General features: G+C 41.9%; 1 non-coding gene across 1 annotated transcript; it reads left to right on the forward strand.

The window, feature by feature from the left end:
- The first annotated feature begins 17459 nt into the window (after window positions 1-17459).
- Window positions 17460-40491, forward strand: LOC129057753 (uncharacterized). The gene is made up of 4 exons (XR_008522505.1): window positions 17460-17597; window positions 22692-22801; window positions 39444-39545; window positions 40085-40491. It is a non-coding gene; the product is annotated as an uncharacterized LOC129057753 (transcript).
- Window positions 40492-72089: the final 31598 nt, after the last annotated feature.

A 72089-nucleotide genomic window follows, 5' to 3' on the forward strand; every position in this document is an offset into this window, starting at 1 on the left:
AAAACCATCTTTTGTAGAGTTCCTGTCTATGCCAGGAGCTTTACAAGACTGTCTCTAATCCTGACCCTTGCCCTGTGGAAGACATACCCTAATTCCCAATTCCTGATCAAGGAAACTAGCAGTGGTACTCACTGGTAAGTAAGAGAGCTGGGATTTGAAGTCAGGAGGATTTGATGCTGAAGTGCCTGATCATTTTATGCAGCCTCTTATAGATGCAGAATGCCCAATTTTCACAGAGGGCTCCTCAGAAGCTAATGAACCCAAGTTTGTCATTTTATAGACAAGGAATCTGAGGCCAGAAAAAGGAGGGGGAATTATTTAAAACCATCAGGCCAGAGAGTGAAAGAAAAGAAATTAGCCTAGTTCTTCTGACCTTTAGCCTAGTGGAATGCCAGGATCTCAGCCTTAAAATAGAATCTTCCAAATTGCCACACCTGTTGTGTACTACTTTTGATGGTTATTGTCTTTGGCAGTGCTTCCTTGACATGAATGAATTCTACATGAATTTTGAAGTTGTTTTAGAATATATTTTATACATTATTCATAACATATTTATGTAGCTTGTTTTAAAGCCAAGAGAAACCTAGAGCAATAGCTTCTGCTTTTTTGGCTGTGACCCTACATTTTATATCCTATTATACACACATATATGTAAAAATGTACATTATATGAATAATTGAAACATGTTTTCTGAAATAGTACTTGTCCTTACTCTGTGTGACACACTTTGGTATTTTCTATTCTCATTTACTCTGTTCTATTTTGTTAAAAATATTCTGGTTGTGAACCATCTAAATTGATTTCATGACAAACTAATGAATGGTTCATGACCTACAGTTTGAGACATTATGGCCTAAAACAATGTCAACATCCAACATGATTTAAGAAAAAAGTCATTACAGAGGAGATACGAAGTTGCCAATTATCTTTGGTCATAAAGGTAAAAATAGTAAGCTTTGAGTTTCATAACGTCAAAAAAGAGATTGTATACATGTAAAAAATAAAGTGGCACAGATTCTCTGCAGACCACGGCAGATCTGTGATGCTCCTGGTATTATGTGATGCTGAGTTTTATTTTCTGCCTGGATTTCTGAACCAACTGGATACAGCTACAGATACAGACTAGAGTGGTTGCTAGAACTGCAATGCAGTAGCCCCAGAGCCTGCCTCTCCCTGACCCAGGCAGACGGCCTCTAGTCTCAGGCCCTAGGAAGTACCCAAGGTGTGTAGAGTGTACATTCATTCCATATAGTGGTGTGTAATTAAGGTCTGATGCTTTATATATTAGCATGATGGTAGGCAACTGGCCCTCCAGATCCCCTCCAGAAGCTTGTGCTAATTTTACCTGATGTCACAAGCTTCCTTAGGTTTGCACTACTTCTTCCTGTAGTCTCTCTTCTTTAGCCTCCTTTCTCCAAAGGGGTATGGAATGGCTGCTCCCACTGACTCCTGACTCCTCCTCTTTATGGCTCCTTCCATTGGTACATCGGCCTACTACACGACAACCAAGTTTTCTCTTACTTCTTTTAGGATCTATATTTTCTCCATCTATCCAACCATCCACATCCATCAGTGCTTCATGCTAGGAAAGTTTTGTCTTAGGGTTAATATTTAATCCAAGACCTGACTCATGAGAATGACACACAAGTGAAGACCTGGCAGAACATCATAAGGAAAAAAAAAAAAAAAGGCAAGTGCAGAGCCCTAAGGCAGAAACAGGTCTGGCATTTTTAAAAAGTGAAAGAGCCAAATTGGTAGAGCAAAGGGACCATGGGGAGAGTGGTACCTGATGAGACTGGAGAAGGTGTTGACCAATCAGAGCAGTCATGAGCAGGTAGAGACCAAGTCACGAGGGGTCTTGTGGATCATAGTAAGGTATTTGAAATTTATTTTTGTTGTAGTGGGAAATCACTGAAAACCTTTAAAAAGAGGAGCAACACAATTGGATTTACGACTTAAAAAGACTTGCTCTATAAAACTACAATGAGATACCACCACACACAGGTCAGAGTGGTCAAAATCCAAAACACTGACAGCATTGAATGCTGGTGAGGATGTGGAGTAACAGGAAGTCTCTCATTGCTGGTTGCTGTGCAAAAATGGTACAGCCACTTTGAAAGACAGTTTGGCAGTTTCTTACAGAAGTAAACATACTTTTAGCATATGATCCAGCAATCGTGCTTGGTATTTACTCTAATGAGTTGAAAACTTATGTCCACAATTGTGGCCACACAAAAATCTGCACACAGATGTTTATAGCAGTTTTATTCTTAAATGTCAAAAATTAGAAGCAACCACAATGTCCATCAGTAGGTGAATAGATAAATAAACGGTGGTAGATCCAGACAAGGGAATATTATTCAGCACTGAAAAAAGTGAGGTGTCAAGTCATGTAAAGATATGGAGGAAACTTAAATACGTATTACTAAGTGAAAGGAGCCAATCTGAAAAGGCTACATACTCTGTGTGTGTGTGTGTGTATATATACATATATATACATATACATATACAATTCTAGCTGATGTGTGAAGAGTAGATTGTATAGGGTCAAGAATCAAGAAAGGAGGCAGGAAGTCCAGTTAGAAGGACCTTACAGTAGACCAGTTGAGAGATGTCAGGGACTTAGATTAAGATTTTGATGATTAATAGTGTGAGAAGTAGTCAAATTTGGGACATATTTGGAAACATTGTCGCCAGGACCTGCCAGTGAATTAAACATGGAGTATGAGGGAAAGAGAGCAATCAAGGGTGATTTTAAGATTGCTGGCTTCAACAATTGTGCAAGTACATAATGTCATTGACAAAGATGAAGACTTAGGGAAGAGGAGATTTGATGTGTGTGTATGTGTGTGTGTGTGTGCAAGACAGAGTAGTAGGGAAGAGAGAGAGAGCAGGAAGGAGAAAGGTATCAGTAGATCTTTTGGGACCATGTAAGATTTGAAATGCCGATAACCATGTGGAGACAGTTTCAAATATCTGTCTGGAATCTGTGGGAGATGTATAAACTAGTGTATAGGTTTGGGACTATCAAAGCAATGATGCTGGTTATAATAATGAGACTGAAATCATCCAGAGGGAGAAAGTAGTTGGGAAGAGATGAAGGCTGCATTCAGAGCCCTAGGTTGAGCACAATAGGAGATTGCAGCAAAGGAGAAGGAACAGTCATTAAGGAAGTTGAAAGACCATACAAGAATAACATCTTAAGAACTTAGAAAAGAATGCATTTCAATTTCCTCCTCCTAAGAGGTTAAATGTGATGAGGCCAGAAAACTTATCAGTGGTCTTGGCAAAACGTAAGTCTTTGGCAACCATGATAAGAGCCATTTTTGGTGGGTAGAAATGATGTAAGCCCAGCTGGGGTGAGTTGAAGAGTCAGTGGGAGATAAGGGGGTAATTGCAGGAACAAGGTCCTGAGAAGCTGAGAGGAGATGAATTCTGGAGCAGAGAGAATGGTTTGTTTTGCTTGGAGGAGAACCAACATATTTTCACCATATCCCTATGGCAAGAGAGTGAGGGATGGCGGGAGGCATTTGCTGAGAGTGAGGTTTTAGATGTTTAAGGGAGTAGAGAAGATCTATTCTAGAAGAGAGACAATATAGAGAAGACAACATAGTTGTCTTGGAGACTTGGAAAGTGAATCCATCAGGCAAGAAAGTAGGATTACTGGAAGTGTAGACACTTGTGCTTACAAATGTAAAGCAAATCCAGTCATTGTGATCATGATGTGATTTCCCCAGCAGTGTTGGTTCATTGGGTACAGACTCAGAGTAAGCAGATGGCTGGTTTTATTCACGTTCAGATCTTTCTGGGCTAGGGTGATATACAGAGAAAATGGGGTAAAGGAGGTAAACATGTGTTAGGGAGTAGATATAGTGCTGACCAAGGCACCTGAGCTGGATGGAGAAGAGGATGATATCATGTGTGTGTGGGAAGTAGGGGGTGAGTAGGTGATGGTGGTGAGAAAGGGAAAGGGACCATGGATTGAGCATCTCAGTGAGGTCTGCATTGCTGGAGTGGGTGCTCTTGAATAAGAGAAGAGGTGGTCATAGAGTGGAGCTACTTGACATTGCAGAGGGGATGCAGTTATTGGTCGGAGTAACTGGTTGAAAAGATATAAAGTAACCATGGGAGTTGGTGGCTGTGGTGGGATGGAGGAAAAGATCATTGAATCAGATGGAATCAAGAAATGGAGGCACTGATCTGCTGTGCATGGGTTATCTATCCATGTGGATGTTAACATGTTAACAACAAGAGCCATGTGCTAAAGTCATCAATGAACGAGGAGGAAGAATGGGGAGAACTATAAATGACAGCAAGGTGAACAGTGGGTGGTCAAGTCTGATGACTTGCACTTCAAAGAAGCAAGGCTTTGAAGGAGGAAGAGGCAATGGGAAGCAATGAGGACACCTACCTCCCTTCAGACCCTTTAGGTGTAGAAGGGAAAATACAGCACCTAGTTGACAGGATTCCAGGGCAAACCATGTCTTTGGGGATGGTTAGAACAAGATAGAGAAGGGAATGTCCTCAAAGGAGGTGATGACTAAGCAGGCTCTGGAAAGAGGGGACATGCTAGTTAAGTAGATGAACAAGGCAGGGAAGGGCTTTCTATGCAGAAGGAAACTTATGTGCGAATTGTTCCAAAACAAGAAAAAGCACGACATAATTGAGAGGCATAAGAGCCCTTTGCAGATGCCTTTGGGGTGGCTATAAAGAGCGGGAAGGGCAAGCTAAGACTGGGAGAGCCTGGGTGCCATGTGAAAGAACTGGGACTTCAGGAGCCATTGGAGAGTTCTAAAGAGAGGAACAACATTGGGTTTCAGAAAGATCACTGGGGCATCAGTGTGGAGCATGAAGAGGCTGGGGACCACACTCGAGGCGTGGAGACTGTCTGGGGGCTGTTGCCACAGTCCCTAAAGACAGCTGGGAGGGCTCATCTCTTTGGATGGGGATATTTTGACTCCCTGTGCCTGTCTCTTAGAATCTGGATAGATTTTTGAGGCTGATTATTCCCACACTTACTTTAAGGATGGATTAACTCTAATTGCCTGCTAAGAAATGGACTAACTGGTTGTATTCTGGAAACGGGCTGGGCGTCCATTTTCAGAGAAAGAAAAAGGGAGGCCAGAAATGCATTTTCCTTCTTGTTCTGTTTCCTGGATGGGACTTAGGTCCACCAAGAGACAAATAAGCATAAAAGATGATGGATCTGAGGTGGGGGAGATGAGGAGAGGGCCATAGGGGGTGGCACCTTTCTGGGCACAGATGTGAGCAGGCCTCAGCTCTGTCATTAAGGACTTTTCCTGTGTGTATTAAATTCGCTCCATGCAGAACTGTGCCCTGCCATTTACCCCTTTACCCCTCACTGGCTGCCACCTGTCTTCTAACCCCCACAGTATCTGGCCTGTGGCTGTGGTAAGTGTTCTGTGTTATTTGCCCTTGGCAGTAACTTTTCTGAGGCCTTTTCCTCCACATAATTCCCATGTGGAGCCATCTTGGTTAGTTAGCTGTTTGAAGCAATTTGTCGTGTTGGAGTTTTAAATGAGAAAAGGAAGGCACAGGGATGACTCTTTCCTCAAAGCCAATCACAAACAGTTTTTCTGAACATTTAAAAATATTAAATCTGGAGTTCAAAACTGAGCGTCACTTCAGCAGTCATTTATGACGCTCCATATCCTGCCCATCCGAGTTCAGCTTCAGCCACAGACTCTGGGCTTAGTTTCCAGAGGCCCCCGCAGGCTGCACCACGAGTGAGGGCTGTCTGAACTCCATCTTTAGCCCTGAAGAAGCCCAGAGTTTGCTCTCTGGCCTTAGGTTAGCTGGAGTGGGGGAGCATGGAGGGAACACAGGTTAGCTGGAAGAGTGGGACAAGGTACATGAGGGCCGTGGGGGCCGGGCATGATGTTTAAATCTTACAGATCGTGGGAGTGAACAAAAGAGTCGTCTGTGTGTGAGGGAACTGAAATGATTGGAGCTGGCTCTGCCCAACTGTCACCTCTTCTGGGACAGCTCTTGACAGAAGCACTGACCTTGGCATGGGCTCCTGGGCAGCCTGCCACAGAGCCGTCGTCTCTGGGCAGCAGCAGAGGACTGTCAGTTTGTTGGGAAGGTGGACTATGTCTCCCTTGGGCTGAGGTCATTATGAGAGAGGATGTGACCCTAGACACTGAAGCTACACATGATTCAGCCACAAATCTCACTTGGGCCAAGGACTCCAGCGTCTTACCCAGGCCCTTGGTCCAGAATAATTGTTGCTGCCTAAAAGCAACAAGAACATTTTGTCTCATTGTTTTGCTTCAGTCTTCTTGGGCACAGGCATCTGGCAACAGACACTGAGCTTCCTTAGCCACAGGGCACAGTTCTGTAGACTCGAGGCTGGGGTTGAGGCTGCTCCACCAACGGCAGGAGTCCTGGGCTTCCCCAGAGTAAGCAGCAATCCTGCTCCTGGAGATGGCCTCAGAGCCGAGACCTGGCCACCCTGGAGCTGCTTTCTGATGCACACCTTCCCTTCCTTGTGCCCTCCTTACTCGCCCCCACACCGCCCCCACACAAGCCTCAGTTACTCGCTACACCATTCACACACAAACACATCCGGCCTGATGCACATGCATGGTCACACACTTACACCACAGCACACACCACACACTTCACCACACATCCCTCCATAGCACGGGTCCTCCCACACACCATACCCACCACACCATACCCATGCTCCCACTTACACTGGGTCACTGCCTCTCAACTTCCAGCCAGCACACACCTCACAGGTAGGCTCCTCCAATGCCATACTCTCCACACGACTGCACACACCACTCCCTCGGGGCGCCAGGCAGTGACACACCTGTCATCAAGCTTTTGATGGGGGTCTCCACCCAAAGCCACATGCCCTCAGCACTGCTTGCTCAGCCTTCTGTTACAACCAGGGCAGCTGGGGATGGCCCTGCCAAAATTGTCAGGGGGTTGATGATGTGTCTACATGAGAGAGAGAGGGAGGAGAAGGGCATGATTTGGAAAATACTTCCAGAATTTGAAAGCAAACTTATAATATTTCCTCAATTTGTGATCCATTTGTGGCCCTCATGTTGCTAAATATTGCATGATAAACATTTGGCAAGACCTGCAGGTTTTATTTAGAACATTGAGGAGAAAAATCTACTCAACAAGGAGTGAGCTGGTGTGTCCAGGAGAGATAAAAGGTATCGTGCATGGAAGATTTTAGTGGAAATGGGAAACCAGGGCCCTGAGCAGATCTGTCAGCCAGTTATAGGAAGGACTAAACCTTTTAGCTGGCTGGGGAGACCGGCTCTGTGTCCTGGTGCTTCCCCCAACTCACCTGCAGGTGGCGTCTTCCCGCTGACTGTCCAGGGGCCAGGCAACCACTAGAGCATCCTCATCAGAGAGGCATTTGGAGGGCACGCCATAGATTACTTGAAGCTCTCCTCCGCCCCTCCAAGTGTGGCAGGTTTTTAAAATCCAACTGCAGGCTACCTCCCAGGGTTGGCTTCCTTGACCTCTGTTCTTACTCCTCAGAGCTCCATTAGCACCAACAGCCTGGAGCCTGGAACTTGACAATTCATCTGCAGTGTTCCCTAAGCACTGTGATGAACCCAAAGCTATACTAGAGATGGAGGAGAGAGCAGTAATCAAGGAAGACTTGCTTCCTGCTACTGTGGGGGACAGAGATAGTAAATAATAATAATAATAATAATAATAACAACAACAACAACACCACCACATGCTTGAGAAACGCCAGAGGAGTGATTTGCGTCACAACTCTCAGAGAACAGAACCGTTATAGGAAAGACAAGTATTGTTTTCTAGAAAAAAGAAGAAAGGGGAGGAGTAGAAAAACTTGAATTGTGTATCTGGGAAAGAAGTACCATTTTTTTCCTGAGCCAGTTCAGCATATTCAAACTTGCGGTTGTGGACGCCTAGTGGAAGTGCAGTCCTTCCTCTGAATTCGTGGCAGCTTCTGGAGCAAATGGCCAGGCCTGGACATTCTTCGGGGCAAGGGCAGTCATAAAGCGGCACAAACGCTAGCTGGCTGGTGCTGGGCACCAGGGCGCCGTGCCAATGCTAACCTGCCAGTGTGCTAACCTGAAGCAAGGTAGCAAGACTTGCTGCATCTTCTAGACCCTGCAAGACATGCTGCTCATAATGGGAACTGGAACTTCACCACTGAGGGTAGAGATGATCAGATAGAAGGGTTCCAGGTGCCTTCTCCAAAGAACAGATGCTCTTGGAGAATGATTTTTGCATGGGCTGAGAAGTGGTGAGGAGCCCTAGGCTATTCTGCACAGATGGTGGACTCTGCTCCATGCCAAGGAAGGCTTATGGTGAGGAAGAATGACTCACGACGATGCTAAATGCAGTGAGGATAAAAGCAGTGTCACTTGGTCAGGGATTGTTTCTTGGATCCTCTAATTCATCTACTCTCTAATGGTCATCTCTTATCACTGACTTCTGCTACCCATTGATTTTGGAGTGTGTATGTATTAGGGTAAATGTCTGCTACTTTTTAGAATCTTGGAATCATAGACTTTTGGGGCTGGAAGTATCCTTAGAGATCATGAATCCCATGCTTTTATTTTTGATAGATGGTGAATGGAAGGCCAGAGAAGGGAAGGAACTTGCCCAAGTTCATATAACAGGCTAGCGGCAGAGGTGGGTCCCAGGCTTCTTGCCTCCCGGGACAATTAGGCTCGCTGACTTTGCCTAATTACCCAAATCTGTCCCAATCTGAAATCGGAGTCTCTGGCTAGGGCTCTAACAGCATTCCGGAACCCAGTCATAAATCCCCAAGCCCCGCAGCCACTCTGCTCTGACATTTGTTGTGTTTTACTGCCAAATGCTGCTGCTCAGAGATGCCATCTCCGGAGGGAGAAATTCTTGAAAGAGACACACCCCTTTTTTCCCTTTCCCAAATTAGGAGTTAATTAGTACCAAAATGTGCAGTGCATTGACCGGCCTTCCACTGGGTTCCCAAAAGAGAACTGTCTCATTTTGAAAGTACCTAATTGTGCCTGCATCTCTGTTTGGAGAAGGGAGTCTCTAGGTCTGGGCCAGGCACCCTCAGGGACAGATCTGTTAACTCGCTGTCACCTTCTTTTGAGATACCATCATCTTGTAACTCTGAGCAATAAAACGAGTAATTGTAGGCCTTTTGAAGCAACGCTGTGTGCCCTGGGAAGTTTGTTTGTCCTGAAAAGCCTCCAGTCTGGGTGGCTGGCCCCGTTGCCTGCTCATCCATCTGCCCAGAGACTTCTTCCAAACCCCCACCCTCTCACTCCTCACTTCAAGCTCACAGGGAGCCCCCTCCTTTTAATCCACTTTTTGTTTGTTTGTTTGTTTGTTGTTGTTGTTGTTCCCAGGGCTCCACATTTCAGCAATAGTTTTTTTTACCCAAATGTCTAGCTGTTGGCCTAGGGAGGCTCTCCTTCCTCGCAGTTGGAAGAAAGCTGTCTCTGTCTGTTGGAATGCAAGCTTCCCCGAAAAGCTGTGGGTGCCCCAGTTCCACGTCTGGTACCCCCCCAACCCCGCGCCCCTGAGCTCTCCTCTATGCCAGCTCCTCTGTCCGGGAACTTTTGAGTGTCATGGGGCTGGGGGTGTCAGCCCATGGTGGTTAGGAGGGTCGCTTGGTTCAGGAACAACATTTGTATGACTTTGAATTTAAATGAAGGTCTCAAAAGACAAAACTAATTAAGATTTACTCAGGCCGCCATTGTCTGATAATGCAGTACCAGCTCATTATTGGAACCACATTTATGGAGGTTTAATCACAATGAGGCAGACTGCTCTGGCATAGCTGTCAAACCACACAAAATGTGTTTTTAATAATTAATCAGTACAGTATCTTGTCATTGTAGCATTCATCTCAGGCTTGGGTGTGTTTTTAAAGGGATGCTGTCAATGTACTTTTGAAATTCTGTCGTCTTTTGTTTTTAATAACTCTTCAGATCCTTTAAGCAAGGGGAAAGGAAAAAACATTCCTCCACGAATTCCATCCCTGAACCCCTCATGATGAACAAATTCTGGAATGTGATTGAAGCGTTCCTGGGATCCGGTGCTGAGCTGCTGACATTTTGTTTTTCAAAGGAAGAAAAAAAGTTGTGCATTCAATATTTGTTTTCTTTTCATGGAATCTACAGGCATCGAAGGATGTTGAGTTAGGCTTGGGGTAGAGGCTTTTTCTGTCTTTAAGGCTGTAAGCCTGGGATCTCACGTATAGGCACTCAGGCAAAGGTGTTTTGAGCAGGCTGTGGTTTTTAGATAAATCTGTGGCTTTGGAAGAGACCTACTGAGTGAAACTTGGATTTTGACTATTTTCCCTACTTGGGCTGGGGAAGGCCAAGAAGAGCTGTGCTTTCTCTCCCCCAGAGACCTCCCTCTCACCTTGCTACCATACAGAGGGTTTGTGAGGATCAGACAGAATCACCTACATGGAGTTACTTTTCATTCTGTCCAATGTCTACCCTAAGCCCGCAGCTGGGAGATTGTCACTGTCTTTAATACTAAGGTTGTCATTGGGTTGATGTAAACAGTGCAGGTCCAGACTGAGTTGGCTTGAGTTCAAATCTTGGCTTAGTGCCAGCCAGCTGTTTGATCTTAAGTAAGTCGTTTGTCCTTTATTAAGTCACAGGTTCCCTACCTACAAGCTAAGGATGACATTTGTGGCTGCTTCACTGGTTCCTGTGGAGTCAAAGAGATGATTCATGTAAGAAGCTCAGCACACTGCTGGGAGCATGCGGCCCTCAGGGAGCATTAGTGTAGGTCGTTGTCAATACATGAACCCCGGTGGCCTTTGCCCTCCTTTCCCTTGGCCTTAGAGCTCGCTGGTGTGAGAATCTGCCTGAGCAATCTTACATTGGTCAGAGGTGCCCTGAGGCCAGCAGTCCCCTTTTGCTCTGTCATCTCAGTTTCTATCTGTATTTGTCTAAGGCAGTGGCTCTCATCCAGGGGCCGTTTTGTTCCCCAGGGGACATTTGGCAATGTCTGGAGACACTTTTAGTTGTCAGAATATTGCGGGGGGAGGGGCGACGTGTTGTGGGCATCTAGTTGGCAGAGGCCAGAGATGCTGCTAAACGTTCTACAATGCACAAGACAGCCTCCACAACGGCATTATCTGGCCCCAAATGTAGTGCTAAAGTTAGGAAACCCCATTCCGAAGCTACCTCTCCTTACCATGAGGTTCTGAATAAAAAGGCCTATACCTACACTCAGACGGTGACATTCTTAGGAGGATCACAGAAGGTTAAATAATTCACAAGCAAGAGGCCCTGGTGCAGTAGAACAAGACAAAAAGCACCGTTCTGTGTCTGCTAATTCCATGGCCATGTATTACCTCTGAGGGATTCATCAAAAGGAGAAAGGGGACCCTCCCTTCCACTCCCAGCCCTATATTCAATGCCCCAGGATGGAGTTGCTGGCCAGATATTAGGGCCATACTGTGCCTTGTTGTTGCTCAGTTTCCTCATAAGACTGTCTAGACAGTCAGAAACTGCCCTTGGCTCTACACCATGCCCAAAACAGCTTCCGGGAATTCCTGAACTCTCTCCCCTCTCCATGCCTATTGTAGGTACCCACATTCTTGGCCTGGGTTCTGACCTTGATAAATGGCTCTGTGTCCACTGAGTGCCCTCAACAGTCCATTGAGAACCATGTTTGATGACATGGGTGTGTAGTTAGCCATTCTTGGTGCTTCCACTCCTGTGGGGGCTGACGGGTTCCAGATCTGTACTGCAGGGCTTATTTCTCCCCCTGGGACCACTGTCTGTTGCCCCAGCCAGATTATCTGGAGAGATCGTCTCCTGTAGCAGAGAATTCACTTGGGGCGACAATCAAGGTTTAAAAAAGGATGGCCAGTCTTGCTGCCTTACAGAGGTTTGCAGATGGATCGATTAGACCTGAGTACCTCTCTGCTTCTGAAGTGTGTCTAGTCAGTGCCCAGCTGGAAAATTCAAAGTGCAGGCTCTGGAACCCCGCACTCATTGCCCTGCAGCTCTTATGGAGGCCAGCCCAGAGGCAGAGAGAATCTCTGCTGGGTGTTAGGTTGATGGGATGACGTGTACTAGGAAAACAGGCTCAAAATGTTTCTCTGGGACTTTTGCAGCCACGGCCCCAGTTGTAACAATACTAAGATGGCTTCTTCCCTCCTCATCCCACTGTGGCCTGGGTGTAGGTGAGAAAGGGACAGTTGTGTGACTCATTCTCAATCTATCCCAAGAACCTACTTTCTTCCAACTAGGGCAGGGAGCATCACATGGCTCGTCCCATTTATAAAGAGCCCTTTATGATCCACCACGTCCTTCCACTTCTGTGAGCTTTCTGAGATCCACCGTAATGAGCAGTTAAATACTCTGCATATAAGGAGGTAGGCTCAGAGAGGTTAAATGCCTTCCCCAAGGCTACCAGCTAGAGAGGAAAAGAGCTAAGACTCAAAGCCAGGACGTCTAATTTCCCTTGAAGAGGGGACCTGGGAGAAGCCCTGCGTGATCTAAAGCAAGGCAGCTCCAGCCAGTACCACGCTGTCCAAGGCAATGCATTTTAGAGGACTCCACTTGGACCCTTGTCTGACCATTCACTCCTAGGACAAAGAGTCTTTCAGGTTGATGGAATGTGTTCACCCTAAACCTGGTCCCACTCTACCCTCCCATGCTTTGGGTTCCTAAGACATCGGAATTCTCTGCCCCAGTGGCCTTGAGTCCACCTCCAGAGCCTGTGTGGTCCTCTCCTTGGGAGGGCAGTCCTGGCTGCTGATATGTGAAACCCTAGGCCCCAGGTGGGCTCAAGGAGTGGCTGTTTGCGGGGATGCACATGGAGCTTGAACGTGTGGCCTGCTGGCTATGATGGTAAATGGGCCTCCTTATATATTCTGGCCTTGGGCTAGAAGTCCTTGTTCAATCTTGGAGGCTCTGTGGTCCCGGAGCTGTACACAGCCTAAGCTTACATCGTCAGTGCAGCTGCCCACCCTCCCCCAGCTTCACCTTCCACTATCTGGGCTGTTCCTGAAGCAGCAGCCTCTGATCACAGTCTCCCTCCCACCCATCACACACTGCCATATCATTGGAGTCGAAAGAATAGGAAAGCACTTGGAACATAACTGAAACCGTATGTGGCTGTATATTGTTTTTCCCAGAAAAGAATCCTAATTAGGTCAATTCCATATTGCTCCTATGGTCCTGGATGCACAGTAAAGCAGGCCTTCACAGTATACAAACAGCCTCTGTCTCTGAGGATGGAGTGAAGGGGAGAGAGTGCCTTGAAAAAGACCCCACATGCTAATACAGAATGGATTCGTCACAATCACTGAGACCTGATGAGCCACTCAGTGTGGACTAACTTATTGTAAGCCCTCAACAAACACAAAAGCCTTAACCCAGCAGTGACTTGCCAGAGACCTGCCAGAGACCATATCCAATAGGACCTGTGTCTTTTTCTTTGCATTTAATGTGCTCTGAGATTTGGGGGCTATTTTCCCAATTGTTACCCATCTCTTTCTTCAGCTTTGATCTGAGCTCCTCATACACATCCCAGCCCTGGGACTTTCAGCAGCAGGAGTCCTGGAAGCCTACTTTGGTTACAGGACCTAGGTAAGCCATGCTATTCTGCAAAGGGAACAATTATGTTCCCCCAAACACACAGAAGCCTCAGAATTCACAGCATGCACTTTACAAGGGCAATAAAGTTTTATATGCAGCTCAGTGAAATACCGAATACAGCCAATTATCCACCAAAATAAACTGATGGGAGAGAGAATGGCTATATTTGGCTCAGACTTAATTATTTTGCATTTGAACTTCTCAATTCCATGTAATAAAATTCCATTCTGACCTTATTTCCTGGTTAGGTTACTTAATCTCAACTCCGGTAACTGAGCCCTTGAGTGGAGTAGACTGTCCAATGTCAGTGGTAAGAAAATGTGAAAGGTTTGACATCAATTACAACATTACACACAACATAAAATTTAACAACTTGAATCAGGCTTTCATTGCTCTTTAAAGAGACTGTATGGCTTTTTAAGATCTAAAAATTAATCAGTTTCTAAGAGTCATACCTTTTTGAAAGTCCCAGATTATACTCTTAGCTTGAGAGGTAAGAGGGAACCTGTTTCTATCTCTGTCATCTCTCTTTCATTTTAAAAAATCGCCTCCCTTTCATTTAAAAAAGTTCCCCTTTCCATTTAAAAAATGCAATCTAAGTTCTTTTGTTTTTATTTTTCTAGGGAGGTGATTTTCCTTTAATGAAAGAAAAAGTGAAGAATATAGAAATTGAATTGTTCTGCTAAGGCTTTAAGTTTTTGGGGAGACCATGGCAAAAACACAATGATCTCACATTTGGCCACGAATGAGGGCACCCCGGGCACCAGCCAGTGGTGTCACTAGGACCAGGAAGGCTCTGAGGACCCCTGCTTTGTGGCCTGTGTCAGAATCTGTATGGCAGCTTTCACTCCATTGCTACTTGACACTTGATCATCTCATAAAACACCACATGTAATTCAGCATTGTCGGCCCATTACAGGCCAACATGTGGCAAGAACAGGAGTAAATGACCTGGCTCCTTTAATAAGTGTGGTCTCTGCAGGTCAGCCCTGAGGTCAAAGGCAGAGCAACAGGGCAGACAGGGCGGCAGCTGTGCATTCTGGCAGAACACGGGAACTGAGCCTGGTGAAGATATGTCTGCTTTCTTTCTGCTTCTCTCAAGATGGATGATGTATAAAGTGAGATTGTAAACTGACTGAAAGTGGTTGCATGTCCTATTTGAATTTGTATTCCCAGCATAACTTGGATCATGGCACACTGAATGAACGAAGACACAAATAATCATACCGATAGACTGATACGATGCCCCATCATCCTGTGTTGCCATCACCCTGATATCCCCTGATCTTGTCACAGAAAGGCATGCATCAGGAAGTTTCTGTTACCCATGGGCCGAACGCTGAGTGCTCTTTGAGGAAGGAGGATGCATGCCAGTGTATGTTGAGGACTTGAGTGACCACAGCAGGGTCCCTCTCTGCGTCCATCCTGCTGCATCTTATTCCTGGAGATTTCCCATCTGCTCTGCCCAGTTTGGAAGAAATAGGCATCTTCTTCATATAAGAGTCCTCTCTGCAGGGCACCAGTCACCTGGCCCATCCTTTCCTTTGCCAATCAGTGCTGCCCAAAGTACGGCAGACAATCACATTCTGCCCTAACAGGCTCATGAGCCTTAGATAAAAGGTGTTCTGAAAATCCCAGTAATTGCTTTGACCTTTGAAATATTGTTTTCTTGTATGAAAACCTGAGGATAAAGCTGGGTCAGTTTGATAATGGTCACATGTTATCATATGGAGCTAAACCCTTGGTAAGGTCAGGACTTAATTACCAGAGATTCAAGAACCAGCAGCCCTCAGAAAAGGTCAACTGGGGTTTCTCCTTTTTTCTCCAACCACAGCATTTACAAGAAAAAGGCAAAAAAAAAAGAAAAAAGAAAAGAAAGAAAAAGCAACATAGTACACCTGTGCCAAAGGATTAGTCTGGAAAGCAATATCCAGGGTATGCCTTGGGGGCATCATCGTCAGGACAATCTCCCTCTTTGTCCCTAGTCCTATTTGTGGGACTCTGGGGAAAATGAGTCCCCTGTACTCATGTGTGGGAGCCACCATGCCTAGCACCAGGGCTAATACATTTTAGAAAAACTTGAAACACATCACAAAGGTATAAACAGAAGTTTAGGCTTCAACCACAGATAGCCAGAAAATGAAATTAACCCTCGGCACTAACACACACTACATTCTGTGATGAATGTTTTAAATAGACTTACATTTTTTGGAGCAGTTTTGAGTTTGCAGCAAAATTGAGCAGAAAATGCAGAAAGCTCCCATAACCTCCTGTCCTGCAAACACATCCTTCCCCACTATCAATTTGGGTCACCATAATGGTACGTTTGTTACAACTGATGAGCCTTCGTTGACAAATCATTATCACCCAAAGTCAATAGTTTACATGAAAGTTCACTTTTGGTGTTGTTTATTTCATGGGTTTTGATAAATGTATAATGACATGTATCTGACATTTGAATTTCGTTTTTACTTAGGTCGTCTTTTACAAAAGGTAATTTTGGTAACACCCCAATTAAAAAAAATCCTCATTTAAAAAAATCACAAAATAAAAGAAATCTTGCTGTTTAAAATATTTTAATTAATATCTGAATTTACTGTTATTCCTTCTGGAAATAAATTAGTGATAGAATAAATAATGAATATAGACAGCAGTGGTACTATCCATTAGAAAACATTTAATCCACAGCCGGGAGAATTAGAGGCAACAAAACCATTTTTATTACCACGCTTATCACAAATCCCCCACATAATTTTATGAGAAAGGTCATTAAACTTGTAGCTACTGCATTATCTTTTTCCTTGGACCATTTCTGAAACAACATTAGTTTTTCACACTTCTTTACATTTCAAACATTAAAAAAGCCTTAATCGATGCTTTTACATAAAAAGCAAAGGGCTAGGTTTCCCACCATAAAACGTTATGTTGTTTACACAAAAACTGCAGCTAACCTCGTAAAACTCAAGTGATTTCCCAGTGGGGTCCTGCAGGGACACTTGGCTATAGCAGGCGCCACACTGATTTCCAACGCTGAGGCAAAGCGGGCTTCCTGTGGAAAGCTGTTCTCAGCTCTGGCCGTTACTAATCAGGCTTTTCGAGTGGGGCGCCCCAAACAGGCATCTTCTCTCCATTCAAGGCCTGCAAAAGACACCTCTAAGCAACTAGGAAAACAATGTAAGGTAGAAAAATTCCACACAAATATTAATTCTTGCAGTCCCATTCATCTTTATCTCCAGATTCCTGAGACCAGAGCTTTCTGGAACCCCTGCTGCGTCCTTGGGGTCAGCTTCCAGGACAACTCTCTTGGATAGAAATGATAGAAGGTCTTTGGAGAGAAGAACTGCCCACTGGTATCACACTTTCCTAGAAACCACATGTTCTTTCAAAACCTTCCATTAGGTGTCAGCGGCTCTTAAAATATACGAATGGCAAGATTTTTTAAATCTTTGCTTCCTGAAGTTGAATAATCAAGCCAAAAGGCTCTGGAAAGCTAAAAGTCATTGACTGTTTTCAAATGTCTGGTTTTCAGATAAAAACCAGGATAGGTATTTTTTTAAAAGTTAATTGCTGCTTCTCTTATGAGAGTGAATATATGAACCACTTTTCCAGTTTTAAGTTTGAAGATTGGGTGTTTGCTTTCAATCATGCATAACAATTTATTTGCAACTTCAGGGAATTGTTTTCATGTAGAATAATTTTGTATATAAGGGATATTTTAAGAATCTACCTCCGTGACCACCTTCTTTGTGGATACTCACTCAGGAATCTCATTAGACCATCCCTTATTATACTGAGCAGATACAGGGAGAATAACACAAATAACACAAGTGCTTTTTTTTTTTTTTTTTTTTTTTTTTGAGACAGAGTCTCATTTTGTCGCCCAGGCTGGGGTGCAGTGGTGCGATCTCGGCTCCCTGCAACCTCCATCTCCCGGGTTCAAGCGGTACTCCTGACTCAGACTCCCAAGAGGCTGGGACTACAGGTGCCCGTCACCATGCCCAGGTAATTTTTGTATTTTCAGTAGAAATGGGGTTTCACCATGTTGGCCAAGCTGATCTTGAACTCCTGACCTCAGGTGATCTGCCTACCTTGGCCTCCAAAAGTGCTGGGATTACAGGTGTGAGCCACTGCGCCAGGCCCACAACAGTGTCTTTGAAGCTATTGAGCAAGAAGGATTTACTCTGCCTTATATGATTCCAAAGTGTTTACCTGTTGAGGACTTTGGAACTCAACTTTGTTTCTTTCAAGCCAGAATTAGAACATGTGGGCCTTCTAACTACAGAACACTTCTCTTAAAGATTATGCTCTAGTGCCCTTGAGGAAGTATAAAGTATAGAGGGAAGAAGAGCCAGGACTGCTCTTCCTCAAGATAAGTTTAAAGTCTAGTTGGGAATATAAAACAGAAATGCATACATGATGACTAATAATACGAGGTAATTGTTGATGGGATGGTGTGGTTAATAAATACTGATGACAAACAAAGAAGCTAAGTTGTCAGGGATGGTTTGCTATTAATAGATGACCTGGGACTTCATCTGGGCCTTAAAAGATCAGTAAGATTCATCTAGGCATAAGAAAGAGAAAAGGCCAGTGATGACCAGACAGATCAGATAGGACAGAGTACGGCTTAAGTATGGAAAGATAGGGTAGGGTGAAATTATGGAGAATCTTGAAAGGCAATCTGTGGATTTTGGAGAGGCTGGAGTAGATACTCGCTAAACTTTAGTTTTCTCTCTCTCGCTGTCTTTCTGTGCTAGGTGCTATAGTTTCCTGAAAGGGTAATAACAATTATTTTTAAAGTGGTCTAATAATGTACTGACTTGTTTTTCTGCTTTTCCTGGATCTTTTGGAATAATGGTACATTAATTTCATAATAGTCCAAATAATCTTTATGGACATAATATACAAGTAGTCCTTTTTCCTGGGGGCATAAGTACATTCTCCTAGCCAATCTCACGTAGACTATATGGTCTCAGTGTCCACCATTTTTCCTCCTCAGTTCTTTTAAAAGTATCATAAGGATTATTTTTGCACAACTATAAAGGGTGCATAGAAGGGTTTACTTTTTATGTTTTAAAGGATTTTTAGTGTGTCCGAGAAGAGTTTGAAATTTTTCTTCATCTAAAGTCCATAGCTCTGGGGTCCTTGAACGTAAATGCAGTCCTTCTCTAATCAAATTTTCACTATAAACAAAAAAGTTCTGTGATTCCTCCAAGGCATGGAAGGATGAGAGTTTCTAATCAGATGAGCTCCCATTTGTCTTTCAAATTTCACAATCCTACAAGGAAGCTTTGCTCACAGTTTTGTGAAGGTGATTCTGAAAGCTGAAGGGAGTTAGACATGGGAAGATAATTCCCAAAATAGTGAAAAGGAAGATTTTATTATTTTGTTGCTTTTTTTCCTTTTTGGTAAGAAAGAATTTGGTGGAGTTAGTTATTTGGCAGTGCATGCTTGGGCTGAAAACATCAATTTCCTTTGCCAAGCTTCCTAAAAATAGTCTTTCTTCAGGCGAGGGCCCTCTCAACGTGAGCAGTGTTCATTTGAAATAGGACATGTTGCGTTAATGTAATTACCTATTGACCTGAAGATTTCAATTGCAATGAGACAAAAAATGTGGAATTATACTTCTTGCAAAGTTATGAGCTCGCCTTGTTCTGTGTGTTTGACAATAAGTTCTTTCATGATGTGACACCATGGTAGTGGGTGGTGAAATCCGATACCTGGCAAAAATACAATGGAATTATATAATACCAAAAAAGTCAATTGTTTTCCCTTTGGCTAATTAACTCCTCTGACCAGGGAAGTACTGAGGATGAGGTCAGCTGGTGGCTTTTGTTCTCCAAGTAGTTTCCATGCCCTTTTAGGCACTGTCAGAATAGTGTGTGGTTATAAAAGGAAGGAGTCCAGGTACTATTGGAGCAGAACCTAGAATGGGTGCTGCTATGGTTTGGTAGCAGCTTTACTGACTTCATGGAATTTGTCTTGCTGGGATCCTGCCCATCACTCAGGCTTGAGTCAATAAGCATGTCCATAGCTCTGCTCCTTCATTTCCCCAGGAACTTTTGCACACTGGTATATAATAGTGCAGGGGCACACAGGACTATTGAAGAAAAATTTTTTTTTTTTTTTGGCCAGCTAGAGGCCCGACATGAGAATTTTGATATAATTGGGATGCAAACAACCCAAATGCAGTAATTACTGTTGTTCTTATCTTACAGATGAGAAAAATGAAGTTTAGAGGATAATGTACTGATTTGTTTTTTCTGCTTTTCCCAGGTCTTTTGGAATAATCATACATTAATTTGTAATAGTCCAAATAATCTTTGTGATTTTTTTAAAAGAACTGAAGAGGAAAGATGGTGGACACTGAGACCATATAGTCTATGTGAGATTGGCTAGGAGAATGTACTTATGACCCCAGGAAAGGGAAGGAATACTTGAACAAAACACAGAGAAAGCAAATCATAAAGCAATTAATTGATACATTTTTCTATATTAAAATTACAAACTTCTGCATGATAAAAGAAACCATAGACAAAGGGAAAGACAAGCTATAGGATGGGAGATGTTTTCACCACATATGCTAACAAAGGACTAGTATCTGAAACATATTAGAAAGTTCCTGCAAATCAGTAACGGCAAGAACAGTAGCTCAAGAGTGAGAAAAGTAGCTGAATACAAATAATCAACTAATTTTGTTTGGCAACTCACAGAAAACATTACTGTCCAGTAAAAATACAAGAAGTTGCTCAAACTCAAGAGAATGAAGGAAAACAATAAATGCCATTTAACACTCATCCATTTGGCAAAAATGGAAGAGTCTGACACAATCAAGTGTTACAAATAAAGATGTAGAAAATGAGGAAATTGGCAGGGGGCAGTGGCTCACGCCTATAATCCCAGCACTTTGGGAGGCTGAGGTGGGTGGATCACCTGAGGTCAGGAGTTTGAGACCAGCCTGGCCAACATGGTGAAACCTTGTCTCTACTAAAAATACAAAAATTAGCCGGGCGTGGTGGCATGCCTGCAATCCCAGCTACTGGGGAGGCTGAGGCAGGAGAATTGCTTGAACCTGATAAACGGAGGTTGTAGTGAGCTGAGATTGCGCCATTGCACTCCAGCTGGGCAACAAGAGCAAAACTCTGTCCAAAAAAAAAAAAAAGGAAAGAAAATGAGGAAATTATACAGTGCTGGTAAAAGTGTACCTTGGTGCAAGTACTTCTAGGTGTATGTCTTAGAGAAATGTCCTATATTTGTAAAAGGGTACGTTAACAAGTATGTTCCTAGTCTATAACATTGCCTATAATAGCAAAAACCTTGGGATCAACTTAATTATATAAAAATACATTCAATATTGATGAATCTTAAGAACATTCATTGAGAAAAAACACAATTTTTAAAATGATGTATTCAATGTGGTACCATTTCTATCCATTTAATATTTCTAAACAGTGCTTTATATTACTATGTGTGTATACATATGTGGTAAAAGTATAAAAATCTGCCTGAGAGGCACACAGAACAATTTCTAATAGTGGTTGCCTTTGCAGATGAAGAAAGGGAGTGGATTAGGAGTCGGGAGGTTGCTAACTATATTTGTAGTGTTTTATATCTTTTAAAAACAATTGCTCTTTTTAATTTACCAAAAACTGCAAAAATATGAATATGCATGAAATCTGGGAAGTGGGTATACAGGTCTCTGCTATGTTATTTCCAACACTTTTTGCTATAGTCTGAATGTTAGTGTCACCCCAAAATTCATATATTGAAACCTAATCACCAATCAGTTGGTATTAGGAGGTAGGGCTTTTGGGAGGTGATTAGGTCATAAAGTCACATCCCTTGTGAATGGAATTAGTGTCCTTATAAAAGAGGCCCCAGAGAGTTGCCTTGCCCCTTCTGTCATGTGGGGACACAGCTAGAAGCCACCATCTGTGAACCAGAAAGAGACCTCTCACCAGACACCAAGTGTGCTGGTGCCTTGATCTTGGACTTCCTAGCCCCCAGAATTGTGAGAAATAAATTTGCTTATAAGCTACTCAGTTTATGGTATGGTACTCAGTTGTTTATAAGCTACTCTGTTTATAGTATTTTGTTATAACAGCCTGAGTGGACTAAGACACTTTTGTCCATGTTTAATTAATAATTTTAAAATTAATAATAAAAATGAAATAAGACAGTAACAGATTGGAAATCAATTTATTTACTATAACCAAACATAAATAATTTCATGACCCACAATATAATGGAAAGCTGTTCTTAATTTTTTACTTTAGTAGAAAAAATTTAGACCACAGACAAAGAGGAACTTGCAGACCATGAATGCTATTTAGACACTAAGACTATTGTATAGTATTTGGGACACCCTTTTAAAATAACTTGAAAAGGAGGCTGGAGTCCCATCTGTCTGAAATGGTTTAGGTTAAAGCTTCTTGTTTTGCAATTCTTCTGATCAAAACTGTGACATTACCCTGGGGTGAAGCAGGGGGATCTGTGTTGCCTAGTAGTCTGCACTGAGGCTGGTGTACAAATGTCATCATATGGTCTACCAACCATGGAATCCATGAGCTGGAGGTCTGAGGTATTCGTGACACAACCCCTCTTTTTTTTTTTTGAGACAGAGTTTTACTCTTCTTGCCCAGGCTGGAGTGCAGTGGCACCATCTTGGCTCACTGCAACCTCCGCCTCCCAGGTTCAAGTGATTCTCATGCCTCAGCCTCCCAAGTAGCTGGGATTACAGGCATGCGCACCATCATGCCCAGCTAATTTTTGTATTGTTAGTAGAGAAGGGGTTTCCCCATGTTGGTCAGGCTGATCTCAAGCTCCCAACCTCAGGTGATCTGCCCGCCTCGGCCTCCCAAAGTGCTGGGATTACAGGCATGAGCCACCGCACTTGGCCACAACCCCTCATTTTATAGGTGAGAAAGTGGGGAGTTATTATGGGAGATGTCGCCATCTTGTTAGTAGCAGAGCCAGGGCAGGAAAACTTGTTGCCTGCTCACAGATGGTTTTCTTTTCTTTTCTTTTTTTTTAATACTCTCTTGCATCTGAAATATTCTGACTTCAGGGTTTCTTTTTTCTTTCTCCTTCTACTAGAAATGAAGATGGCATATGGAAGGGCAATTCTTATACTCAGAAGGAAAAGTTCCCATGGAAGCCATGGATTCATTCATGACAAAGTGGGCTGGCCTGTTTGTTTGCTTGAGGTAAGTCTTTGGAAGTTTTTCTTTTTCTTTTTTTTTTTTTGCACAGAGGAAAACGCTTTAGTAGTTTTCTTGCAAAATACCAGGTTTATTGATTGAGAGTGACAAACTATTTTCCAGTTTGTAATTGGTAAATATAAAAATAGTGCCTTGACAGATGTGTGAGGCACAGTAGTTACTCATTTAACCCAACTAATAGCTAATTACAGAGGTAGAGGGGTGGAGATTAATGCCAGCAAACTGACACAAGCTCTATGACTAGTGTTCCTGAATTTCCTGGTCTTTACATTCACCATATGGTGAGTTTGATGAAGTCACCATATGAAAATATGGTGACAAGATGAGGTTGATAAACCTAAAACACAAAACCAAGGAGCAGTGAACCCTGCACATCAGCTGGGGCTTTGATCTCTGTGTGTCCTGTCCAGAGCCACCAGAAATGACTCCCTGCCCCAAAGGTGACCCTACAAGCTAAGCAACTAGTCTTTCCTGGGGCATATTTCCTGTGTGCCAAGGACTAAGGAATTTTTATGGCATTTTAACAGGCGTATGAAGTCAGATCTAGTTTGGAATTCAGCTTTACCACTAACTAGTACCACTAACTAGCTGTAAGACTTAAGGCAACTTATTTGACTTTTTAAAGCCTTAGTTTCATCATCTGAAAATGAGGATGAGAATTGTAGTAGCTTCCTTAAATAATAGTTCAGAGGATTCAGCGAGACAATGTGCATAAAGCCCCACTCCTAATGTGCCTCCTAATGCACCTCCTAGCTCACAGTGAGTGTTCATTACATGTTGATGGTGGTTATTGTCATAGCAGACCCCTTGATGCATTTGGCTTTGTCTTAGCCTGTTTGATGTTGCTATAATGGAATACCTGAGGATGGATAATTTATAAAGAAAAGAGGTTTATTTGACTCACATTTCTGTTGGCTAGAAGGTTTAAGACTGGGCATCTGGTGAGGGGCTTAAGTTGCTTCCATTCATGGTGGAGGGTGAAGGGGAGCCAGGATGTGCTGAGATCACATGGCAAGAGAGGAAGCAAGAGAGAGGCAGGGGAGGTGCCAGGCTCTCTGAAACGATCAGCTCTTTTGGGAACTAATAGAGTGAAAACTTTACTCATCCTTCCTCCAGGGAGGGAATTAATCTATTCATTATGGCTCCATCCCCATGATCCAAGTACCTCCCATTAGTCTCATTTTTAACATTGGGGATCAAATTTCAATATGAGATTTGGAGGGGGACAGACCTTCAAACTACAGCAGGCATGTCTGATGGAAACATCTATATGCTTTGGTTGCTTGATTACCCTAAACAAAAAAGCCCTTAGAACTTCTGCTATAGACATTCATGGGCCATCTTCCTTCCCTGAAGGAATCTCTCTTGCCTCCCATCTTTGCTAGTGTTTCCCAGAATCTGCTCTGAAAACTTTCTATCTAAAGTAGGATAAGAAGAGTTCTGTGATCAAAACTGCTCAGAAAATAAAGCCTACATATGTTCCTTTTCAAGATTCATGATGTACCCTTGCATTGGTCTCCTGTAAAGGAACAAGTTTAACATTGTTCAACGTGGTGTTTCTAAAACTAACTGAACCAGGGGGATCCTTTTGGCCTAACTGCTGTTGCTACCCAACAGATCCTGATTTTTATGCTGCATCGCCTGGACCTTGCTGCCCTAGACTCTCAACTCTGTTGTCTATTTGTTGGCTGTGGTCACTTGGAGGCCAGTGATGAGGCTGCTGACAGCCAGGAACTGCCCCACCCCACTGACACTTTAGTGGGCTGGGCTTGTACACAGGCACTCTGAGAACCCCCTTGTGCTCCTTGCTCCTAAAACTAGCAAAATACAGGAGACTGTGCTCTCCAGATGTTTGCTAATCCCCTGTGAGTGTGCTGATATATGCAACTATGCTGGTGTTACTCTGACCTGAGAAATAAGGAGACCATATGTCTATGTTGCAGCAGTGGCAGCATCCAGCAGGACCAAGGTTTCTGTGCACCAAAGACTGGTTCTAGCCCAGGCTGTGGCTCCTGCATCTTGTGCTCCAGGCAGCTAATGTCCCTGTGCACATCCTCTGTTCTGAGGAGGCCCAGCTTGATTTGAGTGGCAGCAAGCCCAAAACATACCTGGACAACTCTGGTCCCTGCTTTTGTTCCCTTATCATCAGCTATGCCCTAAAGTCGATTTTCTTCTCTGTCAGGTTATAATAACATTATGCTAAGAACAGCCCAGTTGAGTGCTGCCAAACTTTAACTTGCATACAAATACGAACTTTAATTTGCATACATGGAGGATCTTGCAAATTGGGATTTCCAACTTTTGAGATAGAGTTTGAGATCTGTAAATCAGCATAGACTATGGGTCACACTTTGAGTGGCAGGAAGGTAGGTTTAAAAACTGGATTCTCCTAAAGAGAGAATGTGGAGTGCATTTTGCCTAAGGGTTTTCAGGTTCTAAACAATTTAATAGATATTTTCTCTGTTGTTAGAACCTTGCAACAATCCTTTGAGGTAGCCTAGCAGGATTCTTATATCCATTTAAAAAATGAAGACATTGAGATTCTGAGAAATGGAGTAACTTACCTTAGGTCAACTCATAATGGAAAAATCTGTCCAGGGCTCTATTTACTGCAGCACAACTGCTTGATTAAGGAGGAAGGAAAACTTCTAGGCATTAGCTTCTGAGCTGCCAAAGCATTATTTACCCTTCTTTCTTGATGTGACTTTTGACCAAGATTATGTGTATGCCTATCACCACGTCTAGCTGACAGCAACCTCTGGAGGATAAAATTCTATTATGTCTATCTTCCCACTCCTAACAGCTCTTGACTATGGGATTGTTGACTAAATGACTGGGTATCTGAGGGTGCTCACTTACTGTCAGTGAAGGATGACACCTTTTGTGGTTCTTATCTTTGTAAGGGCTCCTCATTGCTTATAGCAAGGGTTCTTAATCTTTGGGGAAATGATGGATTTTACTGAGAATAATATCTTCTGTGCTGCTGCTTCTCAGAAGGTTGTTGCTGTGGTTTTAATGTCCCCTCCAAAAACAATTTTTAAATTTAATGGTCATTGTAACAGTATTACAAATATAAGACCTTTAAGAGATGATTAGGCCATGGCCCTCATAAATGGATCAATGCTGTTATTGTGGGAATAGGTTAGTTATTGTGGGAGTGGGTTCCTGATAAAAGGGTGAAGTTCAGTTCCCATTGCTCGCTCTCTCTCTTGTGTTCTTGTTTCTGCCTTATGCTTCTGCCATGGGATGACCCTCACCAGATGCCAGAACCGTGTTCTTGGAATTCCCAGTCTCCACAACCCTGAGCCAAATAAGCTTCCATTTTTATTAAATTATCTAGTCTGTGGTATTCTATTATTGCAGCCGAAAATAGACTAAGAAGATTGGAACCAAGAAGTGGAGCTGTTGCTACTCAAAAATACCTGAAAATGTGGAAGCTGCTTTGGAACTGAGTAATAAGTACAGACTAGAAGAGTTTGAAGAAGAATGCTAAGAAAAGCCTGTATTGCCATAAACAGAGCATTAAGGGTGTTTTTGGTGAAGGGTCAGAAGAGGAGAGCTGCATGGAAAATCTGAACCTTCTTAGAGATTACTTAAGTGGTCATGACCAGAATGTTAGTAGAAATATGGATAATAAAGGCCCTTCTGATGAAGTCTTAGATGGAAATGAGGAACAAAGTATTGGAAACGAAAGTAAATTTTATCCTTTTTATGTAGTTGCAAAAACTTGGTGGAATTGTGTCTGTGTCCTAGGGCTTTATGGGAAGTAGAACTAGGATATCTGGCAGAAGAAATATTTAAGCAACAAAGAATTGAGGCTGCTTGTAACTGCATACAGTAAGGTGCAAGAGCAAAGAGATGACTTAAAGATAAAATTTATAATGAAAAGTAAAGCAGAATAGAAATATTTGGAAAGTTTATAGTCTGTCTATGTAAAGAGTAAGAAAACATATTTGGGAGAGAATACTAAGGATGTGGCCAAGCCATTTTTGATAAACAGATTATCATGGATAAAAGGAGCCAGGTAGTATTCATCAGGACAGTGGAAGAAAGACTCTGAAGGCCATCAAAAGTCTTTGAGGCTGCCCACTTCCATCACAGACTCAGAGCTCTAAGAGGGCAGAATGATTTTGGGGCATAGGCCCAGGGTGCCTTTCATGGGCTCACTGCTCAGAGCCATCTCAGGTTTCTGTGCCCTGCATTCTGGTACAGCACTCCTCTCTGCCCCAGCCATGACTCAGTTGGGTTCTTGTGTGGCTTGACCTGCCACTCTGAAATGTACATGCTATAAGCCTTAGCAGTGTCCGTTTGGTGCTAATTCTGTAGTTATGCAAAATGCCAGAGCCGTGGAGAATGGCATCTTTCAGATTTTGCGGAGAGATGTTGCAGAGGGCCTGGGAGCCCAGGCAGAAACCTACTGCACGGGTAGAGCTACATAGCACCCCCATCAGGGAAACACCTAGTGGAGCCCAGAGAGCAAGGCCGCCTCAGAGACCTCAGGACTTCAGAGTCACTAGTATGTAACTCCAGCCTGGGAAATCTGCAGGTATAAGACTCTAACCCTTGAGAGCTGCTGGGAAGGCTGAGTCCAGCAAAGCCATAGGAGTGCGGTTGTCTGAGACCTTGGGGGCCCAATTCCCACAGTAGTGTGGCCAGGAAGCAGAATGTAGAATCAAAGGAGATTATTCTCTAGCTTTAAGACTTATTGTATGGGGTGTGGTGGCTCACGCCTGTAATCCCAACACTTTGGGAGGCTGGGCGGGTGGATCATCTAAGGTCAGGAATTTGAGATCAGCCTGGCCAACATGGTGAAATGCTGTCTCTACTGAAAAAATACAAAAATTAGCTAGGCATCATGGTGCACACCTGTAAGTCACAGCTGAGACTTGGAGAATCGCTTGAACCAGAGAGGCAGAGGTTGAGTGAGCTGAATCATGCCACTGCACTCCAGCCTGGGGGACAGAGCAACAGAGTGAGACTCTTTCTCAAAAAAAAAAAAAAAAAAAAAAAAAAAAAGACTTAATGTTGTTTTCCCTATTGGGTTTTGGACTTACTTGAGGCCTCTTACTCCCTTCTTCTTTCTTGTTGCTCCTTTTTGCTGTAGAAATGTCTATTCTATGCCTGTCTCACCATTGCATTTTGGAAGTAGGTAACTTGTTTTGATTTCACAGGCTTACAGCTGGAGGGAGTTTGCCTCAGGATGAATTGTGCTTTGGGGCTCAGCTATCCATGTCTGATTTAGATGAGACTTTGGACTTTTGAATTTATGCTGGAACAAGTTAAGACTTTTGGGCTATTGAGATGGAATGAATGTATTTTGTGTGTGAGAAGGACATGAGTTTTAGGGGCCAAGGGCAGAATGCTATGGTTTGAATATCCCCTCCAAAACTCATGTTGAAATTTAATTGCTATTATAGTTAGTAGATGGCGCCTTTAAGAGGTAATTAGGCCATGCGTGCGCCTCTCTCATGAATGGATTAGCGAAATGATCACAGGAGTGGGTGCCTGAAAAAAGGATGAAGTGCGGCCCCCATTTCTCTGTTGCCTCGTGTGCTTGTAGGCTCTGTGCTGCCTGGTGTCCAAAGCTCCTTGAGATGTAGGCAATGTGCTTTCCACTATGATGTCCTGGTTGAGGCTCCTTTGATAGCAAGTAGCCAAAATCTATTTGAGTTAGTTTAAACAAAATTATATTTATTTTTGTTTTTGTGTGATGGGGGAAGGCTACTGGGATAGTTTCTAGAATCAATGGAAAAATTGGAAAGGAGCAAGGCAAAAATTTAGACTCCAAAACCATGAGAGAATAAATTTCTGTTGCTTTAAGTCCAGTGCGTGGTACTTTGTTACTGCAACATTTGGAGACAAATATAGGGTTAAGTCCAAAACAACCCTATATTTTGGACTTAGGAACCTCAGTGACCAGGAACCTCAGTGACCAGAACTAGGGGCTTGAATGATACAAGGTCATTCTATCTCTTCTTTTTTATTCACATTAAGGGGACATGGCTGTGGGCAGCTTCCAGTTCATGTTTCATAGGCCTGAGACCAGACAGAAAAAAGTTCTTTTCTACCAGATTTAATAATAATCAAAATAAGAAGTCTTGAATGGGGTTTCCTGGGGGCAGTGTTCATCATGGACCAATTGCTGTGGCCAAGAAGGTAGAGTAGGGTGGCCATGCTGCTTGAGTTACATGCCCACTCCTTACCCATCCCTGCATCAGGGAGAGGTGATGAAGCCAGAGGAGAGGTGATGAAGCCGCATGTCTGGCTCCTTTTCCCACCATGTGGGCAGAGGGGTGGGATGACCCCCTAAAGACAAGGAGGCACCCATAGGAACTCTGGGGAAAGGAGGTCTAGTTTGCTTTCTCTAATTTCTCTTGTGAAATCCTTTGTTGTTGTTGGTTGGGTTCTTGCTGTGCAACACTCAAATACTCATTGCCACCTCTGGGCTCCTGAGACTCCCTCCCGTCCTGCTTCTTGTTTTGGACTTAACCCTATATTTGTCTCCAAATGTTGCAGTAACAAAGTACCACGCACTGGACTTAAAGCAACAGAAATTTATTCTCTCATGGTTTTGGAGTCTAAAAGTTTGAAACCAGGGTGTAGGCAGTAGGCAGGGTTGATTCATTCTGGGAACTCTGAGGGAAAACGTGCCCCACGCCTCTCGCCTGGGCATGCCTGGGCTTGTGGATGCCTCACTCCAGTCTCCACTGCCATCTTCGCATAGCCACTGTCTTCACATGGCCGTCATCTCTCTGTGTTCTGTTTCTACGAGGACACCAGTGATATTGGATGGAGGACCTCCTCCTGCAGCATGGCCTCATCCTAGCTAGTTACACCTGCAACCATCTTCTTTCCAAATTTGGTCCCACCCTGAGGTACTAGGGGCCAGGACTCCAACATCTTTTGAGGGGACAGAATTCAACCCACTATCAGGCTCCCAGATGAAGACCGGCTCCTTCAGGAGGCCTTTGCTGACTCTCCCAGGTCGGGTCCATTTCTCCTTAGAGCTCTCATTGTCTTGACTGTGCAGCTGCTGTATAGCATTGGAGCCTTGGGCTCTCGATGGACACCTCACATTTTTGCAAGACCAAAGTTCCTTGAGGGCAAAAATTCAGATCTTTTTAATATCCCTGTGGTGTCTAGAATGGCGCTTAACACCACGTGAGCACTCAGTGAATGCCAGGGAATGAATGTGGGGGTGACGGAGTGGTAATGAGACTACTTGAAATACCCCCAAACTTTCTTCTCCGGATTGCCAGCCTGAAAGAGAACTGGGCAAAGGTGATACCTATCAGTCTTTTGACTTCAGCCGCCCATGCAGAATCACTGGAGGGGTCAGAGAAGGAGCCCTGCTAGCTTCAGATTTCCTCTGAGGCCTCAGGCCATGGGAGAACTCCATGCTCATGCTCTGGGCTTGGCCTCAGTGAGGCCCAGCCACGCTGCCTCAGCCTGTGGACTTATCTTGGGGTCAGGAAGGCAAGATGATGGGACAAACCACTTTTGAGACACGTGTATATTTGTTCTTGATCTACAAGGCCAGGTATGTCCTGGGACTCAGGAAACTCAGTGTTTCAAACTTGCTTTGCGATAATGTCCTGCCTGTACCAAGCTCAGATTCTTCCAGTAAGGCCTCCAAGAAGGAGCATTTTCATGCAAAGGGATGGGCAGGCCCTGCGTCAGCTGTCTTTGCACTCGGAAAACCAAAGGACCTGGAATGCCCTGTATTTAGCTGGTGACAGTGAGATGTCACAAAGAGTTACTTGGGGAAGACGACATTCAGCACGAACAATGCTGTGGTCAGGAATCGCTCACCATCTATGATGACGTGGGGCTGACCAGCAGGAGATCAAAGCCGGCAGGCGCCTTGGCTGGGGTGGTAGCTGGCCACTGTGCTCCATCCTTTCTGCCCTCCTCCATAAACCATCTGTGACAGGGTGGCATCTCCAGCAGGCCGGCAGTGCAGAAGGGAACATGTGCAGCCATATTTCAGCCTGGACACCAGGACTTTAATGTGAACGCCTGCGTGTCTGGTGCTGAAGTTACGCTGAAGCTGATTTGTGGCAGTCTGAATTTACAGCCTTAGAGAACAACAGCATCCACCAACTAGACCCATATGTGTTCAGTCCCCAAGCCTGGGTCTCAGAGAACAGCACAGGAGAAGGATGCAGAGGGGAGCAAGGAAGGAGATTTTATTTTGGTTCCCAGCAATCGGTGGTGAAATAGACCCTCACACAATGGTTTCCTAGTGGCATTTTAAGGGCATCCACCCTCTCCCACAACTTATCCTCCTTCTCGCTCTCACCCAAGGTTTTCTGCACAGCCTTGAGCTTGAAGAGATTTATAGAAGTAACTCAAAATCACAAACATCCTACTGTCCAAGGCTGGCACCCCAAAGTCACCTGCTTAGTCTAGAATTCCCACGAACTCTTAATCTCATGACACCAGCTCTGAGCTTCAAAGAGAGCAGGGCTCAGTTTTCCTTGTGGGTGGGACTGGATTGCTCTGCTCCCAGGCAAGCACAGAAAGACCCTATAGAAGGACACAGGGCCTGACTCACATAATGGGAGGGGTGCGGCTCCAGCAGGGCTCAACCTCCCACAGTCTCTCCTGTTGCTGCTGCCTTGTGACAGGTCTGACCTCTCCTAAGCCAGGGAGATAAGCTAGCCCTCCACCAAGCCCTCTGGCTCCAAGATCCAGAAACCCAACAGTTAGTGAACATTCTAGCAGCTCTGCACTAGGCCTAATCCTATCAGGTTATGAATTACCCTTTCTTTCCCCAATAAAGAAAGAGTCTAAAATGCTTTCCCCCAGGGGCAGGTGACATAGACTTGTTCAGACTATGGCAGGGCCTGACATCAGCACCTGTCCTGAGAGCAGATATGCAGAGTCTCTGGGGTGAGTCCATGAGGGCACAGCAGGATGGAAGGGAAAATGGAGAAAAAAGTCTGTGAGTGGGTCATAGTTGCCAGGCTTGCGTTCTGTCTTCCATCCAGGAAACAGAAGGTATGGATGTTCCTGGGCATCTAACATTCTTTCTTGATCAATCCTTGTCAGGTGGCATTGTTTACAGGGAATGTGGCCTCTCTGTGAGTTAGGGGTGTGTGCATGTGTGTGCACTGGTGCATATGCACGCATGCATATGTGCATGAAGAGAGACAGTGGTAGCAAGGTGACAGCAGAGATGAGGCATGACAGGTAGAAAGCGTTCCTAAATCAGAGTAAGAGGACTGTGTTAAAAGCAATGGCTCTGCCATGTCCTGGCAATGTGTACTTGGGCCAGTCACTATGCTCTCTGAATGTGAGATTTCTTTGCTAGAAAAATGGATAATAATCCCTGCCCTGCTTACCGTCTTCCCAGGGTTGTTAGGATGACAAAGGAGAGGACGTATATGCAACATCATCCCATAGACTATAAATCAATAAACAAAATGGTGTGTGTGTGTGTTGGAGGGGGTGGGATATTATAAACTCGTAGGAAATCAGTAACAGCTTTAGAGCTCACCAGGCCCAATCCTCTGATTTTAGATAAGTTCAGAAAAGTTGAGAGGCTTGCTGAGGATGTACAACATTAGGCTGATGACATAAGTGGTTAGATACAAAATAAGATGGAACTCAAATGTATTTGGAAATTTAAAGACATATTCAGAAAAATAACTCTATCTACTCTTAAAACAAGACACCACCACCACCATGGAGCTGCTTTTTAGCTTTGTTTTGTTTTCCTCACAGCTGCGAATGTTTCTGTCAACATTATTCCAAACTAATGTTCGGTTTGGATTTCTAACTGCCATAAAATCTCTCAACAAATACACCACGTTCCTCTGTGTGGATTCCTTGGTTTCTTCCCTGACCACGCTGTTACTCTGTGACCTAGGAAAATGAGCCAGGGTGGGAGAGCGAGGGATTCACCAAGAAATGCTCACATTGGAGAATGATCCTGACCTCTGGATCATAAAGTGTGGATCATTGGCAAATCGCTTAAGATAACACTGTGGCAGGGAAAGTAATGTTCAGTTAAAAAAAAAAAAAACAAAAACTGGCATCAGTTCTCTGAGGGAGAGAATTGTCTTTTGTTCTGCTAAATACTTTGATGACTTTTTGGAGTGTGGAAGGTGAGCTTCCCCCCAGGACATGGCTTAACTGAGCTAGACTGGATATGGCTTCCAATCTTGGCTGTGCATTAGAATCACATTAGAGGAGCTTTGAAAAAAATATGCATGTATGTACCCCACCTTTAGAGCCTCTGATGTGATTGGTCTATGCATGGGTATCTAAAAAAAAATTCCCCAGGAGATGTGATGCCCCTGGGCCAGAACTAAACAAGAGGGACAGGGAGAAGAGTGACAGAAGTGAAGGGGTTGATGCTTGATGGGATACAAGAGAAGGAAAACGAATTCAATCTGGGTGGCAGCAGGTTGGGGCTCTTTGCAAAGAGATGACAGTGAGGAGTTTTTAACAAGCAAGGGGTGCTAAAAAAGGAGTCACTGGCATTTAATTTTAGGTTGGTTGTTGTGCTGCAGTCTCTACCTGCCAAAGCTAGTGTCTGTAGTACTTCGAGGGACATGCAAAAACTAAGGTAGGCTCCAGTGATGGTCCGAGAAATTCTGACACCTGCAGAAGATGAAACTGGAGCAGGGTTAAGAATTCAGGAAGAATGGGAAATTGGAGCTAGAGGGAACTGGGACAAATAGAACCACCCTAAGAATCTTCTGATATATTGCCAGAGATGCTGGGGCTCCTACCGTTGGTGGGCAAAGCATTCAAAGTGATTTTATTTTAGTCTAAATACATAGCCACCAAGGACATGAACACTTACAAAGAGCTGAGACTTAAGCCAAGGAATAATAAATAATTCACCATCTTCCACTCCATCCACTTTTCACACTCCACGTGTGGAATATTTTATAGCTATCACAGTTCATTTGCATTCTTCTTGTTTTGAGCTTTCCAACAGGCCTCAGAGATGGGTGAGGAGGGAATCTGTCACATTTAATTGGTGAGAAAAGGTAGTCGTCAGTAGCTGGAAACTTGTGTACAGCGAGTTACAGCAGTGGTGGAGCCGTGGCTCCTGGCCTGAGCTTAGTGATCGCCCCGCCATTCCAGGCTGACGTTGGTTTTTCTGACCACCTCAGCACTGGAGGGAGATCTTCTAAGACTCTCTCTTTTAAACAATGTGAGTTCCATATTCAACTGTTATTTAATCTCTTCTCGTTCTTCCATTTTTCGTCTCCCCTCTCTTTCTTTTCTCTGCTGTTACCCTTCTCCATCCCTCCTCCCCACTTCCCCAGTTACCCATCTCCTCATCCTCCTCGGCCACTGCTTCTTTAACATTTGCAGGCCCATGCTTTCACTGGATGGATTTCCCCCCAGAGTAGTAGCTTCACATATGAAGTATGTACAAAAATGTTTTCTAGTCCTTCTTCATTATTTGGTCTTCTGTGTTTCTTTATCCCATTCCAGGATGAGTCAAATGTTCTTACCAGCATGTATTGCAGAATCACCGGGCCTGGAATTGGAAAGCAGTTGCCCTCCCTATCTGTAAGGAACTTCCTGGGCTTGCTCACGATCACCACAAATTGTTGATGTAACACTCATTCTCGGCAGATACTGAGTACTAAATATGCTAACTGGCTTCAGCTGACCTTTACTCTAGTTTTTTTTTTTTTTTTTTTTTTTTTAAAGAAAGGAATGGTGACCCATTTTTCCCACATGGAAGTAAATAGCTGAGTGTATTTTATGCCCAGGTGTTTGCCATATAGCTTGATCGAAAACCATGTCCTGGAAAACTGTAAGCCAATCTAACTTATAGAAATAAACGGAGTGAGAATCATTATTTTTTATTGGTACCACTTAATGTAAAGAAAATGCACATTTTCCAAAAATATGGAAAAAACGTTGCGTTTGCCTTATTGGGTCCAAATGTTAGGTTTAAATTATTTTACTATGCAAACTTTCTTTCATATCTTGGCAGTAGTGATTTCCATTTTTATTCCTTTGGTATCCATAATCTTATGAGAATCAAAAACATATGCTTTGAGATCACTGGATAGCTCCTCCTCCAACATGTAAAAAAATGCACGGGGAAGGTTATTGCTCTGGTAGCAAAAATAACCAGGAACGCTATGGGAGAAAATTATGAGGACATCTAGGCTGGATGGGAAAGAGGTTCAAAGGTGCATTCTGGTTTTCATGCTTTTGATTTGCAAGTCATTAGGCTGGAAGAGCCTCTGCCTCCTGCTGACTGCCACTAAGAATGAAATTTTTTCTTCCCTATTAGGGGATGCTTATTCAATGACTCCAGGTCTGTAGTGTGTGAGGAGAATGAGAGGATTGGATTCTCCAGTGCTTCTTGAGATGGGGCACTTGTCACCTGGAGGACTGGGCTAAGAGTAGATGGACTTCTGGCATTCCTTTGTCTGCAGGAGGAGGGGGCATTTGGCAGAGTAGGAGATGTATCATGGGGGTTTCAATCTCAGGAATTTTAGGCTCACAGAGATCAGGATAAGTCAATAAAAAGATTGAGTGCTTTACATCCTTGCCTGAAAAAATAATTATTAGAGAACAAATTTTGAGAACAGTGAGATATTAAGGGAAGGGAAGGTGAGAAGGTATGTGGAGAAGAAGAGAAAGGGCAGATGGAGGCTCAGCATCTCCCAGGGGTAGGATGTCAAGGGTTCGTGTCGGCCTTGCCCATGCACTGGGCTGTAGTCCAGCTGTTATGTCAGCAGGTTACACAGTGCTTCAGGGATCCTCACTCAGCCAGCCTCATTTTGCAATGTTTTAAATCCTTTTATTGGGAAGTGATGATTCAGTGCAATGTCATAGGGATCCTAGTGTAGGGTGGGAGGAAACTGACATGGTGCTACATTTCAGACCCTAGGTGTACCCAGAGAGATAAAAGGTATGATTCTAATGCTATCAGTTTGCGTTTTGTCTACCTCCAGAACAGAATGTACCATCTGTAGAGGTGACTGGACTTAGACTCAGAGCTGGGCAAACTTTAAGGCCTCTATACAACAAGCATGGTGGTCGAACATCTGTAAAGAAGTGGCTTCGGTCGGGCATGGTGGCTCACACCTGTAATCCCAGCACTTTGGGAGGCCGAGGCAGGCGGATCACGAGGTCAGGAGATCGACACTGTCCTGGCTAACGTGGTGAAACCCCGTCTCTACTAAAAATATAAAAAATTAGCCGTGCATGGTGGCAGGCGCCTGTAATCCCAGCTACTTGGGAGGCTGAGGCAGGGCAATCGCTTGAACTCAGGAGGTGGAGGTTGCAGTGAGCTGAGATTGCGCCACTGCACTCCAGCCTGGGTGACAGAGTGAGACCAGGTCTCAAAAAAAAAAAAAAAAAAAAAAAGTGGCTTCATAGGCCTCTCCTGTTTTTGGGGATGTAACTCGGAGGACTGGGCTGGCTCACAATTTTGCTTATTCCTTGTTCCAGGAGTAGCCCACGAGAGCCCTAAAAGCATCGGATTCAGAGCAAAGGGCTCAACTGGAGTTTTTGGATCCCATTGATTTTAGTGGGTTCATAAATTCTGTGGAATATTATACATAGATCTGTGTATTCCGGAGATACAGAACTTTCATAAAATGCCATATACATTTTTGACTCCAAAAAAAAAAAAGGCTAGAAATCTCTAAAATGGGGAATTCTCTATTTTTGGTGAAAATGGAGTAGTGCTTACTATTAGTTAGAATCCTGTTTTTCTCAGAAGCCAGGGCTGGAGATGTTCCTCCAACTGTGCCTGCTTTTCCCATTCTGTCTTTCTCTCATCCCCCACTGCAGAGTTGGTGGCACCGGGACCTGAAGTCTTCTACCTCTTTTCCTTCATGTGCTACTCTCACTTCCCTAGCCAGGATGTGGGGTTGGTAAAAACAGGCCCCTTCTACCTGACGCTTGTAACTCAAGGCCCAGCCCTGAAGATCTGAGTTCTGGAGACTAGAGTTTCATGGCAATTGTTAAGGTGATTGTTGCAGGATTTTCAATGCCTTGCAAATCTGCTGCTGCTTCTCTTTCTGATTCAAACCCAGGGACTATCCAGTGCCATGACTCCAGACAATAGGAGCCTGTGATTTTGTTTCTCCAGTGATATTTGCTAATGGTTTCTGTGGTCTGCAGGTCTCTTTTGATGGGTAAGTGAGCTTACTTTTCAGGACCTATGGGACCCAAATCAGGCATTTAAGACTACACCTGATATATGGCTGACCTGTCCAGCCTAAGGTCTCTCCTCCCCTGTCTCAATTTCCCTCTAGGCCAAGCCTCTAATGTTTCCCAAAACACTCAGGACCACATCATTCCCTTGCCTCCTTTGTACCTGCTGTTTGTCTTGTCTGGGCTGTGGCCTTGCTCTGTGTACACATCCAGATGCCCCACATTTTCTCTGTCCTTGAATTTATGATTAGTGAACAAGTATCTTAATCCACAGGCCATTCTTGCCCGTATTTCTGCAGCTCATATGCTACATTTGATCCTCAGCAAAGTTATCTTGGAATGACCTTTCTCCCCTAGTCCTTTTGGAAAACTCACTCTTCTTTCAAATTCAACACAAGCATCTTATTCTCTATGAAACTCTGTGTGATTTCCCCAAGCCAAGCTGTTCCCTCTCTCTTTTAAGGCCCCTTGTACCTGGGGGGCACATGATGATTATTGCCCTGTTTTCTCTGTATTGCACTTTTTTCTCTACATGTCTGGGAGTGCCTCTACATGTAAACTTCTTGAAGACAGAAGTTGAACCTTAGTTACTCTGCCTTTTCCTACACTTCCATATCCAGCACTCAATAGGTGCTTAGTAAATGTTTCTGAATGAATGAATAAATGAATGAATGACAGTCACTCATCTAAGCCCTAATTAGTTGTAAGGATGAAGAAGAAATGCACTACACTCACAAAGAGGCAAATATAGTTGAAGTAACACAACTATTCAAAATGTTTTTTCATATTATCTTATCAATTAATCTTTGTATTATATTAGGTTGGTGCAAAAGTAATTGAGATTTTTGCCATTATGCCAAAAATTTTGTCATTATGCCAAAAATTTTGCCATTATGCCATTTTGCCATTATGCCTCCCTTACCTTGACTTTCTGACATTGGCTAGGATGCCAACCAGAAATGCTGAGTGCCTCCTACATGACCACCAGCTCGTTGATCTCTAGAAACCAGCACAGTCTCTTTGCCAAACAAGACCTTAAAAATACTCAGGGGAAGCACCCGCAGCATTTGGGAGGTAAAGTGTTGCATTTCTTTGGGTGGAGAAGGCTTTTGTTGAACATGATTCAGGAAGCAGGCTTGTGTACATCTGTGTGGACAGGACAGATGTAAGAGTCCCACCAGGAACTCACCTCATCAGGACCCCAATCTTCTCCCAGGAGGGCTCACATTGCATATCTCAATGGCTCAGCCTCCTTGGTCTCCAGGTTTCCTCTGCAAACCAGATTTTCACTCATTCAGGGTGGCTCCTTCTGCAGATCTAAGTCCTGCTCAAAATTCTCTTCACTGGGAAATATCAATGAAGCTTAAAGGCATGGATGGAGCACACTAGTAATCAACCAGATTGGAGGATTATCACACGCAGAAAGCTAGGAGCTCAGGGAATTCAGTGGTAGACTTTCTGCCCAACCCCCCACCCTATTTCCCCATCATTAGCTTCTGCTGAGTTGCTTGGCATCCTGGGTCTCACTTTTCTTAACTATAACATGGGAATAAAAATAGCATTTCCACTTGCCTCTCTAAATTATTATGAGGAGCAAATGAAATAAAGACTGAAAACATATATCTAGTATACCATATTTGTTTGGCTTCTCACTGTATCTTTAGGGCCTAGCTGGGAGCCAGAACATAGAGATGGCTCAGATCCTGGGGAAGTGGATGGCTTTTTGAGAAACAGAAGAGTATCATGGTGTATGTGACTCAGGCACCAGCCATCTTTGTTCAAGTCCCAACTCATTTTTCCTAGCTGTGTAGACCTAGAGTAAGTTACTTAAACTCATTGTATGTAACCAATGTCCTATTGTGTCTGGAGAGACAATAACAGCATTTACCTTGTAAGATGGTTGTGAGGTTTAAAAGAGATCATGCCTTTAAAGTTCTGGAACTTTAAAGTTCTTTAAACAGAGTCTTTCAATAAATATGAGCTGCTGTTATCCTTCCTCCTAAAAGCCTCCATTCACCCATAGGTAGAGAATAATACTCATGTGCAATATACTTTGGGAAACTTTTATTTAATCTATACAAATTTCTTTGCCAGTACATAGGTTTATGTAACTTTGTCCATGAACTCCAAAGCATATACTGCTGGTCCCTTTTATATAAGTCTTATACAGCTCTCCTTCTCTCCAAAGAAGTCAAATAATATATTTTAAGGCTCATGTTTCTTTTCCTTTGATTCTCCTAAGTTTTGTAAATAACTTTTAAACTTTGGAATAGTTTTAGATTTACAGAAAAGTTGCCAGTATAGCACAGAATCCTTGTATACCCTTCATCCAATTTCTCCTAATGTTAACATCTTATATAACCATGGTACATTTGTCAGGACTAAGAATTCATCATTATACATCACTGTAAACCAAACTAAAGGTGTTATTTGGATTCTACCAGTTTCCTACGAGCATCCTTTTCTTTTCCAGGATCCCAGCCATGTTGCCCTCAGTAGCCCTCCCTCCTGGGACTGTGACAGTTTCTCCATCTTCTCTTGTTTACATGACCTTGATCACTTTGAGGAGTACAGGGTGAGTATTTTGTAGACTGTTCCTCAATTTGGGTTTGTCATATTTTTTTTTGTCATGATTAGACTGGCACTGTGGGCTTTGGGAAGGACACCCTGCAGATAAAGTGCTAAGCCCCACTTGAGTGAGAAATCTCTGTCTTTGCTGCCTTTTTTTCTCTTCATTTTCTCTTCCTCTCTTTTCTGACTTTTCTCTCACAAGTGGACTCACACTCTAAGTAAGCTGAAGGGAAATATTATTGTTCTCTGCAGGGAAATTGGAATTTGGAACTGAAGAAAGCATTTTGCTTGTGCCAACCTCTGTTATACTTGACATGCCAAAGACCACCACAGGGATATAACCTTGCTTATTTCTCCCAGCTCTCACATTTGCTGGCTCTATACTGACATATGACATGAAATTGAGGGTTCCTTCAGTTCTATGTTCATTTCAAGTTGCAGGTGCTAACATTTTAGTCACATGCCCTGGGGGTCTTCTGCTTCTCTCCTCAGCAGGCCCATGCCTCCATCTCTGCACTCTGATATTGTGCCCTTTCTTTACAGCCCAGGTCACATGCCACTGCTGTCCCTCCACAGCCAGGCTGGAGTCCAAGGTGGGAGTCAGGATAGATACACAGCTACAAAGGAAAGCACAAGTTGTGACGGATTCTGAAACAGGGCTCAGCACCTGGGCTAGTGGTGTGGCCTCTGGGTGGGAGCCTCCATACTTCATTTCTATCTCCAGGACACAGGCTCCGGCAGTTCTCATGACCCAGGTTACCACGCATTGCTAGACAGGTGGGAGGCTCTGACTTGACTGTCCTGAATCCCCAGCCACATGCTGTCTGACCCACCCAGGCAGTGTTTCCTAGCTGGTAAGGAGAAACCTTTGAAATAGGTGATCCCTGAGTGTGTTATATAGGAATTGATAAGTAGTTTCACCTTGAAACTAAATGCATTTGGACGAAGACAATATTATTGAAATAATTTAAGCTTCATCTTTAAAATTCTAAATAAAAATACTTTAGCTAATGGTTATTAACATTCTGAAATCACATTTCTTAATTTTGAAGATAGGTTCAAGAAAGGGGAAAAACCCAGAAAGATGATTGGCAAATTTCAAACTGAATATTTAATTTTCACATGATTTAGGCTGAAATGCTCTGCAATCTATAGGTTTGTGAAGGTTAAAATTCATCAGAACACATGGTTTCTTCAAGCAAAATCACAACTGGGGGCTTATGAAGGACGCCTTCAGCGGCACATGCTTGTTGGGGGAAAAGCCTTGTTTTAAACATAAGACAGAAAGTGAAATTGATATTCTTCATGCATTTCTTTGAGCTGCAGCCTGCTCTGGCATTCACTGAAAACCAAATATTGCTGCTGCTCTGCCTTTGCTATAGCAGGACAAATCAGAAAGTGCTCAAGAACAATATGCAAATTACAGGCATTCAAAGACACTTGATGTGGATTCAGGCTGAGCCTTCTGGAGAACATCCCCAAACTATGTGTTCTGTGTTTCACAGAAACCATGGTTTCTCCTCCCTTTCCCCTAACTCCAGTTTCACCAAAGGCAGCATGGTATGATGATAGAAGAAGTATGGGTTTTAGGGGGTCATTGGCTGAGGTTCAAGTCTCAGCAACTTTGCTTGCTAACTATGGTATCCTGAACAAGCTATTTGGTTTCAGAGTCTCAATTTCATCTGGTATAAATAGGGCCAGGCCAGTTATTCCCAAGCATTTCAAAGTTATTATGAACATTAACAGTAGTTACCATTGGGAAAGCCTCTAGTATAGCTGCTAGGATATGAAAGGTGTTAAGTAAGCATCCTTTGACTTCTCTGCACTATAGATTTTTATTATTATTATTTATGTAGTTGGTCTATAAAGAAACAGAAAAGTCTCCTAGAGCTTATCATGGAAATAAGCCCTTGTCCATTCCACGGGCTTACTCCACTGGCCTACTCCACTGACTATGTAGGATGGGCACTGAGATGTCACATGGCACTAGGGTCCATGCTGCTTTTGGTCCTGCCGGTCAGAACATGGGAAGGTGAAAACTGCTGCATAGAGGAGGTAGGGGACTTGAGGGTAGGAGAAGGCTACCCCACCACCCCTTTTTCTCACCTACCCCACCACCCCTTTTTCTCACCATAAGGACATTTGAGCACTCTTCCCCCCACCATTCTGCTCCATGTGAACATGTATGTCCCACATATGTGTTTTGCTTGTTCATGCCGAGTCAGCTGCAGCAAAGCATGAGTTTGCAATTTAGTGTCATTGTCAGGGCCTAACACATGGAATGAGTTTGATATTCACTTGTAGAAGAAGAGGAGAGAGCTGGGAATGGATTTGGAGAAGGACTGACTGGAGGATGGAAGAATAGTCAGAGCTTGGTTATGGAAATGCCTCCATTGGCAGAGAAGGGGAGCCACTGGATGGGCTTCTTATGGTCACTGAGGTTTTAGGGATGGTCTGAGGATACTTCAAGCTTTTAGCACAGACCTGCAAGGCAGACTGCAGGGAGAACAGTACTTTAGGTCCACTAAAAAGAATTCACCTTTATAGATTCTTCTTTCAGTGCTTCACCTTTACCTCTAAATGCATGAGAGGGGTTTCTGCCTTCTATGGACCACAGTTCAAAGACCACACTACTTACTCATAAGTCTGGCTCCCAATAAGGGGCTCAATTATCAGACTTTCACTTCATTTACCCCAACAATCTACTGACCTCACAACCCTCTGGCTTCACTGGGATGCCCGATCCATTGATCCTGATGCTTTCTTACTCTCTCACCTTCCTTGTGGCTTCAATCTTCTCCTGATCGAGCTGTGGCTCCTTCATCAGTGCCATATTCACTACTTTGAAAAGTTACTACCTCCCTTATTTCCTTTCCCTCATATTACCCTTGTCCCTAAACTCCCAACCTGGTTAAACTCAGCCATTCCCTTACACTGAGTTGTACCTGAGCATCTCTATACTACCAGAGGGGAAAAAAACATCTTGTCATAACTGGGCTGATTGAATGATTGAACTCTCTTTAAAATAATGACCACAAATCTCAAATTTCATATCTTCTCTTATCTCCAGAAACCTCCAAAAAGCCACACTTCAGACTGATGAATTTGCCTCATATGATACCAAGAAATAGATGTGTTACAGCTCCCATGTAAACAAAACCCTTCAGTGTGCCCTGGAGAAACCACAGTCTATCTGTATAAATGGCATGTTATCTTTACTAATGTATAGATTAAAATAGAGTTCCATTCTACATTTAAGCCCAAACTGAAATAGCTGTAACCTCCACCACTAAGCTTTGTCAATCAAGGATGAAGTCCTCCTCGGATCATATTGACTTTTCTCAGCAAAAATCTTCGATTGACATCTGTGAAATTATTTTCTTTCATCCCGTGTCTGATGTCTTCAGAGCAACCTGATGGTAGCTCGGCACTAATAGTGACCATTGTGAGGACATCAATGTCTATTCCAGGGATGATCTTGCCACAGTTTCTTAAACTCATTGATCTCTGGAGGTTAAAACACTCTGATTCTCTGCAAGAGTTCAGGAGGGAAAGACGACCTCTGTGTCTCTGCAGTATGATGGTATAAATTGTTTTCCATTTAGTCTACTCCTAGGTCATTCCTAGTTACTAAGTACTCACAGTTACTCTCCTACCTAAAGTTTTCAGAGCTGTTATTTTTCCTTCTAGAAAACAGATTGAGTATGAGATTAGTTTTTTTTGTTTGTTTTTTTTTTTTTTTTGAGACGGAGTCTTGCTCTGTCGCCCAGGCTGGAGCACAGTGGCGAGATCTTGGCTCACTGCAACCTCTGCCTCCTGGGTTCAAGCGATTCTCCTGCCTCAGCCTCCCGAGTAACTGAGATTATGGGCATGCACCACCACACCTGGCTAATTGTTGTATTTTTAGTAGAGACAGAGTTTCGCCATGTTGGCCAGGCTGATCTTAAACTTCTGACCACAGATGATCCACCCACCTCAGCCTCCCAAAGTGCTTGGATTATGGGCTCGAGCCACCATGCCTGGCCGGGATTAACTAGTTTTTTTGGTACTATTTTGCGCAAACAGAAAATCAGAGGGCATTTTGGCAGATATAATGTCTACTCCCCCAGTGATGGATGATAAAAGCCTGGTGGAGCCAGGTAAAAATTAGGTTGTTTCTCTGAGTCTCATCTTTAAAGGGTATCATGCAGTAGAAGTAAAGCCACTGACATTCCCAGTGAGAGCACTGGGGCTTGGCTTTTCATTTGTTAAATGAAAGGGTTTGATTAGATGATTTTTAAGGGTACTTTTAGCCCAGGAGTTTTAATTCTAATCAACATCTTGAATGATACTGCAAATGGCAACCTTTTAACAAGGTTTTAGACTTCCTGAATAGAAAGTCCTAAGGAAGTAGACCAGAGGTCCCATCAATTTCCTGGTAAGAAAGCCAATCAACAGAATAACCATACATCTAGGCTGTGATGCATCACAGCTGTTTAAGTCACAACTGAGTCAGTAGGCGATAATTTTGTATGTCTTGTCTAATAGGGGAAAACCGAACAATTCAAGGCTGGGGTGGTGGGGGTAGGTATTATACCTCCTTCAAAGAATTATTTAAAAAGCAAGCAAAATACTGATATTAATTGCAGACACCAAGTATGGGACCTTGGGCATATCTCTCTGAGCATTGGTTTATTCCTTTATAAGATAGGCATAAACGTAATTTGTATGTCTTTAATTGTTTTGAGGATTGAATGAGGACTGAATATTTAAAGTTCTTAGCACAAGTACTTAACAAATGCTGTCAACAATTTTGATTATATTATTTATTATAATTATTACTTCTGAATATTGAAATGAGAGTTTAAAGGAGGTTTTTTTAAAGGTGAAGATAGATTTGGGGGTACAAAGTCTTTTCTGGTACCCCTGATGTCAGAGTATATAGTTACTTCCCTGCTCACCATTAGCTGTAGTTATTAATCTCACATCCCACCTCTGCTCAACCCTCAAGGAGATTTCTTTTCTGTGACTCAAAATCATGGAAGACCTCATCTCCACTTCTGGTGCTGGGTCAAGGGGATATGACAGATGTTGGTGTGGGCTTCCTGGGAGATAGAGTGAAGAATGAATGCTTCCCCTGACACCACAGCCACTGAGCTTCTCTCCTTCCCTCAAGATGATAGAAGGGGCTTCACTTATAAATGTAAATGCAAGCTTGGCTTGGAAAGGTCTCCACTTCCTCTATCCAGGTCCTGATTCCTCTTGTCTCTTGGCAGCTTGAATAATTGAATAACTTACTCAGTATTCTAGAAACCTGTCAAAGAATCACACTTTCTTTTAAACTTTTGTGTTCTGGCAGGATCATGTAAATCCTGAAGACCTCAAGCCACAGATCCCCTTGCCTATGGCATTCTTGGCCTTTTGACTGATAATTAACCTAGTGACTTTGTAGAAGTAGAGAGTGTTGGGCTTGACACTGGGAGAGCTGGATTCAAACCCAGCTCTGCCATCAGTAACCATGTGATTTGGGTAGAGAGATGTGCTTTCCTGAGCCTCAGTTTCTGATGAGTGAGATAAGGATAGTAGCAGTATCAAGGGTGATGTAGAATTCCATTTGTTGATAAAAATACTTATGATATACCTTTAAACAAAAAGGAAATTATACAATGTTATAGATGGGATGATCACATTTTTTGAAAAGGCCAATTATACCTGCACACAAAAAAGACTTAAAAAGATATTCACCAAAATGTTTATGGTGTTATCTCTGGGCATTAGAGGGGCAAGTGATTTGTAATGATTTTCTGTGAAGATTATTGTTTCTGTAATTAGAAAAAAAACACAGAAGAGCCAAATGAAAGGTATTTCCTTTTTTTTTTTTTTAAAGTGTCTTCCTGACACTTTCTCTCTCACCTTCCTTGTGGCTTCAATCTTCTCCTGATCGAGCTGTGGCTCCTTCATCAGTGCCATATTCACTACTTTGAAAAGTTACTACCTCCCTTATTTCCTTTCCCTCATATTACCCTTGTCCCTAAACTCCCAACCTGGTTAAACTCAGCCATTCCCTTACACTGAGTTGTACCTGAGCATCTCTATACTACCAGAGGAAAAAAAAAAAAAATCATGTCATAACTGGGCTGATCGAACTCTCTTTAAACTAATGACCACAAATCTCAAATTTCATATCTTCTCTTATCTCCAGAAACCTCCAAAAAGCCACACTTTAGACTGATGAATTTGCCTCATATGATACCATATGAGGCATTTATTAAAAAAAAAAAAGATAACAGCTTCCTCAAGGTTTCTACAGCCTAATAGGAAGAGATGCTCATTCTCTCTGAGGGCTGACTCTGCCAGGCACTCTGGGAAGGTCCAGCTGGGCCGCCCAAGCTGGCTACTTAGTCAGATTCACATAAATCCCTGCAGGCTGAGTGATGAGGAAGGCTTCAGCAAGGTGGTGGAACTTTAACTGGGTCTAAAGATGACAGCAACAACCCAGTTACAGTCTTTTGTTTCAGGCAGGTGTTGAGGTAACCCACTAGCATCAATTACTTTGGTATTCCAAAATGGTGGTGGCCCAAATCAGTAAATTAACTTCAAGCTTCTTTAATGTGCCGGGTCTTGTAACCAGCACTATGAAAATTTTGTTCTATTGCCTATTATTTTATGTTTTTAAAATAAATGATAGAAATTTTTTAACATTAGAATTAGGAATTTCACAAATGTTAAATGCATCCAAAAAAGAGCAGGATTTATCTACATGCTGTCCAGATACACAGACTCACACATATATTTATATATTCATAGACATTCATATAGTTAATTTTATTCCTAGTCTGTTGCTACAGATACTAAAAGTGCAGGCTAAGGGGAAAAATCTAGATTCATTTGAATCAACAGTTGTGAAATTGGACTCAGCTCAAGAAGACAAGAACATGGTAGAAAGCAATTTCCTCTGCGGCTTGGGAACAACCACTGCAGATGACCCCCTTGATATCTGACATAGGGAGTTTCCCAGTGTGAAGGGAGGGGCTGACTAGAGGGGTCACGACTGGACAGCTTGGTTTGGCCAGAAGGTGATGGTGCCAGGAATGCTGGCGACCAAGGTGTTGGCTTCTGTTTGTCTCATTACTTTTAGGTATAGATAGTTACAAAATGTTCTGGAGGATGGGACATCCAGGGAGCTCACAGAAGATCAAAGTAGACTCCATTTGAGGGAAGCATGGCACGGTCAGAAGTCACTGAGCAGATCTAGGGTCTCTAATGAAGTGTTGCCATCTACCCATTCGGGTTTATCTCTGGTCCCTTCTCCCTGCACTCAACACTCAGGCAGACTGAGTTACTGAATATGCATGTGCTTTCTGAAGTCATCGTGCCTTTGCACATGTTACAACTTTTCCATACAATGTGCTGCTTTGCCTTCTTCTGGCAAACTCACCTTAATCATTGACAGCTCAGTTCAAGCTCCTTTTCCTTATTCTTGTTTTACTTTGGCTTTTTTTTCATAATTTCTTGCATGTTTAATAATGATAGTTATTTATTCACTTAGGTCTTTGAATATTCTAAACCCAATTATTATCATTATTATTACTTTTTTTTTTTTTTTTGATACAGAGTTTCGCTCTTGTTGTCCAGGCTGGAGTGCAATGGGATGATCTCGGCTCACTGCAACCTCTGCCTCCCATAAACCCAATTAAAGTCTCCTAAAAGAGTGTTCTATAACATTAATTTCATCTGGTGTGTGAATTCATGCTCTGAATTGGCTATCTTCTGAGGTTTAGATTTCTTCCTATGTTTTAGAATTGGGCTTTGCAGTCTCACTTTATGTTATGTTCAATTTTTTTGTGTATTATTTTCTCTCTTCTTCTGTGCTCACCCATTTGTATCCAGCAGTTTCCCCCAGCCTAGAGCCAGGTTTAATGGAAGTTCAGGGTTTATGCTCCACAGTGGCCTCAGGAACATTCCAGACCCAGTTACCAGGCCAGTGGGCACCTTGGTTCTGTTCCTCATCATGAGTTTCTGCCTTTCTTCTATGGTGTTCCTAGCTCATGGCTCCTGTGAAATGGTAGACTCAGGTAACTGAGAGCAACAGGTTTTTTTTTTTTTTTTTTTGGTGAGAGGGTGGTGTGGAATCTTGCCCCTGCCTGACTCTAAGCAGAGACCCTGCCTACACCCCCCTGCCCCGAGACCTCTGTTGGCTTCCACACCTACCCATAGCCATAGAAACATAGCTCTATCAGCTTGTTACTGAGTGTTTCTGTCCCACTTTTAGTCTACCAAAAATGGATCTTGGTTTTCACAGGGACTCTGCCTTTTCGTTCTCCTTTTTGCATTTTCTCTGCCACTGCTCTGTACTTTGAGCGGAGGAAACACGTGGATTTTGGAGTGACTGCCACCTGGACCGGAGGCTCTTCCCTTTTGAAATGCTGAGTGTTTTCATATGTCTGGAAATGGTTCTCTGATAGAAGCTGTGTCCTATTCAGTCCCAGACAGAAAGACTTTAGTGAAGTTTTTCCTTGTCTGCTTAAGAGTCCCAATAGTTAGTGTGAGAGAGGACTGAATGGAAGGTACAGGGAAGTGGCTGCGAGTGTGGGAATTTCACTTCTGCTTAGGAGCAGCCTTAGCAGTCTACTGCCTGGATGTCTGCCGAGAATCAGAGGGCATTTTGAATCAGAGGTTGCCTTAGCAAATCCCTTTCCAGCTGGTTAGTGCGTCCTACGTCCAGCCCCCGCTCTACATATAGCAGGCTGTGCAGGGAGCCTGAGTGGCCATAGCTGGAGGAGTGTCCACCTCCCCACCAGCTGCTCAGAGGCCTCTTTGCATCTCTAGTCCTTGTTCTGATCCAAGGGACATTAGGGAGCCAAGGGGCTGGGAGGGAGCAGAGGCAGTGTGGCATCCTACCTGCTCCATCATAGATCTCTGCACCTGGGGAGTGGGTGGGCGTCAACAGCAGGCACTTCTCCAGTGCCCTTGCTCTCCTCTCACCTGCACAGCTCCCTGTGTAAATGCCTCAAGCTTCAGGTAGGTGGTGGATCCCATCTCTAGCATAGACTCATTCTCATCACACTGGTTTTGTCCTTTCAGAAGGAGATTGGCTGAGGAGGAGATTCAAGCAACGTTGTATCACGGAAGTGTGCTTGACATTATGTCTTAAGTATCTCTGTGTGCCTTACAGAACTTAGAACTTACAGAACTTAGAACATGCAAGATATACAACAGATATTTAATTCTCATTTGATTGATTGACAATCCAAGTGACTTTTCAATTTGAAAGCAAAAGGCTTAATTTCTCTTTGCAACATGTAAATGCAAACACACGATGTACGGCCAGTTCTCTGGTGCTTCATTTTAGAGTAGTTCCTGGACCACAGGACCACTCCTGTGACTAGGAAATCCAGAGGTGAAATAAGCCACAGACAACTGGATCTGGGTATCAAGTCAGCCTCCAGGGCCCTGTCTTGTGTTTCATGGCTCTGCTCTCCTCCTGCGTTGGTGTTTCTTCTCTGCTGATGGGAGGTGGTAGAACACAGTGCATAGCTCTGCAGCTAGACTGCTGAGTGACCATGAACAAGTTAACTAGTCTCCCTGGGCCTTAGTTTTATCATCTGAAAAACCACCATAATAGTAGGAATCCTCCCATGCGTTGTTGTGAGGCTTACATTAGTGAATATGCATAAGCCTTTAGAGTAGTTCCTGGACCACGGTAAACACCATGAGAGGTTTGCCATTGTTGATGTTATTGTTGTCTCTGCAGACTGGGGAGAAGGACATGGCCTTAGATTAAAACTAATATCTCAGCCCAGAGGAAAGAAATTTCTTTTTGTCCCTGTCCATGTACGTAGCTCTCCAGGGGGACTGTCACTACCTTGCTTGATTTACATGCTAAGATCTTGACCCCATTGCCATGGACAGGGTTGGTAGTTACTGTGATTGACAGTTCCACCATAATTACAAGGACTTGGGGACAAACAGGTCCCCAAAGGAGCAGGAGACATTTTACTATTCGCTCATCCATTTACTCAATGAATGTTTATTAATTGTCTCTTGTGGACCAGGCACTGTTCTGAGCATTGGGCTAATATCAGTGCCAAAGAACATGAAGAACTCTCTGCCCTCATAGAACTTATGTCTCACTGATAGCAAGAGGAGACACGTAGTGCATAAACAAAAAACAGAAAATTTTGAATGTAGTTAAGTGCTACGTTTAACATAAAATAAGATGATGTCGGGAGAGTGCAGAGTGACCAGAGACAGCATCTCTGAGTAGGCCACCTTGAAACTGAGACCTAAATGCCAAGAAAGAGTCAGCTATGCATAGATTTGTGGTAAGAGTGTGTCAAGCAGAGGGAGCAATTAGTGTGGTGGCCCTGGAGCAGGAATGAGCTCTGTGTGTTTGAGAAAGAGAGAGGAAGACTGTGTGACTGCAGTCCACTTGGTGTAATGGAGAGGGGGATGGAGCAAGGCTGGAGGGGGAGCATGACCAGGGAGAACTTGCTGGTACTTTTAGGATGCTGATGTTTTTCCAAAGTCATTCTGGCTGCCATGAGGGGAATAGATGGTAGAGAGGCAAGAGTGGATGCAGGAGAGGAGTTAGTGTCCCAGTGAAAGATGATGGCAGCTGAGCTAGCAGGCAAGTCGCAACTGGAAATGGGTTCAGGACCTGACTGGAAGCAAGGCTGGCAGGATTGGCCAATGGATTAGACATAGGGAAGGACATCAATGATGACAACTGGGCTTATGATTTGAACAACTATGTGGATAGTGCTGTCCTTTAACAAGAAGGGGAAGATTGAAGTGGGTAAAGGGAAAGCAAATCCAGAGCTCTTTGTTAGATTTGCTGAGTCTAGATTTCTGTTAGATTAGTAGGTACTTAGATAGATGCAACTGGAATTCTGGGGAGACAAAAGGGCTGGGAATGCTGTCATCAGCCTGTAGATGGTATTAAAATCATGTGGCAGGATGAGCTTACCTAAGGAGTGGAGAAGAGGGACAAGGAAGAGCTCAGGAGGAGGGAAGGGATGCTGGATAGAATTAAAAAGTACTGCCTACTCCCTTTCCCTTTTCTGAGAAGGAGAGGCATCTTTACTGTGAAATTCTTCTTGAGAGCCTTGACCAAAAAGAGGAAGAAGAATTCCTTTGGTCCTTCTGGTGGCTGGACCAGGAGAAGGAGAGCTTTATCAGGCTACCTGAATGTTCCCAAAGGTGAACAAATCAGCTTTCAACAATCTTGCTTAAGTTTCTCAGGCATTCATTTTATTAGTTAATTGGTTTTTGCTCCAACTCTTTTGGGGCATTTTATTGTTTTCAAGCTCATCATGGTTTTGTATCTTTTAGGAGTTATTTAACATTTATGAGCTCTGGATTTGCACATTTTTTTTTTTTTTGTGGAGTGGTCTTTTGGAGGTCCTGCGTCCATGGGGGGAGCTTGGGGGGTGTCAGGGAAGAGATGACTGAAACTCTGTCTCCCTAATTGTAACAGTACAGTTGTACATTTTGCTATTTTATATAGCACTCTACGTATGATTATGCTGTCATTTGAAGATAGATTCCACAGCCACAGATGTATGAAAACCACAGTGGTAGAGCATCAGCTTGTTGAGGACAAGGACCATGTTTCACTGTAGATTCTGTTCCCTCTACAGACACTCTTGGCAGCTGGGGGAATCAGTAAACTTTTGTTGAATGAAGTCATAGTAAAGTACAAAGGCTTGAAGGGTAGCGGCCCTAATTCTGAGGCTATGTTCAACAGAGATGCAGATTCTCAGCCATCTAATTGTACATCAGAGGCGACTGCTGTTTCTGCCAAAATGTCCTATGCAACATGGAAATGATTACATTAAAATGCAGTTGGAGATGCCAGTAATCTCCTTGGAGCAGACAAGTAAACTTTGAAATCATTTATAAATGATGCACCAAATCTGTGTGACATCTGTGCATTGAACGGGGAAAATGTATTTCTCCCAAGAGGCTTTTCATGTGATAAGATTGTGGCTTTCAAGTGACAAGGAGAGAAAACAGGAGAATCTTGCCAGGCAGGCCTGGCCTCAGACTTTGATTTGGGGCATCCTCAGTGGGATATGAGGATGCTGGAGCTGGTTGTGCTGTCCAGCACCAGCCTGTCACTCCTCAGAGACTGTTCTGGTGTGATCTGGGGATATGCATGTTGGCCACCACTCAGCTGCTGGGAGGATGTTTTCTCAGCTTTGCCTTTGCGAGGCTGGTGATGGGGAGCTGCCCTTCAACAGACTTTGATGACAAGCCAAGAAGCTAGGAGAGCCTGTCCCAGACACACTCTCCTGGCGTGACTTAGGCTTGGGCTCTCAAGCCAAGAAAGAGGCGGTTCCAAGTGGTCACATTGTGTGTGAGGGCACATTCCCGAAGGCCTTGCTTAATTCAGATCTTACATAATTCAAGACTAATTTTCCTATAAATTACTCTTTGATAAACAAAATTATTAAAGTGTATCAAGTGGAGAGAATGCATTCTTTAAGTGTGTAAATTTCAACTCTTGGAACTCAGGGCATATTACATGCCGTTCATGGGCAGTCACGTCAGCAGCAGAATTTCCATTATCCTTGGATTGATACAACTCTTTTTTTTTTGCAAATTTAAAGGTACAATTGCTTTAATGCTGCTTTTATTTTTGTAGCATTCTCTCTAGTCATTCTCACAGTGGTGGCTGCTACATTGAAATTTCAATGTACAGTGGTAGTTGTCTGGTTTTCTTCATAGGATGTTATTGCATCTTGTTTCTGTTCCAAAATGTTATTGCTGCTAGCATTATTATCACTTAATGAATGCTGGGATAATGTTGGTATAAGATATTAAAGAGATTTTAAGTTATAATAATAGGAAATGTTAAATAACTCACACAAGTTTTAAGAGCCAAAACAATAGCATGATTTGCCAGATATTTTAAAAGATGGTGGGTTTTTCTACTTAATAGATAAAATAATTTTAATGTGTTGTATTAATGTAAAACATAGTTCATAATTCATTCAAGCTTAGAAGTGATGTGATCCCAGAGGAATTTGCTTGGAAGATTCCCATCACTTCAAAATTTGTGTTGAAAGTTAAATTTTATTACTTTTAAAAATTTGATGCAATTTCAAATTTGGAGAATTCAAATTTATATAAATGCAGCTATGCTATTATTAGCTACAATTTTTATGGATGTAGGTTATGGAACAACTAACTAAAAATTTCTTAAACACGTGAGGGAATGTATCATAAGGGTACTGGCATGTCTTATGGAAGCCACAGCTCCTGCACCTGAGCTTCAGGAACAGCCGGAACCAGGGACTTTGAAGCTGTCAGTGCTGCTTTTCCCCATTTTTTTTTTTTTTTGCTTTTGCTTCTGTAAGTTTATTGAAACTTCATTATTTTCTCCTACAAAGAGGGCTACATAATTTGTGTTGCCCTGTACAAAATGAAAATGCAGGCCCGTTGTTCAAGAAGCAGAAAAAAGCTTCTATCCTGCTTTCACCGTCTGTCTTTAAACCTGTCATGATTCTTCTAATTTGCTATTTAATTCTCCTCTCCCTGGGGCAGTAGGCCTCTTGCAGGGCAAGTGGAGATCCTCACAGGCCTCTGCATGGGCACTGTGACTCAGCAAGTGTTATGTGTGCGTCCTCTGAGCCTTCCCATTTCTCTACATGGGTAGGAGGGTGATAGCCAAGAAGCCATCTGGTAGAGCAGGGAGGGAAAACTTGTAAGTTGGGGCTCCAAGCCCCAGGTGCATGACCATTGTCTCATTGTACTTCATTTAGTGTTAGTTTCCTGGGGCTGCCTTAAAGGAGCACCATGAACTTGGTGGCTTAAACAACAGAAATTGTTTCGCAGTTCTGGAGGCCAGAGCCTGAGATCAAGATGTCAACAGGGTTGGTTCCTTTGGAGGGCTGTGAGAGAGAATCTGTTCCGGGCTTTCCTCCTAGCTTCTGGTGGTCTCAGACATTCCTTGGCATGAAGATGGCATTCTCCCTTTGTCTTCTCATCATCTTCATGTGTCTGTGTCCAAATTTCCCCTTTTTTATAAGAATACCAGTCATAGGGGATTAGGCCCCACCCCATTCCAATGTGACCTCATTTAAGTTTAACTAATTGTATCTGCAATGACTCCATTTCCAAAGAAGTTCACATTCTGAGATAGTGGGAGTGAAGACTTCAATGTATGAATTTTGGAAGGAACATAACTTGACCGATATCATTTACAAAACAGAAATCCCAAGATAAAACTATTAAGAATTTTAAAATGGTAGCCGCAGCACACTAAACCCCAAGCAGGAGGCTCCCTCTGGAGCACAAGGCCCTGTGAGGCTGAACAGATTATATGCCCATTCTGCACTGGGTAGAAAATGTGTCTCTAGATTTAGCTCCTTGGAGAAAGATGTCTCTACCCCTCTGACTCTTGGGTACATATGTAATAGGATTTTATCTATGACTCTGGAACTGACACTAGAGCCCACAGCAGAAACCAGCAGGCATTACAGACCCCATGTTCTAGAGACAGATGTCAGCAGATGGAGTCAGACCCCTGCCCACCCATTATTTCTTCCCTGGGCAGAGCTTACTAAGGGCTGGCAAAACCACTCTCTACTTCCATCACCAGCACCCTTACCTCCTCCAGCCCCGAACTTCATAAGCACAGGACTGGAGAGGGCAAGGGAGACAGGCCTGGGAATCAGGGTCTTTGTCTTTGTGGGAATTGCAGCGGTACCCTGCCTCACTACCAGCAACACGGATGGTGTCAACTAGTTAGGGTTAGCAACAGAAACAGCCAGAACCAGGAGAGATGAGACTACAACAATGAGCAGTTAACTCTTTCCTACTCTCCCTCCCAACCCAGGCCATAGAAAGCAAGGGAGGAGTTATCCCAGAGTCAGAACACGACTTCTTTTTAGTGTGCAGGAGTGGGAGGAAGGGCGAAAAGGGAAACCAACCCAACATTTGCCATTCCAAGCCTCTCAAGCACAAGCCTGACCTGCATTGAAGGGAGAGAAGGAACAAAATGTTTGTTGAATTTCAGATTGCAGTCTCACACTGCACTGAATGAGACTGGCCTAATTATAAATGAGAATGATGGTAAGCTATGGGATCTGCTCAAGATGGGGTTAAGGACAAGAAGACAAAGCTCACACAGCTGAGATTAGTAATAGGAAGAAAATATAGCTTTCTGGCATTTACACACCCACTGAATTGAGAGGACAAACAAAATTGGTTACACAATACTTGGATAAAGTTTTGATTTCATTGCCTCTGTGATATTTCCATTGGATTTTAAAGAGGACTGCAGTGCTCACTCAATTTTCCATTGACCTCCAATACACCCCTCTTCCCTTCCATATGAGGCCCTACGACTGGTTCTGGTCAATAAAATGTAATCAAAAGTGTAGACATGGCACCTCCAGGCAGAGGCAATGAAAAGCCCATGTGTGAATATCCAGTCTCTCTTGATATGTTGTGTGTAGCTGTTGAGAAGTCTGCATAATGCAGTAAAGCCATCCAGTCGTGGGATTTTCTTTGATGGGAGACTTTTTATTACAGATTCAATTTTGTTACTTATTGTTGGTCTGTTCAGGTTTTCTATTTCTTTCTGGTTCAATCTTGAGAGGTTGTATGTGTCTAGAAATTTATCCATTTTCCTCTAGGTTTTCCAGTTAATTGGTGTATAATTTATTCATAATATTCTCTAATGATCCTTTGTATTTTGTGCTATCAGTTGTAATGTTTCCTTTTTCATTTCTGATTTTGTTTATTTGGGTTTCTCTCTTTATTTGTCTAGCTAGTAATCTATCAATTTTATTTATATTTTCAAAAAACTAACTTTTTGTTTTGTTGATCCTTTATATTTTTCTTTATTTTGTTCAGTTCCATTCTGCTCTTTATTATTTCTTTTCTTTTACTAATTTTGGGTTTGGCTTATTCTTGCTTTTCTAGTTCTTGAAGTGCATCATTAGGTTGTTTAAAATCTTCCCACTTTTTTTGATATAGGCATTTATTTCTATAAACTTTCCTGTTTCCTTCTTAGTGCTCCTTTTGCTGTATCCCATAGGTTTTGGTAGGCTGTGTTTCCATTTTAATTTGTTTCAAGAAGTTTATTAATTTCTTCCTTAATTTCTTTATTGCTCCAGTGGTCATTCATGAGCTTGTTTTTAATTTTCATGTATTTTAAAATTTTCCAAAATTCCTTTTGTTATTGATTTCTAGTTTTAGAAATCAATCTAAAAGACTGATATGAGAAGATACTTGATATAATTTCATATTTTAAGAATTTGTTGAGGCTTGTTTTGTGGCATAATATATAATATATGGTCTATCCTGGAGAATGTTTCATATGCTGATGAGAATAATGTGTATTCTGTAGCTGTTTGATGAAATGTTCTGAAAATATCTATTAAGTCCATTTGTTCTATAGTGCACATTTTCTGTCTAGATAATCTGTCCAGTGCTGAAAATGGGGTATTATAGTCCCCAGCTATTACTGTGCTGGGGCCTATCTATCTCTTTAGCTCTAATATTTGCTTTATATAGCTTGGTGCATATATATTTACAGTTGTTATATCCTGTTGCTGAATTTATTCCTGTATCATTATAGGAATCATATCATGATTTGTCTCCTTTAAATGATTTTTAACCTAAAATCTATTTTGTCTGATATAAGTAAGTATAGGTACTTCTGTGTGCCTTCAGTTTCTGTTTGTGTGGATTTTTTTTTTCATTCCTTCACTTTCAGTCTATATGTGACTTTACATGTAAAGTACGTTTCTTGTAGGCAGCATATAGTTTTGTCTTGTTTTTCTTTTTAAAAATCCCTTTAGCCAGTCTTTATCTTTTAATTTGGCAAATTAAACCATTTACATTCAAAGTTGTTAATGATAGGTAAGAACTTACTCAAGTATTTTGGTAATTGTTTTTTGATTATTTTATATTTCATTTGTTCTTTTCTCCCTCTTTTATTGTTTACCTTTACAATCTGGTACCTTTTGTAGTGGTAATGTATGATTCATTTATATTTTTCCTTTGAGAATCAGTTCTACCAGTGAGTTTTATATTTCTGTGGGTTTTCATGATGGTAGACATTGTCCATTCATTTCAAAATGTAGGACTCTCTCAAGCATTTCTTGATGAATTCCTTTAGTTTTTGCTTGTCTGGGAAAGACTTCATTTTTCCTTCATTTTTGAATGGTAGCTTTCCTGGGAATGGTATTCTTGGCTGACAGCTTATTTTTTTTCTGTCAGCACTTTGAATATGTCATCTCATTCTTTCCTGGCCTGTAAGGTTTCTGCTGAGAAATCTACTGTTAATCTGATGAGGATTGCCTTATATGTGACTTGATGCTTTCCTCTTGTTGTTTTTAGAATTCTTACTTTGTATAACTTTTGACAGTTTGACTATAATGTACCTTGGGAAAGACATTTTGGGTTGAATCTATTTGGTAATCTTTGAGCTTTTTGTATCTGAATGTCTATATATCTTGCAAGAATTGGGAAGTTTTCAGTTAGTATTTTGTTAAATTGGTTTTCTGTACCTTTGCCCATCTCTTCTCCTTCCAGAACCCCCCAAAAGTTGAATATTTGGTCATTTTGTGGTGTCTCAAATGTCACTTTCTTCATTTTTATATTCTTCTATCTTTTTGTGTGTGTGTCTTACTGGGTTATTTCAAAAGGCCTGTCTTCAAGTTCAGAAATTCTTTCTTCTGATTGATCTAGTGTATTGTTGAAGCTATCTTAACTGTATCTTTTTATTTCATTCATTGAATTCTTTAGTTCCGGGATTTTTAAAAAATGATATCTATCTCTCTTGAATTTCTAATTCAGACCATGAATTGTTTTCCTGATTTCTTTGTACTGTTTATCTGTGTTCCCTTGTATCTTCCTGAATGTCTTTAATATCATTATTTTAAATTGTTTTTGAGGCATTTTGTAGATTTTCTTTTTTGTCAGAATATGGTATGGAGAATTATTGTTTCTTCTGAGGCATCATGTTTCTTTGCTTTTCCATATTTCTTGTGTAGTTATGTGGACATCTTGCATGTCTGTGTAAAAGTCACATCTTCCAATGTTATGAATTGGCTTTCAGAGGGAAATTTTTTTTTCCTATAGATGTTTGTATAGTGTTTGTTGTGTAGAGTACTTTGGCTTTGATTCCCAGTGTATGGTAAAGTGGTCTCTGTATGATTTCTTTGGCTGTAATCAGTGTCAGTGGTGACTGAGAGTACCTCAGCGGCTTACTCTGTGGTTCTTAGCAGAAGCTATGGTAAGGCTGGGGACAAGGATGCCATGCAGGCCAGTCCTCAGGCATCATTGGTGAAAACAGCAAGCTGAGTTTGCTGATCCTAGGGCACCTGAGCAGCATACACAGGCTCCAGTTGTACAGGGTTTAGGGCAATTTATCCTTGGGCTTCCGGGTTGCTTGCTTGGATGCCAGTAGTGGTAGAGGTGTATCAGGTGGTCAGGTTGGTCCTCAGGCTCCTGAGTGGCATGCATGACATCAGCAGTGACAGTAGCACTGTCACTAGGGTCAACCCTTAGGTCCCTGAGCAGCATGCATGGGTGTTGGTGGTGATAAGGGTGGGTGGTAAGACCATGCAGGTGGGTTTTGGTGTCAGTGGTGTTGGTAGGACCCATGCCCATGCACCCCAGGGAGGTGCATGTAGGCAGTAGTGGCCGGTAGGGTGGACCTATCCTCAGGCCTTATTGTAGGGGTGGGAAGGATGGATCAATTCCCACGCCCCTGGTAACATGCATGAGTATTGACAGTGGCAGACAAGGCAGGGCTGTCATTAAGCTCTCCAATGGTGTGTGCAGGTGCTGGCTGTAGTGAGAGAGGAGGATTGATCCCCATACTCCTGGATGGCATGGTGAAGCACTGGCAGTGGTGACATTGGGTGGGGCAGACCTATCCTCAAGTTCCCAGATGGCAAACATGGGCACTGGTGGGGGCAGACAGGGCAGCCTGACCCCCAGACCCCCAGATGGCATGCTCGAGCACCAGCATGTGCTGGTATTGGATGTGACTGGGGATGCTCTGTTCTCCTATCTGGATATTATTTTCCTGAATATTTTTCATATCTGTTTTTAATCTTCTTACCTCACTGCATCTCATTTCTGTCTCTTGTAAATAATACATTGCCGGTCTGGCAATCTTCAGTTTTTAAATGGATCACTTGATACATTTATAATATTTTTTCATTTACAATTATTGTAGGCTGCTAATATTTTTGGATACTGCTTTATTATATTTTTCTGACTTTTTCAGTGTTTCTTTGGTATTTTATATTTCTCTTTATTGTCTTTTTTTGGACTTAGTACTATATTTAACTGAGTATAAGATGACATTGATTGTAAGCACATAATTTTATCACTAAGAAAACACCCCCTTATTCTGTAATAGAATGCTTTGTTAATACTTAGAATAATTATTTCATATTTACAGAAATAATGCTATTAGAAGCATTCAGACATAGTTTTTTAAAAATCCCAAATCACACATGTTCATACATAAAAAGGAAAATGTAAGTGAAATAAATTGATAAGATATTCTTTAAACTCTTCACAATGAGAGTCTATCCAGTCTGTTGGTAATAAACTTTTTTAAGAGTGCAATTCTATTGGATTTATTATCTAATAATTCAATTTAGGATTTTATTCCAAGTTGCTGACAGGAATTTTGCAAGTTTTAATGCTGGGTTTTTCTTGATCTTACCAGATGGTGTCAATGGAAGGTTTTTGGAAAACAACTGGGTCTCATAATACTAGTTTTAATGTTTTGTATGTGGCGTGCCCTCTGACACCTTGGGGACTTGTAGTAGTCCAGTAATGCTATCAGGAGTAATTACAAGGCCTTTACATATGCAAACAAAGGCTATTTCATAAGACTCTACTGCCTAGCTGACTCCAGTTATCAGACACTTTCAATCACAAGATTCATCCTGATTTTAGAAATGTTAAAATGTGAAAAAAAAATGTGGCGTGTGTGTGTATGTGTATGTATATATATGTATATATACACGATTGAATACTATTTATTCAGCCTTATAAAAGAAAGAAATCTTGCCATTTGCAACAACATGTGTAAACGTGGAGGATATTATTTTAAGTGAAACAAGCCAGGCACAGAAAGATAATGCCATGTGATCTCACATATGTGGAGCTCTTATGTGAAAACAGAGAGTAGAATGGTGGTTACCAGAGGCTGAGTACTGGGGAGATGTTGGTCAAAGGATACAAATGTTCAGCTAGACAAGAGGAATAAGTTCAAGAGATCCATTGTACGACATAATAACTGTAGTTAATAACAATGTTTTGTATGTTTGAAAATTGCTAGACAGTAGATTTTTAAGTGTTTTCATCACACAAAAGCGGTAGGTAACGCATATGTTAATTAGCTTAATAGAGGCATTCCACAATGTATACATATTTCAAGACATTGTTTTACACCATAAATATGTATAATTTTTCTGTCGAATTAAAAAAGAAATAGCAAAGTCTAAGGTTATTCAATATCTTTAGCTCCCTCTAAATAAATGAAACAACTATAAAATAAAAAAAAAATAAATAAAGCATTGAGTTTTGGTAAGAAAACATGAGACAATTCCATTATGACCAAGGAGAGGTGACTTTTCTGATATGACCCAAAATCTAGAAACTATAAAAAAAGTTGATAAATTTAACTTGTTATTAAAAAGAAAAGTCTTATTGCAAATAAATGCATTAATTAATAAAAATTAGTATATGAAAGTCAAAAGACTGATGACAAAGTGTAAAAATGCAATTAAAATCATAAACAAAGTTATTCTCTTCTTAATGCATAAAATTCTTGAAGTAATTGAGAAAAAAACTATTAATCTAATATGTAAACCAGCAAAAGCAAAAAAGAAACTAAACTCACAAAAAAATAAATATAAATTGCCCTTAAATAAATAAAAAGATGCTCAGCCTCACAGCAAGACAAATGAAAATGGAAACTATGCTAAGATATCTTTTTTTTCCTTCAGATTGGCAAAAATCCAAAATGTCTGTGCACACTGCTGGTGAGGCTATGGTAAAACAATTACATATTTCTGGTTGGTGTGTCCTTGTGAAGTGAATTTTGGCAGTAGGTAACAAAATTACTAATGCATTTCTCACGGGTCAGCATCTCCACTTGACATAAAATAAATGCTAGAGATACACATCTACAGGTATGAACTACAAGTTCTGTAGTATACAAGGATACAGTTAATTTATTCTATTGTCTATGATGGCATAAACAACTTAAGTGCCTATCAATAGGGGACTGCTTGTATAAAGTAGATTTCAGATTACAATGGGCTACTATATAGGTAAAAAAAAAAGAATAAGTAGAAGAATTCCAATTAATAAATGTAGGAGGAATGAGGCAACTAGAACATCTTCATTAGAACATCACAATAATAGTTGCTGCAAGCAAGATCCACAGATTAATGCTACAATTAGTGAGTGAAACATTAACGAGAAACAGGATAATTGCATAGCCTTGAGGTATCTCAATACATTAATCATGTATTAATGATTGTGGTGCTCACAGATTGAGAAATGTGCATAACCTAGATGAAGAAAAACTTGTGACATCACAAAAGGACACAAAAGGACACTTGAACAAATTAAAACGTATATGATACAAAATTACGAAGATGTCAATTAATCATAAATAGGATTGCTATGTCTTCTTGATGGATTGACCCTTTTATCATTACGTAATGTACCTGGTAATTTTCTTTGCTCTGATGCCTACTTTACCTGATACTAATATAGCAATTCCTGCTTTTCTTTTGGATTAAGATTTGCATGGTATATATATTTCCATCCTTTTACTTTCAACCTACCTGTATTATTATATTTGAAGTGAGTTTATTGTAAACAGCATTTAGTTGGGTCATGTTTTTTAAACTACTCTGTTGATGTGTGTTAATTGGTGTGTTTAGATAACTTACATTTGATGTAATTATTTATATGTTAGTACTTAAGTCTCACATTTAAAATTTTTGCTTTCTATTTGTTCCCTCTATATTTTATTGTTATTTCTTTGTTTTCTTTTTTATGTCTTCTTGTGGGCTAAACATTTTTGGAATTCCGTTTTTATTTTATTTATTTTTCTTCATTTTAAAAATCAGCTTTATTGAGGTATAATTGCATATTTTAAAACTGCATGTTTAAGTCATACAATTTGATAAGTTTGGACACATACATGCACTCATGATAGGATTACCGTGATCAAGGTAATAAACATATCCATCACCTCCAAAAGCCACCTGCATTCTTTTTACAATAAGAAGTAATTCTCTTTTTAAAATTGCATACATGTTGAACTAGCAATACTACTTAGTATATCCCCCAAAATATAATTGTACATGTTTACAGAGATGCTTATAACTGTGTTGTTTTATTTTTTAATTTTTATTTTTTATTTCAAAAGGTTTCTGGGGAACAGATGGTGTTTGGTTACATGGATAAATTCTTCTAGTCATGATTTCTGATATTTTGGTGCACCCTACAGCCAAGCAGTGTATACTATACCCAGTGTGTAGTCTTTTATCCTTCACCCGCTTCCCACCCTTTCCCCTGAGTCCCCAAAGTCTATTGTATCATTCTTATGCCTTTGCATCCTCATAGCATAGATCCCACTTATGAGTGAGAGTGCATGATATTTGGTTTTCTATTCCATCCAGGTTGCTGCTAATGCCATTATTTCATTCCTTTTTATGGCTGAGTAGTATTCCATGGTGTGTGTGTGGGTGTGTATAATTTTCTTTATCCACGCGTTGGTATCCTTTCTGCAGCTTTACATTTGTGTTTGCTTTGTCCAAGATCAGTTGACTGTAAGTATTTAACTTTATTTCTGAGTTATCTATTCTTTTCCATTTGTCTATGTACCTATTTTTATACCAGTACCATTCTGTTTTGGTGATTATGGCCTTATAGTATAGGTTGAAGTCAGGTAATGTGAGGCCTCCGGATTTGTTATTTCTGCTCAGTCTTGCTTTGGCTATATGGGCTCTTTGTTGGTTGTATATGAATTTTAGGATTGTTTTTTCTAGTTCTGTGAAGAATGCTAGTGGTATTTTGATGGGAATTGCATTCAATTTGTAGATTGCTTATGGTAGTATGGTCATTTTTACCATATTGATTCTATCTGTCCATGAGTATGAGATGTGTTTCATTTGTTTGTGTCATCTATGATTTATTTCAGCAGTGTTTTGTAGTTTTCCTTGTGGAGGTCTTTCACCTCCCTGGTTAGGTATATTCCTAAATTAATTAATTAATTAATTTGCCACTATTGTAAAAGAAGTTGAATTCTTGATTTGATTCTCAGCTTGGTTGCTGTTGGTGTATAGCAGTGCTAGTGATTTGTGTACATTAATTTTGTATCCTGAAACTTTACTGAATTTATTTATCAGTTCTAGGAGCTTTTTGGATGAGTCTTTAGGGTTTTCTGTGTATACGATCATATCATCAGCAAACAGCAGCAGTTTGACTTCCTCTTTAACAATTTGGATGCCGTTTATTTCCTTCTATTGTCTGATTGCTTTGGCTTAGACTTCCAATACTATGACGAATAGAGGTGGTAAGAGTGGGTATCCTTGTCTTGTTCCAATTTTCAGGGGGAATGCTTTCAATTTTTCCTTCTTCAGTATAATGTGGCTGTGGGTTTGTCATACATGGCTTTTATTATCTTAAGTTATGTCCTTTGTATGCTGATTTTGCTGAGGGTTTTTATCATAAAGAAAGCTGAATTTTGTCAAATGTGTTTGTGTTAATTGAGATGATTATGTGATTTTTGTTTTTAATTTTGTTTATGTGTTATGTCATATTTATTGACTTGTGTATAGTAAACCATCACTGCATCCCTGGTGTGAAACCCACTTGATCATGGTGGATTATCTTTTCAATATGCTGTTGAATTCGGTTAGCTAGTATTTTGTTGAGGCTTTTTGCATCTATGTTCATCAGGGATATTGGTCTGTAGTTTTCTTTTTCTTTTTGTTTTTTTGTTATGTCCTTCCCTGGTTTTGGTATTAGGGTGATACTGGCTTCATAGAATGATTTAGGAAGAATTCTCTCTTTCTTTTTCTTTTGGAATAGTGTCAATAGGATTAGTATCAATTCTTCTTTGAATGTCTGATAGAATTTAGCTGTGAATCCATCTGGTACTGGACTTCTATTTGTTGGTAATTTTTAATTATCATTTCAATCTTGCTACTTGTTATTGGTCTGTTCAGAGTTTCTATTTCTTCCTGGTTTAATCTAGGAGGGTTGTATATCTCCAGGAATTTACCCATCTCCTCTAGGTTTTCTGGTTTATGCACATAAAGCTATTCACAGTAACTTTGAATGACCTTTTGTATTTCTGTGGTATTGGTTGTAATATCTTCCATTTCATTTCTAATTGAGCTTATTTGGATCTTCTCTCTTCTTTTCTTGGTTAATTATGCTAATGGTCTATCAATTTTGTTTATCTTTTCAAAGAACCAGATTTTTGTTTCATTTATCTTTTGTATTATTTTTTGTTTGTTTGTTTTATTCTTGTTTCTGTAGTTCCTTGTGGTGTGATCTTAGATTATCTATTTGTGCTCTTTCAGACTTTTTGGTGTAGGCATTCAGTGCTACGAACTTTCTTCTTAGCACTGCTTTTGTTGTATCTCAGAGGTTTTGATAGATTGTGTCACTATTATTGCTCAGTTCAAAGAATTTTTATAATTTCCATCGTGATTTCATTGTTGACCCAATGATCATTCAGGAGCAGGTTATATAATTTCCATGCCTTTGCAGGGTTTTGAGGGTTCCTTTTGAAGTGGATTTCCAATTTTATTCCACTGTGGTCAGAGAGTACTTGATATAATTTTGAGTTTCGTAAATTTATTGAGACTTCTTTTGTGGCCTGTCATATGGTCTGTCTTGGAGAATGTTCCATTTGCTGATGAATAGATGAATAAAATATATATTCTGCAGTTGTTGGAAAGAATGTTCTGTAAATATCTGTCAAGTCCATTTGTACTAGGGTATAGTTTAAGTCCATGGTTTCTTTGTTGACTTTCTGTCTTGATGACCTGTCTAGTGCTGTCAGTGGAGTATTGAAGTCCCCAACTATTATTGTGTTGCTGTCTAATTTCTTAGGTTTAGTAGTACTTGTTTTATAAATTTAGGGGCTCCATTGTCAGGTGCAAATATATTTAGGATTGTGACATTTGCCTTTTGGACTAGTCCGTTTATCATTATATAATGTCCCTCTTTGTCTTTTTAAACTCTTGTTGCTTTAAAGTTTGTGTTGTCAAATATAAGAATAGCTACTCCTGCCTGTTTTTAGTGTCTGTTTGTATGGGATATCTTTTTGCACACCTTTACCTTAAGCTTATGTGAATCCTTATGTATTAGGTGAGTCTATTGAAGACAGCAGATACTTGGTGGGCGAATTCTTATCCATTCTGCCGTTCTATATCTTTTAAGTGGAAGATTTAGGACATTTACATTCAACATTAGTATTGAGAAGTAAGTAGCATTCTATTCATTGTGCTAGTTGTTGCCTGGATACATTGTTGTTGTTGTTGTTTTCATTGTTATTGTTTTATAGGTCCTGTGAGATTTATCCCTTGAGGAAGTTCAATTTTGGGGTATTTCAAGAGTTTGTTTCAAGATTTAGAGCCTTTTTAGAGGTTCTTATGGTGCGGGCATGGCAGTGTTGAATTCTCTCAGCATTTGTTTGTCTGGAAAGACTGTATCTTTCCTTCACTTACGAAGCTTAGTTTTGCTGGGTACAAAATTGTTGGCTGATAATTGCTTCCTTTAAGGAGGCTAAAGATAGGAACTCAATGCCTTCTAGCTTGTAGGGTTTCTGCTGAGAAACCTGTTGATCTGATAGGTTTTCCTTTATAGGTTACCCAATGCTTTTTCCTCACAGCTCTTAAAATTCTTTTCTTTGTCTTAACTTTAGATTACTTGGACTATGTGCCTAGGCAATGATCTTTTTGCAGTGAATTTCCTGGATGTTCTTTGAGCTTCTTGTATTTGGATGTCTTAATCTCTAGCAAGTCCAGGGAAGTTTTCCTCGATTATTCCCTCAAATATGTTTTCCAAGCCTTTAGATCTCTCTTCTTCCACGGAAACACCAATTATTTTTAGGTTTGGTTGTGTAACATAATCCCAAACTTTGTGGAGACTTTGCTCAGTTTTTAAAATGCTTTTTTCTTTGTCTTTGTTGGATTGGGTTAATTTGAAAGCCTTGCCTTCGAAGTCTGAAGTTCTTTCTCCTACTTGTTCTATTCAATTGCTGGGACATTCCAGTGTATTTTGCATTTCTCTAAGTGTGTGCTTTATTTCCAGAAGTTGTGATTGTTTTTTATTTATGCTGTCTATTTCTGTGGAGATTTTTCCATCCATATCTTGTAACATATTTTGATTTCTTTACGTTTGTGTTCACCTTTCTCTGGTGCCTCCTTGAGTAGTTTAATAATTGACCTTCTGATTTTTTTTTTTCTGGAAATTTGGAGATTTCCTCTTGGTTTGGATCCATTGCTGGTGAGCTAGTATGATCTTTTGGGGGTGTTATAGAACCTTGTTTTGTCATATTGTCAGAATTGTTTTTCTGGCTCCTTCTAATTTGGATAGATTTGGGTATGTCAGAGGGAAGATCTGGGGCTCAAGGGCTATTGTTCAGAATCTTTTGTCCCATGGGGTGCTCCCATGATGTGGTGTTCTTCCCCTTCCCGTAGGGATGGGGCTTCCCAAGAGCCAAACTGTAGTGATTGTTATTTCTCTTCTGGGTCTAGCCACTCTGTGGGGCTACCAGTCTCTAGGCTGGTACTGGGGAGTGTCGGCAAAGAGTCATGTAATGTGATCTGTCTTCAGGTCTCTCTGCCATGGATACCAGCACCTGCTCTGGTGGAGGTAGCAGTGGAGTGAAGTAGACTGTGAGAGTCTTTGGTTATAGTTTTGTTTAGTGTGCTAGTTTTGTGTTTATTGGTCCCCAGCCAGGAGATGGTGCTTTCAAAACAGCATCAATTGCATTAGCATAGGGAGGATACAGGGTTGCCCTAGGGTTGCCTGGATAAGTTTCTCAGGCAGTGGGCAGGGCCATAGATCTCCCAAGAGATTATATTCTTTGTCTTCAGCTACCAGGGTCATGGAGAAAGACCATGAGGCGTGGGAAGGGTTAGGAGTGTCTGAGTTCAGCCTCTTCTTAAGTGGGGCTTGCTGCAGCTGCTGTGGGGGATAGAGGTGTGGTTCTCAGACAGATGGAGTTATGTTCCAAGGAGGATTATGGCTGCCTCTGCTGAGTCATACAGGCCATCAGGGAATTGGGGGAAAGCTGGCAGTGACAGGCCTCACCCAGCTCCCATGCAACCCAAAAGGCCAGTGTCACTCCTACGGTGCTCCCCCAACAGCACCAAGCTTATTTCCAGGCAGCAGGTGAGGTGAGCAGGGCTGAGAACTTGCTCCAGGCTAAAAGCCTCCCTGCTGAGAATGCAAGCAGGGCTTTCAGGTTTTAGGCCTCCCCCGATGCAGTTTTTGTGCTTGCATCTGTACTCCCTGTTCACCTTCTCCCCTGGATTCTGTCCAGGACACTTAACATTTGGTCAAAATTGTTACAAAGCTCATCTGGAAGTTTTCTTCTCCCCGTGGCCTTTCCCCATGGTATTCTATTTTGATTCACTTATAGTGTATTTGAGTGAATCTTTTTGAATAAAATTTTAGGAGTAGCTATAGGCATTTATATATGTATATGTGTATGTGCATATATACATATATGTGTACATATATACATATGTGTGTGTATATATAACTTACGACTATTTACCAGTTTGAGTATAGACACCATGCCATGCCTTCTTTTAAGTTTCTTTCTTCCTTTTTTTTTTTTTTTTTTTTTAACAGTCTCACTCTGTCACCCAGGCTAGAGTGCAGTGACACAATCTTGGCTCACTGCAACCCCCACCTCCTGGGCTCAAGCAATCTTTCCATTTCAGCTTCCTGAGAGGCCGAGACTACAAGCATATGCCACCAGGTCTGGCTAATTTTTGTATTTTTGGTAGAGACAGGGTTTCACTTGGGCTCAAGCAGTCTGCCTGCCTTGGCCTCCCAAAGTGCTGAGATTACAGGTGTAATCATTACACCCAGCCTCTTTAAGTTTCTTCACCCTTCTACACATAAAATTTTCTCAACAGGAAAAGAAAAAGTGAAGTCTATGGTATCTATAATATTTACCCATATTTTTTCTCTTTCCATTGTCCTTCCTTCCTTTCTGATGTTCCAAAGTTCCTTCTTTTATCATATCCTTTCTGTTTAGGGAAGGTCTCTGATATAATTTGTCCTCTCCAAATCTCATGTTGAAATGTCATCCCCAATGTTGGAGGTGGGGCCTGTTGGGAGATGTTTGGATCATGGGGGTGGATCTTTCCATGAGTGGCTTGACACCCTCCCTGTGGTAATGAGTGAGTTCCCACTCTATTAGTTCATACAAGAGCTGATGTTGCAGGAAGTCAGGGACCCTGAACGGAGGGACTGGCTGGAGCCACGGCAGAGGAACATAAATTGTGAAGATTTCATTTTAATATGGATATATATCAGTTCCCAAAATTAATACTTTTATAATTTCTTGTGCCTGTCTTTACTGCAATCTCTGAACATAAATTGTGAAGATTTCATGGACATTTATCAGTTCCCAAATAATACTCTTATAATTTCTTGTGCTTGTCTTTACTTTAATCTCTTAATCCTATTATCTTCATAAGCTGAGAATGTATGTCACCTCAGGACCACTATTGTTTGTACAAATTGATTATAGAACATGTGTGTTTGAACAATATGAAATCTGATTGTAAAACATGGGTGTTTGAACAATGTGAAATCAGTGCACCTTGAAAACAAACAGAATAACAGTGATTTTAGGGAACAAGGGATGACAACCAAAGGTCTGACTGCCTGCGGGGTTGGGCAGAATACAGCCATATTTTTCTTCTTGCAGAGAGCCTATAAATGGATGTGCAAGTAGGAGAGATATCACTAAATTATTTTCCTAGCAAGGAGTATAATATAAAGACCCTAGGAAAAGAATTGCATTCCTTGGGGGAGGTCTACTAATGGCCACTCTGGGAGTGTCTGTCTTATGCAGTTGAGATAAGGACTGAAATATGCCCTGGTCTCCTGCAGTACCCTCAGGCTCACTAGGGTGGGGAAAAACCCCACCCTGGTGAATTTGAGGTCAGACCAGTTCTCTGCTCTCGAACCCTGTTTTCTGTTGTTTAAGATGTTTATCAAGACAATACATGAACAGCTGAACATAGACCCTCATCAGTAATTCTAATTTCACCCTTTGCCTTGTGATCTTTGCTTTGCCCTTTGCCTTGTGATCTTTATTGGCCTCAGAAGCATGTGATCTTTGTGACCTACTCCCTGTTCATACACCCCCTCCCCTTTTGAAGTCCTTAATCAAAACCTGCTGGTTTTGTGGTTCAGGTGGGCATCACGGACCTACCAATATGTGATGTTACCCATGGCAGCCCAGCTGTAAAATTCTTCTCTTTGTACTCTTTTCTCTTTATTTCTCAGACCAGCCGACACTTAGGGAAAATAAAAAGAACCTACGTTGAAATACTGGGGGCTGGTTACCCTGATAATCTGATTGTTAAAAGAGCTTGGCATTTTCCCCCTCTCTGTCTTGCTTCCTCTCTTGCCATGTGATGCACTTGCTCCACCTTCACTGTCCACCATGAGTAAAAGCTTCCTGGGGTTCTCACTAGAAGCAGATGCTGGCACCATGCTTCTTGGACAGCCTGTATAACCATAAGCCAAATAAACCTATTCTCTTTATTAACTACCCAGTCTCAGGTATTTCTTTAAAGCAATGCAAAACAGACTAACACATTCTCTTGATTTTCTCTTGATTGTTGATTTTCTCCCACTGCTTTCAAGACATCTTATTGGTCTTTAATTTTCAGAAGTTTAATTATGTGTCTTGGTGTGGATTTCTTTTGTTTTATCTTGTTTGAAGTTCTCCCAGAATCTTGAATCTGGAGGTTTATGTTTTTGGATGAATTTTTTTAAAAATCAGAATTATTTATTTGGAGATATTTTTACCCCAGTATCTTTTCCCTTTTTTTCTGTCAGTCTAATAATGCAAATGTTCTATCTTTTGATATTGTCCACAGAACTCTGAGGTTGTATTAAGTTTTTAAGTCTATTAGTCTCTGTTCAGAGTGAGTAATTTCTGTTGTTCTAAGTTCAATGATTCTTCCCTCTATTCTTACCATTCTGCTGCCGAGTACATCCATTAAGTTTTTATTTTGGTTATTGTATTCATCAGTTCCAAAATATATTTTTCATTTATTACAAGCATGTTCATAATTGCTCACTGAGGTAATTTTATGATAGCTACTTAAAATTCTTTTCAGATAATTCTAACATCTGTGTCATCCTGGGTTTGGCATCTGTTGATTCTCTTTTCTTACTCAAGTTGAAATTTTTCTGGATTTTGGTATGAGTGATTTTTTTTTTTTTGTGGTATCCCGAACATTTTTGGTATTATGTTATAAGGCCCTGGATCTTATTTAAGTCTGCTTTAACAAGCCTCACCTGATATCACTCTGGAAGGGAAATGAGTGTCCTGCCTCATTATTGCCAGGTGGGTCCTAGTTCCCCACTTGACCTAAGTAGCAGGGAGGTGGGTGGGGAGGGATGAGGCAAGGGCATCTACTCCTTAGGTAGGAGTGGAAATTTAGGTTCCCTCCTAGGTTTTCATTTATACTACCTTAGTTGGTATAGGAGGGGTGCCTTCTTACTGCTCTCCATGTGGCTTCTACTGACATCACATACATGGGGCATCCTTTTTACCACTGGATGGTGAGAAGGTCCTGCCTCTCCATTAGGCCTCCTGATACAGGCATGGTGGAGAAAGTGCAGCTCATTACCATTTGTTGGGGGTAGAAGTTCAGAATTCCTACCTAGTTTCTACTGACTCCATAGGGAGAGGGCTCACTGCAGTCAGGCATGACCTGTGGAAAACCACTGGACTTTGAGAGACCAAGAGAAACCAATAGAATGCTTATTCCATTAAATAAGATCTTCTCTTCAGAAAGTCCCAAGTTTATTTTTCACTTGAAAAGCCTGGCTTCTCACTTGTTGTCTGACACCACACCAGTGGTAGAGAGGTTACGTGGTAGGTGGGTCAGGTTCCATGTTACAGCCAGGTGAAGAAGGTAAAAGTCCAGGCTTCCCACTGAGTCTTTGCTGATGAGGTTGGAGGTATGGCCATTTTTATCCCACGGTGTTTCTCTAGGGCAGAGAGGTCATTGTCTAAACTTCTCTGTCTTGCCAGGTTGTCCCTTCTTGTTCCTTTGTCTAGAGAGAACTGGCATTAGTTGGAATTTTATTTTATTTGTTTGTTTTGATTGGTGTTTTTAGATTGCTGGCTTCTCCAGCGCCTGATCTGGGATAGATTAGGCAAGAAAAAACCAAGGGAACTCTCTATCGTGTTATTCCCTGGGTCCTGAGGCTCCTAGTCAGTCTGAATCTTTCTCTCTACATCTCAGGCTTCTTATGTTTTTGCTATGTATACTACCCAGGACTTTTAGCAGGAGGCACAGGGAAAACATTCCAGCAGGAGTGAGAATCATTTTACAAGAAAAGCACCTCTATTCCATGCTCATTTGAAAGTGGAACTGTTCCCCTCCAATTTATAGACCTTTATTATTATTATTTCTTCTGCTAATACTTTTGATATTGTGAAACTATGGTTGGTGATGGGGGGACATCCCTGTTTTTCTCTTGGCTTCTGAGGGACAGCCTCTCATGTGTATCCGTTGAACTTCTATTAAAGAAGTAGCCTATTTTTCTTTTGTCTTGGTGATTTCCTAAAGTCAAGAATCATTGCTGAGGCCGGGCACAGTGGCTCATACCTATAATCCCAGCACTTTGGGAGGCCGAGGTGGGCAGATCACCTGAGGGCAGGAGTTTGAGATCAGGTTGGCCAACATGGCAAAAACTAAAAATACAAAATTACCAGCCCGGCCACCCCATCTCTATTAAAAATATAAAAATTAGCCAGATGTGGTGGCAGGTACCTGTAATCCCAGCTACTCGGGAGGCTGAGGCAGGGAGAATTGCTTGAACCCGGGAGGTGGAGGTTGCAGTGAGCCGAGATCATGCCACTGCACTTCAGCCTGGGTGACAGAGCGAGACTATGTCAAAAAAAAAAAAATCAATGCTGAATTGCTGTCAATTTTTTTTTGGTATTTATGGAGAAAATTATGAGGACACGTTTATCCCCATTTTATAGAGAACACAGCTGACACCTCAAGAGGTTGAGTGTCATGCCCAACATTACATAGCTCAGATGTGTTTGAGCCAGGATTCTACCTTAGGCCTCCCTGACTTCCGAGTCCACGGATTTTACAACTTAGTATACTTGTGACACACAAAAAGGACAGTGACCAGGTGACTTTGTTGACACAGCTCAGCAGTTTATAGGTGTACAAGAGGTGATGCTGTGTGACATGATAGGCTATGTGATTTTCTGTCCTGCATCTGCTGAAGTTCAACATATGGCTTTTGTCATGAT

The sequence above is a fragment of the Pongo abelii genome, chromosome 12 (genome assembly GCF_028885655.2).
Source record: "Pongo abelii isolate AG06213 chromosome 12, NHGRI_mPonAbe1-v2.0_pri, whole genome shotgun sequence".
Taxonomy (NCBI): domain Eukaryota; kingdom Metazoa; phylum Chordata; class Mammalia; order Primates; family Hominidae; genus Pongo; species Pongo abelii.